Genomic DNA, 72,089 nt, shown 5'->3' on the forward strand with positions numbered 1-72,089 from the left:
AATGCTTCTTAATATGCTCTTGTCAACTTTTAATAAAAATTGCATAAACTTGTTCATGTCATCCGCATCATGAAAACAACAATTAAAATGTTTAGATTGTTATTGCACCAAATTACTAATGCATATGGGGATTTACCGGATTTGTTGTTTGTTATATCCGGCCCCATTTAATTTGTTTATATAGTATAGTTTTGTTATGCTTCACCTCTTGCCATGCTAACCAACATTTAATATTGTTGGGTACCTAAACGAGAGAGAACTAAATAATTGATGTGGTGTTCCGTTAATATGCAACTAGTTGCATATTGAGCTCCACTTAACTTGTAGTTTTGTTTGTGCCCTTTACCATGCCAGGCTTCATTAAATCAGACATGCATCATACTTGTTTGCGCATCATGCCATGTTTATGTGGTGGTTGTTTACGATGTTGTGTGCTTCTTTCCGGTGTTGCTTCTTCGGGTTGGATCCGGTAACGTCGCGTTTGTGAGGTCCCGTCCGACTACGTCCGTTTGTCTTCTTCATGGACTCGTTCTTCTTCCTTGCGGGATCTCAGGCAAGATGACCATACCCTCGAAATCACTTCTATCTTTGCTTGCTAGTTGCTCGCTCTTTTGCTATGCCTATGCTGCGATACCTACCACTTGCTTATAGCATTGTTAGTTGCAGGTGAAGATTGGAGCTTGTTCCATGTTTGGAACATGGATATCTTGTTGGGATATCACAATATCTCTTATTTAATTAATGCATCTATATACTTGGTAAAGGGTGGAAGGCTCGGCCTTATGCCTAGTGTTTTGTTCCACTCTTGCCGCCCTAGTTTCTGTCATATCGGTGTTATGTTCCCAGATTTTGCGTTCCTTACGCGGTTGGGTGATAATGGGAACCCCTTGACAATTCGCCTTGAATAAAACTCTTCTAGCAAGGCCCAACATTGGTTTTACCAATCGCCACCTAGCCTTTTTCTTTCCCTTGGGTAGGCCTGCCCAAGGGTCATCTTTATTTTAACCCCCTCGGGCCAGTGCTTCTCTAAGTGTTGGTCCAACTGAGCGATGTCCGGAGCTACCAGGGGCAACTCTGGGCTGGCCCACCCGACGTCTTGCTCATCCGGTGTGCCCTGAGAACGAGATATGTGCAGCTCCTATCGGGATTTGTCGGCACATCTGGGTGGCTTTGCTGGTCTTGTTTTACCATTGTCGAAATGTCTTGTTACCGGGATTCCGAGTCTGATCGGGCCTTCCCGCTAGAAGGAATATCCTTCGTTGACCGTGAGAGCTTGTGATGGGCTAAGTTGGGACACCCTTGCAGGGATTTGAACTTTCGAAAGCTGTGCCCGTGGTTATGGGCAGATGGGAATTTGTTAACGTCCGGTTGTAGAAAACCTGAAGTTGACCTTAATTAAAATGCTTCAATCGCGTGTGTAACCGTGATGGTCTCTTTCCGGCGGAGTCCGGGAAGTGAACACGGTGTTGGAGTAATGCTTGACGTAGGTTGTTCTAGGATCACTTCTTGATCATAGTTGTTCGATCGTGCTTTTGCCTTCTCTTCTCACTCTCATTTGGGTATGTTTTAGCCACCATATATGCTAGTCGCTTGCTGCAGCTCCTCCTCATACCTTTTACCTTACCTATATGCTTAAATAGTCTTGATCGCGAGGGTGTGAGATTGCTGAGTCCCCGTGACTCACAGATACTTCCAAAACCAGCTTGCAGGTGCCATTGAACCGTGCAGATGACGCAACCAAGCTCAAGGAGGAGCTCGATGAAGATCTTGTCCTTTGTTTTGTTTCATTCTAGTTGATCAGTAGTGGAGCCCAGTTGGGGTCGATCGGGGATCTGTGTAGCATTTGGGGTAGTCTTCTTTTATTTTGGCTCCGTAGTCGGGCCTTGATTGTATCTGGTTGATGTAATGCTTTATTCATGTAATTGTGTGAAGTGGCGATTGTAAGCCAACTATGTATCTCTTTTCCTTATGTATTACATGGGTTGTGTGAAGATTACTTCACTTGCGACATTGCTTTCAATGCGGTTATGCCTCTAAGTCGTGCTTCGACACGTGGGAGATATAGCCGCATCGAGGGGGTTACAACATAGCTTTTGTCTATTTTTGCATTACTCTTTTTTTACAAATATATGTTCCTTAACAACATGTTGCGCCCGTACACTTTGGTACGGCCAAAATACGCCAGGGGCTTTAGTACCCCTCAATATGGTGTGAGAAGTCCGAACACTTTAACAAGTGCGGCACCCCGAACTTATAGCATTATATGCATCGGCTCCGAATCATGTCTTGGGTCAATAGTTGGGTTTGCCCGGCTCCTATGTTTTGGTGCCTTACGTTCTGCTATGTCGGCTAAGGTAGCACTAGGAGAACTACTGCGATTGTGCCCCAGTTGAGCTGGGTCGAGCACCTCAGTAGAGAAAGCTAAAACTGACTGTCATGATGAAGCGAGAGCTAGTCGCTGTTCGAGAGGTTTTTCGAGTCCCTAAAGACTTATGCCGCTTAGACCGAGGAGTCGGCGCTGTCCGGCCAAGGCATGGATAGCGCCCCGAACTCGGTCTTCCGAATACCAGGGGCTTCGCCGAAATTTAAAATTATAGAATTCTATGGCTAAGTGAGAGTGTTCACGCATTATAGTCCGATTGCCTTGTTCGTTGTGCTGAGCGCCTCCCTCGAAGGACCCAAACATGGGAAAAAGAGCGCTCAGGTTTATCCCCGAACACCCCAGCACTAGCGGCACGGGGGCAGAAGCCGACGACTCGCCATCTCTCAGAATTGATAAACAGCCGCACAGAAGGTAATATTTTAAATTCCAACAGCATTGCTTAGCACATATGAACAAGTTTTCAGCAAACAGGACAAAACGAGCGAGTTTTACTCAAAAATTACATCCCTGGAACATTCATCCGCCATAAGACGGGCACCCTTTAGAACATCCTTGTAATAATTCTCGGGCTTGCGATGCTCTTTCCCCGGCGGTGGCCCGTCCTTCACAAGCTTCTCAGCATCCAGCTTGCCCCAGTGCACCTTAGCACGGGCAAGGGCCCTACGGGCACCTTCAATACAAACGGAGCGCTTGATGACTTCGAGCCTTGGATAGGCCCCCACCAGCCGCCGCACCAGCCCGAAATAGCTCCCAGGCAGAGCCTCTCCAGGCCACAGCCGACCTATGAGGCCCTTCATGGCCTGTTCGGCCGCCTTATGGAGCTCGACCAGTTGCTTCAGCTGGTCGCTCAGGGGCACGGGGTGTCCGGCCTCAGCATACTGAGACCAGAACACCTTCTCTATCAAGCTGCCCTCCTCGGCTCGATAGAATGCGGCGGCATCGGACAAGCTACGGGGAAGATCTGCGAATGCTCCTGGAGAGCTCCGGATTCGGGTAAGTAACAAGTAACTCACGTTTATGTGTTTGCTTTGCATAAAGAATGCCTTACCCGCCGCTATCTTTTTCACCGCATCCAACTCCTGGAGGGTCTTCTGGGATTCGGCCTTGGCAGACTTGGCATTTTCAATAGCCACTGCGAGCTCGGACGCTCGCGTCTTTGAGTCAAGCTCCAAACTCTCATGTTTTTTCATGAGAGCCTGGAGCTCTTGCCGCACATTGCCAACCTGGGCCTCATACTTCTCCCGCTCAGTGCGCTCCGTGGCCGCCCTCTTCTCGGCCTCGGACAGCGCTTGCTTAAGGGTCGCCACCTCAGACGTGGCCCCTGCAATAGCCACGATAATCCTGTCATTTTTTGCAATTGCACCTTTTTTTATATATATTTAAACAAGGTATTTCTTACCTTCCTTGTCCTCGAGCTGCTTCTTGGCACGCCCGAGCTCTTGCTTGGACTGCTCGAGGTTCTGCTTTAGCGTGTCCACTTCCGCAGTCAGTGTGGCGGACGCCAGCAGAGAAGCCTGCATACGCATATTGACTCCTTTTTGTTAGACTCCTGCGAATTTTTTTAGGAAACCGCCTCTATTCGGCTTTTCTTCCCGAATGCCAAATAGAGCATCAGGGGCTACTGTCTATGTGGTAATATTATTTACACATTCTTTACTTACCTCAAATCCTGTTAAAAGGCTAGCACAAGCTTCAGTCAGTCCGCTCTTGGCGGACTGAACCTTCTGGACCACCGCACTCATAATGGTGCGGTGCTCCTCATCGATGGAGGCGCCTTTGAGCACCTCCAACAGATTGTCCGGCGCCTCCGCTTGGACGGGGGTCACCGGTACGGTGGGCTTGCTCCTCTTGGAAGGAGGTCGCCCGCCGGACTCTGGAACCTTTGAAGGTTCCGGAGCGGTGTTCAGCCTAGAGCCGGACTTGGAGCCCTGGGGGGTTTTATCCCCTTTACTCCTGGAGTCCGGGAGGTCGCCTTGCGACGCCTCCAGGACCACCTCCTCCTGGCTTGGAACCTATTGGGACAACACTTCGACGTCATTCGTAGGGTGGGGGAGGTAGCCGTCGGAAGCGAATTCACATCCGACGAGTCCAGTGAACCGCTCGACGATGCGTCGAGCCGGTCTTTGGGTGGGCGGCATAATCATATTAGACATAAGGGAAAGCTGTGCAATAAAGGAATACTATGAATTACTCTGGTATCCGGATACTTACGATTTCGCCAGGGGCTTGGCCCTGAGCGGCCACTCCTCTCCGCCGTCATCGGCATGGGTGGAGTAGTCCGGAGGAAGGGTTTTCCCCTTCTTGGACCCTTCGGCCTCCCCAGTAAGGGCGGCCTTCCTTTTCTTCTCTCCCCCCGTTGGAAGGGGAGAGGTCTCTTCTTCCTCCTCCTCGTCTTCACGGGAGGAATGCGCCTTGGAGCCGTCGGATGATGAACCCGACACCTCCTGGTGCCGGGCACTTGTTCGAGTCCCCGTGGCCTTCTTCGTGGCCTTCTTCTCCGGCACCACATAGGGTGCCGGAACCAGCAGCTTCGCCAAGCGGGCATCGGCTGGGTCTTCGGGCAAAGGAGCCGGACAATCGATTTGTCCGGACTTCGCCTGCCAATCCTGTCAAAGGTAAGGGAGCTTAGATCCCGCATAGAGTTAAACTATGAAAAACTAATACCCTGTAAAAGGTAGAAATAACTTACCGCGCTAGCGTGACGCTGCATGCTGAATCCGTGATCCTCGGTAGCGGATGCGGGAGCCTCGGCGCCCTTGAAAAGCACCTTCCAGGCATCTTCGTACGTCGTGTCGAAGAGCCTGCTCAGAGTTCGGTGCTGCGCCGGGTTGAACTCCCACAGATTGAAGGCCCATTGTTGACACAGGAGGATCCGGTGGATGAGCATAACCTGGACTACGTTGACAAGCTTGAGCTGCTTGTTCACCAGGGTTTGGATGCATGTTTGCAGTCTAGTCACCTCTTCTTTGCTGCCCCACGACAGGCCCGTCTCTTTCTAGGACGTGAGCCGCGTTGGGGGTCCGGACCGGAACTCGGGGGCTGCGACCCACTCAGGGTCACACGGCTCGGTGATGTAAAACCACCCCGATTGCCACCCCTTCAGGGTCTCCACAAAGGAGCCCTCTAGCCATAAGACGTTGGGCATCTTGCCCACCATGGTGCCTCCGCACTCCGCCTGGTTGCCGCGCACCACCTTTGGCTTGACATTGAAAGTCTTGAGCCATAGGCCGAAATGGGGGCGGATGCGGAGGAAAGCCTCGCACACGACGATAAACGCCGAGATGTTGAGGATGAAGTTCGGGGCCAGATCATGGAAATCCAGGCCATAGTAGAACATGAGTCCCCGGACGAATGGGTGGATAGGAAAGCCCAGTCCGCGGAGGAAGTGGGGAAGGAACACTACCCTCTCATGGGGCCTTGGGGTGGGGAGGAGCTGCCCCTCTTTGGGAAGCCGGTACGCGATGTCGTTAGACAAGTATCCAGCCTTCCTCAGTTTTTTGATGTGCCCCTCCGTGATGGAGGAGACCATCCACTTGCCTCCCGCTCCGGACATGGCTGGAGAAGGTTGAGGTGGCGAGTGCGGACTTGGGCGCTGGAGCTCGAGTGCGCGTAAATGGATAGGCAAAGGAGGAAGAAGGCGTAGGTGAAAAGGTGGATCCTTATCCCCTTATATGGGTGGACGCAACTACGTGTCCCCACCAGCCTGGTAAAACTCGCTTATCTCCAAGCACCGTAATCAATGGCGTAGTTGGGTTACCCACGCCCGTATTGATGAGAATCCCGGAATAAGGGGACACGATCTCTGCTTTAACAAGACGTGCCAAGGAAACCGCCTCGCATGACACGCTGAGGTAGGATAATAAAACGATTCGAATAAAGGCTTGGCCGTGGTGTTGTCATGCTACGGAATACGTTAGCAGATTAGATTTGTGTAAATATTATTCTCTCTATGGCAATATGTGGAAACTTATTTTGCAGAGACGGACACTATGTTTGTGTTCAAAATCTTCTATGAAGTACTTGGAGGAGGAACCCGCCTTGCAATGCCGAAGACAATCTGCGTGCCAGACTGATCGTCATTGAACCCTGGTTCAGGGGCTACTGAGGGAGTCCTGGATTAGGGGGTGTCCGAACGGCCGGACTATACCTTCAGCCGGACTCCTGGACTAGGAAGATACAAGATTGAAGACTTCGTCCCGTGTCCGGGAGGGACTTTTCTTGGCGTGGAAGGCAAGCTTGGTGATACGGATATGTGGATCTCGTACCATTGTAACCGACTTTGTGTAACCCTAACCCTCTCCGGTGTCTATATAAACCGGAGGGTTTTAGTCCGTAGAACAACATACAGAACAACAATCATACCATAGGCTAGCTTCTAGGGTTTAGAGTCTCCGATCTCGTGGTAGATCTACTCTTGTACTACCCATATCATCAATATTAATCAAGCAAGACGTAGGGTTTTACCTCCATCAAGAGGGCTTGAACCTAGGTAAAACTTCGTGTCCCTTGCCTCCTGTTACCATCCGGCCTAGACGAACAGTTCGGGACCCCCTACCCGAGATCCGCCGGTTTGACACGGACAGTTACCCATGACCGTATTGATGAGAATCCCGTAATTAGGGGAACACGATCTATGCTTTGACAAGACATGTCAAGAAACCGCCTCGCGTTATGTGTGGAGCTGGTTGAAGAAAAACGATTCAAATAATCACCGAGCCATGGCCTGATGTCATGTTGCCAAAGCGTGTCAGCAGATTAAGGTTTGTGGAAATATTATTCTCTCTACAGTGGTATGTGGAATTTATTTTGCAGGGTCGGACACTATCCTGGTATTCAAACTCTTCTGTGATGTGTTCGGAGGACGAACCCGCCTTGCAATGCCGAAGACAACACTGCGCGCCAGACTCATCATCATTAAAGCCTGGTTCAGGGGCTACTGAGGGAGTCCTGGATTAGGGGGTCTCCGGACAGCCGGACTATATCCTTTGGCCGGACTTTTGGACTATGAAGATACAAGATTGAAGACGTCGTCCCGTGTCCGGATGGGACTCTACTTGGCGTGGAAGGCAAGCTAGGCAGTACGGATATGGATATCTCCTCCTTTGTAACCGACCTTGTGTAACCCTAACCCTCTCCGATGTCTATATAAACTAGAGGGTTTTAGTCCGTAGGACAACATATAATCATACCATAGGCTAGCTTCTAGGGTTTAGCCTCTCCAATCTCGTGGTAGATCAACTCTTGTAATACTCATATCATCAAGAATAAATCGAGCAGGACGTAGGGTTTTACCTCCATCAAGAGGGCCCGAACCTAGGTAAAACATCGTGTCCGCTGCCTCCTGTTACCATCCGCCTTAGACGCACAGTTCGGGACCCCCTACCCGAGATCCGCTGGTTTTGACACTGACAGGGAGTATTAAGTAATGTGCATGGTATGAATAAGGAATTTGGTTTTACAAGTAAAACTTAGAACTTACGGTTCTTACGAACATGCATTTTGGTAGAAACAGCAAACTAAACAGTAGTAAACGATAGGGAGTATGAGCAAATTAAACAACAGTTGAGGATAAAGGCTTTAGAAGGACTGACTTACATTAACAGTTAACACCGGCTTTATAATGCCCTTCTCCATGTCAAGGGAAGGATAACTCAAGAATTTCAGCACAGAATCTTCTTCATAAGCATTGCCTGTACTCTACATTTTGTAGAGAGTAATTATAGATATGATAATACTGGAAGGGATAGAGGATAATGAAGATAAGATGCAGATTGATGCTACATAATCAACTACCAATCCCTGGAAGTACAAGCATTATAGGACAAAATGTACTGACAAGAGCAATGGGCTACACTTCTGCACTGGCATTGTGTATGTATTCTACTTGTTGGTAAGATTAAATATAGATCTGATCTTTTTTAGTAAATGGTGGGCGAGGGAGATAAGATGCAGAATGCTACAAAATGAACCAATCCCTCTTCCCATAATACAAGAGTGTTTTGAACACTGGTGTACTATACAAACGTTCTTATATTATGGGATGGAGGGAGTAGCTGTTAATGTAAGTATAGTGATAGACCACATTCATTCCTTACAAGAGGACTGCAGAGCTAAACCTCTTCAAAAGCATTGGGTTGATTCTAAATTTATGTAAGAGTCCATACGGATCTTATAATGTCCACCAAATGGACGATTACGAGGCTAACATGTGCAGTGATGCTACATAATCAAATAGCTATAAAGTAAGTATGGTCATACAGGGCAAGAGGTACTCACAAGAGCAATGCAGTGTGCAGTATAGTTGCGAGATTCTGTGGTCCCTTGAGAACGAATGTTCTTCTGCTAACAGTTTTCGTACAAGTGAGACATTAAGGCAAATGCACAAATGTAGTTCAAATTGTGATGCGATATCATAGACAGTACCTTACGCTGCAGCCGAGACCAATGTGTAACAAGATTATTCCAGTCACCGTCGGATAAATGTAGCACCGGAGACTTTACAGAAATTTTGTTCAGAGGCTTGCCATCGAAGTGCGCTTGCCTCAGGTATGAATGATACTTCATCAACGAGTGCTTGAAAAGTGCAACCAAGCCTTGCTCGTCATCACAATCCAATTTGCTCCTTGCCTTTAAAAGAATGAAATCTTGTGTCTTCTGTCAGCAGAAACATATGCAGTAATGACCATGAATAACATTAGTACATTACTTACGCATAGGTTGCGGAGGAAGACTGGAAATTGTTCTGGGTCTGCGGTATAATCTTTCCATGAAGGAAAGATGCGCACAAAGTTCCTGACAACAACATAGGCTTCATCTTCTAAACTGGGAAGAAATGGAACAGGGGTCCTATTTGCTGCAATTGGGGCTCTCTATGGTTCGAAAAGGGATTTGGCAACTGGATTTGGTGTACTCTTTGCTGGAATGGGGGTTTTGCATCGTACAACTGGTGCTATGTCAACTGGCATAATCATATTGTTTGCTGCAGTTGGGGTCTGCTGAGTTGGGGCATCAGAAATGACCAGTGTAGTAGGGCTAGAGTCTGCTAGAGTTGGGGTATTTTGTGGGTCAGGTGATATTGCAACTACACCTAATGGGCTATTTGATTTATCAGGTGCCACTACCTTTTCCAAATACTTTGCTTGTGCTCCTCCACGATCAGCAATCGCCCTCTTTCTTTTGAACGTCTGATACATAAGAACAGCATTTGAATGGATAAATATGGTATGATGATAGATGGAATATGTACTGAAAATGGATAGGCAGGCGGTATTCACATACACGATGTGTAAACTAAGCTAATGGCACTTCAACAAAGTAGAAGCAATGCAAAGCATCGGTTGCAAGATATGTGCGAGAAATGTAACCTTGGAAAGTTAGAGCAAGTACCTTGATGGGTGAATAAGATAGGGCATCTTCCTCTAACTCCTCCACTAGGGAGCTACATTGACTTAGGTCTCCCTCTAGCTCAGAATCACTGTTAGGATCATATTCTGAGCATGAATCTGTAGGTGGAGAGCGTTTGCATTGCATTGCATCCAGACTTGATTTCAGTTCCTTAATGCCAAGTTTGACAGCCATGACATTGTTCTGCTTTATTCTTTTCATGCGCGCAAGCTCATAATCATTATGATGCTGTTCAGAATCTGAGATTCATGAAAACATAAAAAGTAGTTAGATTATCTATGGAATGCATTGCGGATTCAACTCAGAGAGTGTCACCCTATAAACCCCTGCATACGCAAAGTTCACCTCCCCAACCGTGCTGACCAGACCACACACAGAAATACAAACCCCTTATGTCTCTATAACAGGCAGGCACACATTTCAAAACTGAAGTAGGAACATTAGAATCATATGAAATTTGTATTTGAACAAATAAACTAAGCAATTATGAGTGGCGTAATGTTTAGCTTCAAGGGTGGAGTGTTGGTAGTGCGACACAAAGCAAGTAGGAAGATTGTATTCCATGTAAAAGATCGAAACCTATGTAAAAGCTGGAAATGACACTTTCTTTCTATACAATGCAGTGTTCGTTACCCGCACATGATGGAAGAGATCACATAGAGAAATACTATTCACTCATGTCTACGGTTCCAGTATTTAGAAACAGGGTGGTCCACCCTAAAAGAATATTGACAACAAATATGACAAGGCAAGCATAGATATAGTGAATCAATCATTTACTTGTGAGATTACTAGGACAAGTATGCATAATTGTAACTATAGTAAGAGACCGTCCAAAATCTGAATGAAGAAGTTTGTCTAGCACTTATTGTTTGCAACTAATCGACGTGAATAGTTGGATATTATATCGAATGAGTAAGAAAGACAAGTAAAATTGTCAACAAACCTGGCTTGCAGTAGTAATCTGGGTCAATGTCACTATGACCAACAATCCAAAATGACTAGTTTCTGTTCCGAGGGCTGGAATTTTGAAAACCCTGTGAACTTTAGAGGTACTAAAGATTACCGAAATACATCTGAACCATTAAGTGTAGGTAGCACTGAGCACACAACAAACCCTAATGACAGTCCTGCCTAATGAGTAATGAATCAATTAGAAAATGGGTGATGAGGAGTGGCTGCTGAGTGTTGAGGACATATCTCAGGATAAATTGGGTTGGCTTGGTGGGTGCTGCACGCCTGAGCCCTGAACGGACTGGGAAGGTAGGCACGGCGGCGCGCCCGGGCAGCGGTGACGCTGTTGGACGAGCGGCTCCTGGCCTCCTGTTAGTCTGGCGTCTCCTCCTAGAGTCATGTCGTCCGGGGACGACAAGTCACCAGCGAGGCAGGCGGCTGGGGGCGAGTAGAGATCGGAAGCGTGCAGCAGAACAGAGGGGAATCGGGGCCTGGGACGACCCAAAATCCCAGGGTGGGCCGGCCCACCGTGGGCACCTTGTAGAGATACACACCCGAGCGGCGAACATGCATTTTCGAAACTAATTTAGGAACATTTAGCTAACCAATTAAACAACTCTGTTTTAATAATATCGAATTTGTATTTGAACAACTAAGCTTCTTTAGCTTGATGGGTGGAGCAGTGTTATTATGACACGAAGCACGTATTCTGCTCATATAGTGATCATAAAAGGGGGAAACTCTAAGCATATTTTTTTAGCAAAAGAGGGTTTCCCCTCCGATTTCTATTAAAGAAACCACCACGGAACCAACATGATCAATTAAACCCTAAGCATGATCAATTAAATCGTATTATGGCTGTGCCATGGCAAATTTGAAGCTGCAAACCGGAGAAATGATATTTAGCATCCATTGTTTGCTTCGAACTAAGAACTAAATTCTAAGAGCTGCAAAGAAAGTAGAGTAACCAAGTTAAGATCTATTTTCTAGTTGAGATCAAAAAGTTGAGGAGATATGAAGTACCACCTCTCTTGCGGCGCCATGTAGGCATCGGGGGTGCGATGGCTGTCGGTGGCGTTGAAGCAGATCTGCGACGGTAGATGGGTGCATCGGGGGATAAGTCCCGTTGCGGTGGAAGAGAAGGTCGTGTGATCGGCCCCGACAAAGAGGACGACGGCGCTGATGAAGCGAGAGGACGCGATGCAAGGCTATTGGTCTATCGCCGTGGATGAGAAACATCCATCTCTAGCAGTGGATGACACGGTCTTGGTAGGCGCTCCGGCATGGTGGAGGACGGTGGCGATGGATGTGGTGGAGGACGGCGGCGATGGATGGGGTGGCGGACGGAGGCTGGTGTGGGGATGGGGTGTTCTAGCGCGGACGGTGTATGAATGGGAAGTTCTCCCCTCTTCAATTCCCAATGAACAACATAATGGAGGGAGAGGTACGGGAAACCATGTTTTTGGGACGCGCCTGTCTGAAATATGGGAAAGTTACGAACTTAGCCCCTGTTTAAAATTTGGATGTCTCATCGGTTGGGGATAGGACGGTAATCTCGCATCTCACCAATATTTGCCCAGAGTGATTTCAGGCGAGGAGAGGGTGGTTTGCGCCAATGGTTAGCGCCCACGGTGTATGAACCGGGCTGACAGGTAGGGCGGTTGTGTCACGTCTAAGTGAAGTTACAAACCTGCCCCTATTGAAAATATTTGCCTACATCGATTTCAGCCGAGTCGAGTTTGTTTTGCCGCCCACCGTGTATGAATGGGAAATGGAGGGAGAACAAGAGGTCTTTCAGATGAGCTTGAATCAAATGAGTTTTGCCGCCCATGTTTGACGCCCACCGTGTCGGAATGGGCTTAGAGGCGGTCGTGTCATGTCTAATTGAAGTTACTAACCTACCCCTATTTAGAGCAGTGGAAATCGGGCCGATGGATTGTGTGTGTAATGGGTAGATAGTAATTTCCATCTCCCAAACACTTGGCTTCAGGCAGCCGATGTGGGAGTGGACATTTTGCTGCTTCTTTTGAATTTTGGGACAATAAGCATCCATGTCTACCCTGGCAACTAAATTCGAATCCATTTTGTATTCCTATATGAATCTTTATAAATCATTCTATGTGTTTTTATATATCTTCAAAAGGACGACAAAGATGTATTCCACTGTCATATATGAATATGGTTTACAAATGCCGATACTCAAATTCAGAAACTAGAATCCAGTTTAAGGTGAATTCGAATATTTGGAACACTTCATGTCCAACTCAAATGTCACACGCAGCATAATGTGTACTCCCATTTAGATATGTACACAAGCGATGTATCAAGATTCAAATACCGAGTCAATAAACCAAGAATGTATAGAACTAACATACATATAAACACTTATAGAGTATATGGATCAATAATATCAACTAACATACATGAGCCAGGCCGCTGTACTTTTTTTTGGCTACAACAACATCCTTTTTTTAGCCAACATCTTGGCCCTTTTCGATGCGTGCCAGTTATGGTCCATCTATACTACTACTATTGCTGAATGCACATTCAACCCGATTGGCATATTTGTAGGTCTGGCACAGCAATCCAAATGAAATGTCTTCGAGTCTTATCAATTAATTCAGACTTGTGCTCAAATAAAATTACAAACAAAAAAACAATTATTACATGATCTCTAAAACAAATGTTTTGATTGATTACATGAATAGACAACACAAAGGTTATTCAACTATGGAAAGAACATTTCACCTATGATTTACCAAGTAGGAATTTAATTTCCTTTTTTCCTTCAGGACCTTAACAATCTGGTTAGTCTCAGCTTGCTTCGTTTTGAAATCCACCAAATATTTAATGGTTGTCTTGAGTACTGCTTGTGATTGTGCTGTTTGCTTCCTCAACATGTCAACTTCATCTCTAAGTGCAGAAGCAGAATCTCTTTCTACCACTAGTTTAGCCTCTAGAGCATCAGCAGTTGGCAATTCATAATGCACGATTGGGACGGTGCCACTGCTTTGGGATGATGCAACGTCCATGGGGACCTCGCTCTTTGATCTTGGGCTAACCTGTTTTGCCATTAAAGTTCCGATTGGATTCAGAAAAGTTGAAGTTAGCCAAACATCTCAACTGGGAGTTATAACAGCAAACCAGTTAAACAAACAAGGAATTAAAGAGTTTCAATTTGATGTTGAAAAGTAGTTATTAACATCATTGTAACCCGTTGTTGCAGCAGCAAAGCAGTTAAACAAACAAGTAAATATTTAAGTTAAGGCAAACAGGTAATTCTTAACAGTAAGTATCAAACACATAGATAGGCGCAGTCTACAATATGATTAACAGACTGTGCCATTATGTAATCAGTAGCAAACTAAATTAAGCCAAGCAACGTAATTGAACAATTTTGCAATAAGTGGCTAACTAAAATTTCGAGAAGCAGGTAACTGAACTTACGCTAGTTCTTTGTACAGGCACACTGTAACTTCTTTTTCGCTTAGAAGGTTGTACGAAGGAGTCCATGGCATCAATTACTTGGATACGTAGTCCCAATACTTCTTTCTTCCCACACTACATGGCTAAGTAGAATGGTTAATCTGGTAAGATGATGCGTCCTTGATATGTTATATGAGGACGTGTAGTCAGACTAGTTGTAGCCAAACACATCACACAGGCTTTTACTGTATATGTCATGCGATTACTTTTGGCATATCAAGATCTAAGCAATCTACAATAGGGTGAAAAGACTGGCATCCTTCACATTATTGGCGAACTCAGTTCATAGAAACAAGCAATTCAACCATTCTATGGGTAAATCAAAAGCGCCACTGGAATATTTTTCACTATCCAATCATACACGCAAAAAGGGGCGATGCCACCATAGGGGCTGGTATGTGCAGCCGCCTCAGGTGGCTGGAAAGTGTGCACCTAGTTTGAGTCGTCCAGGTTGGCCCACACTAGTTTTGTTCGTCCCAATGCACGAGGAGGCAATGTAAAAAATGAAGAAAAATGTTTCAATTTGGATGGGCCAATAACATAAGTGTAAGGCAGGCCCTATAGCAGGCTCGCGGCCCAAACGAGCGCCTCCCATATCGATCGATAGCAGGAAAAATCCTAATTCATTCGCTCCAGCCTCCAGTCTGGTTCGCTCCTAACCTAGCCGCCGCTGGACAGACTGACACAACACTTCCTCGCGCCCTCGTTGGAGGCCAGTCGCCGGGCTTCAAGCGAATGGAAGGACAAGAAGATGAAGATCCAACCCTGGGTGTAGCCTGCATGGGAGGCAGCGGCGGCAGCACGAGCATGGCATCAAGATTGCGCAAACGGACAATCGCAGCTTGCAAGAGTAGCATGCGCAACGAGTAGGTACATCACATCCCTGATTATATCTAATTCAACTCTTCAATTTCTGGCCAATAGTTAAACCTGACGGTGTTGTAAAACTGCTTGTATATAGGGAATCTATGAGAAAATGAAACCAATTTGTACTTATTTTATAACTCCCCCAATCAATACTGAGCTGACTGAATCTGATGTATCTAATCAAGTTTCCGGTGCAAACATACAAGCTCGTGTTGTTCTTGAGCCTGAAGTGTCTAATGAACAGACTGCTAATGAAGGATTTGATGCAAATGTTTTACATGCTCCTCGTGATGAACATATAGTGTCTAATGAGGGATCTAATGCAAGCATTTTGCAAGCTCATTGAAGGATTTAGTGTCTAATGATGATCTACTATGTTGAGAGAGACAGAGATTTGCAGGCATTGATGACAAGCAAATTATAGTGCATTTTCATAGCTTGAGGAAACGTCGAGGCCATCTACCAGAAAGTCCCCGTATCATGACAACATAGCATAAATACATTTCTAATCTGTTGTTTGAAACTATTGGCATACTTGTGCAGGATAGATATATTGATATGCAGTTTGCGCACTGGTTATACGTGCAATTACACTTCAATATTTTCAGCCAGAGAACGAATAATTCAAGCAGGTACAGACCATGTTTGTAGTCCTTGTACACCATGTTGCATTTTGTGTTTTTTGGTGCTTGCATCATTTAGTGTTTATAATCTGAACTACTTTGGATCATTAGCTGGTTTTCAAAGTGCATGTAGCTTCACATTTCTCAAGTTATGTTGATTTCCAGAGTGCAAGTGCCTTCGTATTTTTTAAGTTAAATGCCCGCCCCTGGTAACTTGAATTCGTGGATCAGCCACTACACACAAATCATACACGAATGCCAGTACTAATTAAATAAAATGCAGGGACTTATGCTAGCTCGTTGTACAGGCTCACTGCAGCTCTGCCTGCGCTTGGGATGTTCCATGTACAAGACCATGTTACCACTTGCTTGGATGTGCAGGCCTTGTGCTCCTTGCATCCACCTCTGCATTTTTGACACGCCGAATGGTTGATCAAATAAGAAGAATCGACCTTGATGTTGTACCGGAGGACAGATACTTACAAGGTTATACGGGTGTGCAGGATGTGTACCAGATCCCGTAGCACCGTCATGCTTCGCTAGAAAATGGATTTGCTTCTTTCGGATGATATCTCCAGAAGAAATAAGAGTTAAAGTCAGAGTCACATAGGCGTGCAAGCTAAGAGAGCAGTGAAAAGATATCCAAACATCGTCGGAGCAGTGCACAAGGGAGTGATGTGTGGATACCTAGTTCGGGCCGGCGTTTGGGCATGCTCGCCTAGCTAGAGTGCGGGTCACTTCAGAGCCATTGAGGGTGATGCGCTGGCTGGCCGCGCACGGATGCAGATCTTGAGTGGCAGCGGAGCGCTACGATGCGGTGGACGAGACCGTTGGTGAAGCCCCAACGGCCTCGAGGGGCGGAGGTGCGACGATGTGCTTGGTGAAGTAGCCTTGGTGAGCTGGGAGACGGCGTCGGTGAAGCACACCTGATGTGGTGGAACTCAATGTCTGCGAGGCACATCGGTTGCGGCGGCAGACGTTGTCGGTGGACCACCCGGTGCGGTGGACGAGGGCGTAGATGAGGTAGCTCCGGTGCGGTGATGAAGCGCGACCGTCGTCTTCGTCGTCGCCGTCCGGCATAGTGGTGGGGAACGGCGGGGAAAGAGACGAGACGAGGGGCGATTCGAGGGTTGGCGGCGAATTAGGGGTTTGAGCAATCTGGGCGCGGAAGGGGACGATGGAGAAGAGAGATTTTGCAGGGCTGGAATTGGGGCCGCCAGATATTTCAATCCGAAACGTGGAAGCGCGAACTTATATTGTCGTCGTCCTTTTTGGGGGGGGAGGGGGTGGGTGGCTGGGTGCTATGCATCCGTCCGACACACCCGACCACCCCGACAGGACTATGCTTCGGTGCCTTAAGGTACCTGCCTTTGTGTCCATGACATGTGGGCCCAACAGGTGGCTGGCCCACATGTTAGTGACCCAAAGGCAGTTGCCTTTAAGGCACCAAACCAGCGTCCACCCCGACACGACCCTGGTCTGCCTGGTGCGCCTACATTTGAGAATGCAAACGAATCTTCTTTCATTTGCAAACGAATCTGTATGTATTACCATGCTCGTGTTTTCGTTGCAATAATTAGTCATTCGAAACGAGATACTCCATCCGTTCACTTTTGTAAGTCGTTTCAGACAACTTAAAATGAACTGTTTTGCACATTGTCTGAAATGTCTTCAAGGTCTTATAAAAGTGAACAGAGGGAGTACTATAAATTAATTAATGAGGAGTTTTTTGAAAACAATCTAAATGGTACCCACGCTAACGTGGATTAGAGTGTGTGTCACATAATTAGTTATTTGAATTAGAGTGTGTGTCACGTAGTTAGTTATTTGAATTAGAGTGTGTGTCACGTAGCGATCTCCAATTCTAACGTGGATTTCGCATTTCACTGTATCCATGCTACTTTTTTAATACAAATTCATATGTATATGATGAATACAATGGTAGTGAGAAAACTTTTGGATGGATTCAAACATATGACCTACAAAATAGCACAACAAACTGAGTCAATGTCAACTTTCCGAAACTTAGTATGGCACGAATTCGAAATAATTACCCGTATGCCTGGTCCTCGGTTCAAATCTTACAATGTACACCGAATTGAAACATCGATATTAAGTCTTGTACTATGTACATTCAAATGTTGTTTTTAGCCCCCCCCCCCCCGCACAAACGCTACATACTTCTTGTATCGGTCAATCTTCCTCTCCTAACCACCTTAGGAAGCTATCGGTTTCCAACACACGTTCATTCTTTCTCTCCATGTTTCGATCTCTAAGTCTCTCAACTACACAACCCCTTTTTCCACTCTGTTACCAAATGTATTTACCTCACGCACCCGCCATTGCACCCCATGCCGAGCTCTCTCTCTCTCCCCCCTCTCCCTCTCACCCTCTCGCGCTAAATACATGCATTGCCTATCTAGCCCCCCAACCTCTCGTGCGCACGCACGCACGTTGTATATCTAGGTCACTCCCTCGAGACTGTCTCACTCTTTCTTCCGCACGGCGGGCCACACTCGCTCAATCTCGCTCTCTTTATCTGAGTCTCGTTTAACCTCGTTTTCTTTCACACACAAATGATATATCTCCCTGTTCGGGCCTCGATCGACACACTCTATACTCTCTCACGCAGATTGTCTATCTAGGTCAGTCCATCCAAGCCGCCGCCACTCTTTCGACCTCATGGTGGGCCACGCTCACTCAATCTCTCTCTCTCTCTCTCTCTCTCTCTCCGTATGTCTCGATTGACCTCGCTCTTTCTCGGACAAAAACGATATATCACCATGTTTGAGCCCAATTCGACCTATTCACATTGTATACTCTCTCACGCACATCGTCTATCTAGGTCACTCTCTCCAACCCGTCTCACTCTTTCGATCGCACGGCGACCCTATGTGATCGGTTGACCTTGCTTCCTCCCACGCACAAAATATATCTACACGTCTGTGACTGGATCATCTCTCAAGCTCTATCTTACAGCCCTCACCCTTGCCAAAAAGCTCAATCGGACAATATCTCTCCAGAGCATATATATTTGTTCAATGAATGTCGGACCACACTCACTTTGTCTCTCTATCTATATGTCTCTCGATTGACCTCGCTTTCTCACACCGTATCTTCCACGCGTTGAAGCTACTACCTCTCCATCCCTCGCAAAGCCGGAGCTATTTACATTGCGAGGGGCACTCCAACCTTGGATTAATTTGTGTAGGCATTTATTCCGGTCGGTTTAGATTATATTTTCGTAGCATTCGGCCCACAACTACTCCAAACACCGTTGCAACCCACGCAACTCCCCTAGTTGATTTCCCTCTGGCTCGGTCATCGCTCTCTCGCACGTCCTTTCTCGCCTTCAACGTCGCACCATGGTATTATTGAAAAAACTATGTTGTTCTCTTTAATTATTATAAATAAGCTACAAAACTACACACCGATAGTCCACTTGGAATGGAACAAATTTCGACCCACAAATTAAAGTGCTACAAACTACACACCGAGGGGCCCACATGTCATGAAACAAATTTGGACCCATATACAAATTAAAAAATAAAGGACGAGGATCGAACATGCGACCGGGCCTTCAAGCCGCACGTCAATAGGCAACATACGTAGAATAGCAATGTTTGTTGTACCCCCTTTGTTCACATAATGTTTTTATATTACCACAGCCTAATTAATGGATAACATGTAATATTATTTTTAGTACTATTCGCCTTCACTTACTGGTGGGTTCCATGTGTGCTCTCTCTCTCTCCTCCCCTTCTGCGTTTAGACGCACGGGCAAACAGGAAGAACTCGCGGGCGATGTTGCCGTTGACCATATCTGGACGCGTTCACAAGTCACGGCACCAGTTTCACGTACTAGCAGCACTAGTCAGTGTGTACGTGCAATGCACGTTAATTTGGAAGTATATTAAGTGCATGCGGATATTAACTACTAGGATATTATTTGCGTGTTGTCATGTGATTAGCACTATTTTTGGCATGAAATTAACTGCACGCTAAACGTGTTGAGCGCTCGACATTGAAGCAGTCTAGGTCGTTGGATGACAAGGAATACATGTGGCTTGATGACGTTTTATATTTAATTTCATACGGCTCTAGCAGAACATTCAATCGATCAAACCATACATTTCGTTCAGTCTGACTCCGACTTTAAATTATACGACGATCGATATAAAATAAACGGAAATGATAAACGTTCGGATTTTAAGCATGGCAATCCGAACGTTTTTCATGGCAAATTTAGATTACGCGGCGGCGGCGGGGGCGTCTCGCGGTGGGAAGCGGCTCCTCTGTCGTGCTCTGTGTGTCGTCGGGCCACTGACCGACGGCGACGGCGGCGTCTTGCGCCGTTGTTGGCGTACTCCTGGACGTTGGCCTAGCTTCAAAGATGGCCAAAATGTTCTGGACTTCGGAGCGTGTCAACTGGAGGGAGGAGGCGACTGGCGTTGGTGCAAGGAAGCGGTCGACGGCCGCCATCCATGCCGCTGAGGGGGGCACTGGCACCCGTGCGGGGACAGGCGCTGTCAACGGCGCGGCGGAGACATTCGTGTGCACGGGCACCGGCACGGGCGCGCATGTCAGTGCACTTGCAGGCGCATGCGCTGGCAGGTGCACGGGCGCGTGAAAGTCGGCGGGGACTTCGTGGAACCCCGTGGGATCAAGCTCGGCGACAATGTGCGGCTCCCAGCCCATCAATGCCACGGGGATGGGCGCTGGCGCAGTCGGGGCGACGGGAGCGGGGACAGGCGCAGCATCTTCCCGCAAGGCCAGTTCAAGCTCGTCCCAAAGCGCCTTATGTTCTTGAGACTCCGGCTGGGTGTCTTCCTCAAGAAACTGGAACACTAAGGGTAGACCATCGTGATGCGGCATGGCGTACGTTTAGGTCAGGCTAGTTGGAGGTAGACGACAGGAGAATCGGAGAGGAAGAGAGAGGATTGTAGCGATACCGGGTAGTGCGGGGTTGATTTTAAACTGCGGCGCCGACGACATTAAAAGTGGGAGCAGTTGGGACGACGGTGGGCGGCGGAGCCTGGTCAAAGGGCTTGCCTCCCGATGAGCCTGCACAGCGGTCTGCTCGCACGCCTCCCTGACAGCCGGCGCAGCGGTCTGCTCGCACGCCTCCCGTCGACTCACACGCTTGCTCGGACGGCACCTGCCGATGAGAAGCGGGGACTCGTGGCGGCACGTAAACGCCCACGGTTTCAATAGTGAAAGCGTTCGCCTTAACGTGACAGGTCTTTGTTCCAAAATACCTTGGCTCTTCATTTGTGCAACTTGTCATAAGCAGCTTGTCTCAAATTGAAGAAAAAACTTACGAAGTAATATTTGTGCCATATCACGTGACCATGCTTAGTTTCAAGAATTTATGCTCACTTTTGGATTTTCTGAAATTTAAGATCCAGGATTCGAAACAATATCATAACCTGCATCATGCAATAAATTTTCAAGCCGTACATCTGTCCTGTTGTATTTCTTAAGAAAGGATTTGGTCAAACATTTTGCTTAGTTAGACTTCAGACAAGTTATATATGCAGAGTAAAAGGATAATCCCTCCGTACCAGTGCATTGCCTGATATATTAACTCAAGTACTAGGCACGAACAAACGGGCTCAATTCTGTGCTCATCCTGGTGTAGTAGTAGTAGTAGTACTAGGCAATGCAGTTGACGGGTGACCTTGACGAGCGGCGACCGAGGGAATTGAACCGTGCTCGGCACGGTAGGTAACGTTGTCTAGTTACTAAAGCATCCCTCCGTTGTTCATCGGTAGTCATTATGGACCGGGGACATGAGGGGAATTTCCTAGGGCTGGAATTCTGGCCGCCAGATATTTCGACTTGAAACGCTGAGGCTCGACTGGTTGGGGTTGCCTAATGTGCGTACCACGCACGCCACCGAAGGACACGAGCCCGTTTTTTTTAGGATCAACACGAGCCAAGGTCTGGCTGGTACGCCGTTGGGTCCTACCATTCGAGAATACGAAAGGAACCTTTTAAATTGCCGAACGAATCTATGTGTATTACAATACCCGTATTTTCCTTGCAAATACTAATCTCAACGTGGTAATTGATTTATGACGAGTTGTTGAATTAGAGTGAGTTTGTGATATAGTGATCTCAACGTGGATTTCACATTTCATGGTATCCCTAGTAAGTTTTCCAATGCAAATTCAAATTTAAAAGATGAACAATATGGAGGTGAGAAAACTTTGTATGTATCAAGCATATGACCACACACACACACAGAGACACACACGCACGAACACAACAACAATCCAATAAGTATAGTGCATCTATTTTTCCAAACCATGCATGTATGACACGAATTCAAAAATACTCCTTCTATTCCTAAATATTAGTCTTTTAGAGAGTTCAACAAGTGACTACATACGGAGCAAAATGAGTGAATCTAGACTCTAAAATATGTCTATATACATCCGTATGTGCCAGTCCATTTGAAGCCTCTAAAAAGACTAATATTTAGGAACGAAGGGAGTAAAATGTAAGACATCCATGGTCCTCAGTTCAATATTTAAAATGAACATGAAACTGAAACATGAATATTAAGTCTAGTACTACAGTACATGCAAATGTTGTGTTTAGGCGGAGCTATGATTGTCGGGGGTCAACCCCTCGACCTTAGATAAAATTGTGGAGCTCTGTTTAGGGTTGTTTAGATTATATTTGTCCCCACCCTCCCAACCACCGATTGGTTGTGCACCCCCACCCCTCCTCCCCGGGAGAATATCATGTGCCCCCATACCTTAGATGCTATATGCCGATACGAGTTGCTTGGAGCTTGTAGATCTGAGATATAGCAGCTCACATGATGTGTCTTAATATTTTTGCAGGAAACCTTGATGAGTTTGAGAATTGCACACAATTTGTACAAAAACTACTTAGATGCCCTTTGATCCCATATCCAACGACCTCGAAGCTCGTATCACCGTAGCATCTAAGATGAAGGAGGACATCATATTCTCCTGTATGTAAGAATATCATGTGCTACCACACCTTAGATGCTTTGGTGATACAAGCTCTTCGGAGGCGTTGGATTTGTGACCCAACACCTCCTCGGTGGTTCGAATGGTTTTTTGCAGAAAAGCCCCAAAAGAGTTCGGCCACTGCTTACAAGCACAAAGACTGCTCAGATGCCATTGGATCTCAGATCAAACGACCTCCAAGCTCGTATCACCGTAGCATCCAAGCTGCGATAGCACCTTATGTTTTCTCGCACGGGAGAGTATGAGGTGCTCCCGCACCGTAGATTCTATGGTGATACGAGTTCACTGAGATCTAACGGCCCACAGTAGGAGGTTTGAATGTTTTTGCAATATACGGCTGATAGAGTTTGGGAAATGCGCAGAAAGTACAAGTACTACGCATGTGCCATCTGATCACTGATCATACGACCTAGATGCTCATATCACCGTAGCGGGTAATTAAGCTACGGGGAGCACCTAATATGAGCACCGGGGAGCCGTTGGATCGAAGATGCAGCGGCACACACGAGGCCTGAATGTTTTATTTGCAAAAAAACCTTTGGAGAGTTTGGAAATTGCGCATAATTACAAAGACTACTCCCAAGCCATTGGATCTCACTTCCAACGGTGTAAAAACTCGTATCACCATAGTATCTAAGCTGCGGGGTGGATGTGATATTCTATGCCGCTGTCATTTTTGTTCGTAAACTTGCAAAATACGTGTAACTCGTGCCGTTACTTGTCTAACCGCGCAAAGTGTTTGTTCAAAAAAACCATCCTACACTGAAATATCGGAACAACACACGGGGGTCCCACTTGTCATTAATCAAATTTGGACCTAAAACTAACAAATCTGAAAGACGAGATTCGAACTGGCAACCTGGACTACAAAGCGTAAGTCGATAGCCTGAAAAAACGAACGGTTGTTGGCTTTGTCCCATAACTTGATTTTATACAGTACTTGCGTTGAGTAGAGTAGAGGGAGTGCCTCGTCAACACGTGCATGACCGTTGTCTCACTTACTGGTGGGTCCCAGGTCTGCGATCTCAATCTCTCTTCTCTCCATCGTCTAACCTTTGCACGGGCACACACGAAGAGCGGCGCTAGCTTGCCGTGGTGTTATTACAACTAAAAAAAGCTTGGAAAATAGAAGAATCGCCTAGAACAAGAGACGTTGTGGCTGGTCGAGACGGAGCTAACCACATCTATCCTCCGTGCCACGTTTGCATGATGAAGCTGTGTGGCTAGTGGGGTGTTTTCGACCGACTGGCTGGGTCCCGAGGTCGAACCATAGGTACTACGTCTGATACAGTATATTTTTACACGCACATTTTTCCTCCGTGCCGAGACGTGGCACACCCTACCGCGCGGTTTCGGGGTCCTCCCGGGTGGTGCACGCATATATTCTTCCTGACGTGGGACGCCCTACCGCGCGTTTTCTGGGTCCTCCTCGGTCGTAGCGCCGAAGCAAGTAAATGAGTCGTCAAATCACGAAAGACCACCTTTCCCGCCGAGTACATCAGTGAAGCACGGTGGCTAGCTAGTTGGGCTAGTTCGACCGATTAGCTAGGCCGCCGCCACATTTGTTTTTCACCCCTTTTTTATCTACTTGCCGGCAGGTAAATTTAAATATCCACCGCGGCGTTGCTCTGGTGTTTGGGTGCGGCAGGATTTTTAATTTTTTGATTGACGGGAGCAGGCGCGGCAGGATTTTTAATTTTTTGATTGACGGGAGCAGGCGCGGCAGCAATTAGTCACGATGACTCCGCCTGTAAAAACCCACTGCTCCCTGATGTGAGAAGTCGTCGACTGGTGTTTTACCGTGGTGAAAACCAAAAGATTCCCCGCTCCCTCCGCCTTCCCGTAGATTGCATTGCCTTTCAGCCGTTTCGCCCCCTTTGCTTCCTCTCCCCATTGCTTCTACCTGGTGCCATGGCGGCGCAGCAGATCACGGAGTCCGAGGTGAGGCGCCTGACACAGGAGCTCCATGCCAAGGATGCGGAGCTCAGGGCCAAGGACGTGGAGCTCCGTGAGCTCAAGGAGGAGAGGAGTGCCATGCTCCTCCGTTATGTGCGGGAGTTCACGGAGCTTCAAAAGCGGCAGGCGTCCACCACAAAGATGCTCGAGGCGTCGGCGGCGTTGCTGCAGAAAGCGGGAGATACGATAGGCCGTCAGGGGAGCCGGCTGGAGCGCGAGCGGGCCGATCGTGACGAGGTCCAGGATCGCCTCAGCCACTTGGTGAACCAAGTTGCCACGCACGTGTTGCGGCTGCGCGATGCCTACCGTCGTGCCAGCGCGACGATGCCGGCCGTCGGGCTAAACCCGTTCGACCACCCGGTCGACTTCAACGAGCTGCGGCTTCCTGACCTGGTCTCCTTCTTCACCTATATCTCCGAGGAGCTGAGCCGTCTCCGCGCGATGGTGGGGGCTGAGCTGGACAAGGAGGGGTTGCGGGCTGCCGTCGCCGTTGCCGGGCGAATCCTTTCAGGGCTCCGTCACCGGAATCCATTCGTGCCATTGGACGCCGTCTTTGACGAGCTGGCTCCCGTCGACCGGGAGCGGGCTCTGCGGGCGGTTGCACCCTGCATCACCAACGTCGTGCGCCTCGAGAAGCAGAGGGACTTCGGTGGTGTTTAGGCGCCCTCTGCATGGGCATGTCCATGTCTCGGCGCAACATGACCGTTGGATCAAACTCAGACGGTGCAGATCAGTCACTGTAGCACAAAGCGTGTGGGTGTGTTTGGTTGCATTCTCATCTCAATATAGTTGTTTCCTCTTCGTGTATTTTTGTCAACCTACTAGTGTGGACTCATGCACCCTTCATGCACTCTGCCAAACACCCAAAAGTGGGTCGAGAAGGGAACTTTTGCTCCCATCCCGTGCACCCTTCATACACCCTGCCTAACACTATTCGTGCTTCATATGGTTCATGTTTCGTGGAGTACTGTAGCACCGTACTCTCCGTGCGCTGTGGACCTAGTTCTGTTAACATTGATCTCACCGTTCATTCTCGACCGGACAGTCGAAAAAGCGGTACTATGTTACATATAGGAGTAGTTGACATGCGCACAACATCATTTGTTATCGTCATATCTTACTACACTAGCAACAAGATTGTGTAGTACTGACGTATGAACCACTGCACATGCCTAGTAGTAGGAGCACTGTGTATGTTCAAGTGGCTGCCGTGTTTCGCACTCCTCCGTCGTAAGAGTGGAAACGCTTGCTGTAATCATTTTTTTCTTCAGAAAAACAGTGGACACGCTCTACCGTGCGGATCCTCCTCCAGCCATGCACTAAATTACTCACTTTCGCCGACGTGTGGGACAGCCAGCACCTGGGTCCACCAGCCATGCACTAAATTACTCCGTAGTAGAGTGACGGTAGACTACCCCGATCGAACCGCCGCAGTAATGCCCAATGAGCCGTCAAATCACAAAACCCCCTCCTTTCCAGCAGTAAGTTGGACGGACGAAGCAACCATCATTTCACTCTTCTCTCTCAGCTTCCTCTCTTGAAGAAAACCCCCACTCGCTTCGCTTCTCCCTCATCTCGTTCCTCCTTTCACTCTTCTCTCTCAGCTTCCTCTCTTGGATGGACGCCGGAGCACCGGCCGACGTGATGTCTATGGCTCTGGCCAAAACCGTCGAGGCTCATGGTACGAAGAAGCGCAAGCACCCCGCCGAGACTACCGCAGACAAGCTCAAAGCCATCGCCCTGTCCAAGCCCCCCTCTCCGGGATCCCTCATTAAGCAAGTCCAGGTAATGTCTCTTGTTGACGATCTTTTTCTCGATCTTGATCGTGTTTTTTCATCTAACACGCAGTACTAGTACTGGTAGTACAACTTTCTGGGTGATCTTGCATGTGATTTTAGTGTGCCAAATGACGGTTCTAAATTCCTCTTTTGACCAAAACATGCGAGAGGTTGACACTGATTTCTTATAGATTACTTTCAACTACTCCCTCTGTCCCAAATTTCTTGTCTTAGATTTGTCTAGATACGGATGTATCTAATACTAAAATGTGACTTGATACATCCGTATCTAGACAAATCTAAGACAAGAATTTTGGGACGGAGGGAGTACTTTATGAACATCAATGCTACCTTTTAAGAGGGTATATTTGCCTCAGTAACTTGTGTTATGGATATTGCATGTAATCCCTCTGCTCTCATGCCTTTGAAGACATGTTCTAGTGTCTTTGTTCACTCATTTCTGTGCGTATATGTAGTCATATATGGAGTATAATATCGAAAATCATCTTATATTTCTGAACGGAGGTAGTAATAAAATATGGTTTCTGTTTGAATTAGAACCAGGTCCGCGGTGGAGATGAAGTTCTCAAAGTCATGCCGTGTGAACTGGAAGACCTGATGATGAGTTCTACTGCTGAACTATCCAGCTGCTGTGTCCTTGTCGCCACGTGTCCTGAACTAGTGTTTTCCTGTAGCATTGTTGTCAGGCGTGTTCTCGAGGCTGTACTTGACCACAACAATTTCCTGGTGTGCCTTCGATTACGAAGGGTGTGGTTCTTGTAAAGCTTCCCAACAAATCTGATGCGGCCTGTCTTCATCATCATGTTTATGAGTGGAAAGACCACTCTGTTAGGTTCTCCAAGGTTGACAAGATGGTGATGGTGCATGTAGACATCTCACACGAAGTCCATGGCCTAGTCAGTTATGCGGGGTTCATCCCGTAGGTCGGTGGCAAGAAATAGTCTGCAGAGTTTAGTTAGTGCAACTTTGCTTGTCTGTAGTAAGTACTATTGTTCAGTACTTGATTTGTGTTTGTGAACCCTGTATTGTTTATTAGTACTGCCGCTTTTGGTGTGTGAACGGTCTATGTTAATGTCTATGTTAATGTCTGTCCACTCAATTCAGTCTGTATATTTTGAAGTATCCAGATCATATTTTTTGTGAGGACGGTTTATCAATTATGGTTACACTCCAATATCTGTATGCATTGCAGGGTTTATCGCACCCACCAGGATTTCCAGTCCCATGGATGTTCGGTCCATACGATTTGTCACGACCTTTGGACTGTCCTGCTTGTGGGAGTAGGCGGGGCCCCTGCATGCCACGCGTAGTTGGACGATCAATCTTCTGTTTAGTACTTCAACATAGTGATTTCCTGGTAAGGATTCACTCGTGTCACATCAAGTAAATCTTATTGATTTACTGTCTAAATCTTATTGATTTAATGTCATGTTTTCTTTCTTTTCCTGCAATTTTACGATGCAGGTTTTGCCATGTGACATTCATCACAGAATAAACCGTTTGGTTTGCTCTACGATGGCTATTTTTGCAGGTTTCACTTCTTATGTCGTGTCAGTAACGAAGGCACTGTCCATCACTTATATTACTGGAAAAAATTGGATCAGTCTGTTGTCTGAGTACAAGCTGAATCCCTATGATGAACTGCAGTTTGGTTTAACAAAAACGCCACAATTAGTCCTTCTCGCGTTTAAAAGAAATGAAGAAAAAAACTGGATCACGGTCACGGATCCTAGTCAAGTTAGAAAGCTGATCATAGCAGACCAGACACGATCGCCGCTGTCTCGCACAGATCGAGCACCGGCAGTTGCTCTAGCACTGACAGCGGCAGCAGCTCAGTCTGATCCAGCTGAGGATTGGGCACCGACCGCGTCAGCGGATCAGTCTGATCTACCGGAGGATCGGGCATCGACACCGGCACCTGCTCCGACACCGGCACCAGCTCTACAAGGAGCACCATCTCCGGCAGCAGCAGCGGCTTCGGCACCTGCACCAACACTTGCACTTGCATCTGCTCCGGCCCGTGCAGTTGCACCGGCAACAGACTGGGCTGCAGTTCGCACTTCATATACCAAAGTCCTTACAAAAACCGACATGTCCACCTTCTTGGTAAGCATTGGCCGCCCAAGTGCTTCGTTCTTTTTTCTTTCCATGTTGTTTCACATGATTCACTGTGTTGATCTAACTGTTTGGGTATGTCTTCTTGTTTGCAAACAGAGAATTCCTAGAGCAACGAGGGAGTCGTTCAACAATCCGGGCGACCGCGGCCAAGTTTCTCTTACCATGCGCAGCCTTGGTGTGAATGAACCTGCTCAATATACCGTAAGTACAAAGGATGGTCGCATGATGATTGATGCTAAAGGATGGTCAAGGTTCAAATCTAAATCATATCTTGCGGTAGGGGATGATGTCAAAATCGAACTTTCTCGGCAAGGAGAGCTGGTCCAAATCAACTTTGAAATTCTTCAGTAGCAGCACGCAACTGCCGAACTGATCTATCCTCTGAGAGATTTTGATGTAATAATCTGGCATGGTGAAACAAGTGTCCTGTGTGTATAAGTAGTACGACAGTATTATTTATCACATGGTATATCGTTGATAGAATTGCAACTCTGATTGCTGGTTAGGAACTGTCGTTCGATTTCATTCCAACAGTTGTCGTGCTTTATTCAATTTTGTGTATTCGCCTTGCGACAGCATCTAAAACCAGCGCCGTACCGATCGCTTGCAATATGAAAAGCGCTGAGGTAGAACACATGGGCCCCCAAACATGCAGGGTCGGCCTGCGGCCCAAAGTCCAGAACCGTGAGCCTATCTGAGTATTATATTCTCAGCTGAACCCCCATAATGCCCGTGCGTTGCAGAGGGAGTATATTTCTCGGCAAGGTGAGCCTGTGATATAAAAGATTTGTATATTTCTTTACAGAGGGAGTATCTCTCTGTCAAAAATATATTTATGTGTAACTAGTTACTCCTGTCTTTCTACTTCCTTTCGCTGATATGTGGGGCAACCGGCAACGGGGTCCACGTGCCATATGCACAAATTAGAGTGCACAACTTCACGGTAGACACACCCCGGTCGTAGCGCCGCAGTAATGCCCAATGAGCCGTCAAATCACAACCCCCCCTTTCCAGCTTTAGCAGTAAGCTGGACGGACGAAGCGGCAATATTTCACTGGGCCTGAATCCCCTTCTCCCTCGTCTGCTTGTTCAGAGAAAACCCCCTCTCGGCGATTGCATAGGGTTTTCTCATGGAGAACCAGGTACGAATTCTTCATCCATCCCCGATAAATCCAAGTCCCTTGGTCGCAGGTAATCCTAGGATGGCAGCCGCCGCCGTTGATGCATTTTTCTTCCTACTGAATCTAGTGTGTTTCATTTGCAGTGCCCAAAGTGCGAGTACCCTACAGGTTTCTGCGCCCTCGGCGAGACGCCACACTTGTTCCTTCTCATCCTAACACAGCATTTTGAAACGCGCACAGTATGTTCCTAGAATCCTCTTTTCTATCCGGGAGGGTGGGGTTTTTTGAACATGCTGTGTTCTCATATTATTTTTCCTGCAGTGTATTATTTGCTCTGCCAGAACACATGTACTCAAGATGCTCGGCCTTGCCATAACTGAATACACTAGTTTAATGGTCACAGTGAAGACAAGCCATGGATATAAGTTCCGAGTTGGGTTCATGAACCAAGAAGATCGCTGCTTTTTTATGGCCGAACTTGGATAAACTTTCTCAAGTGTTACGGACTGAAAGTTGGCGCACGAATGTTGATGGAAATAGCAGAACCTGTCTCATCTTCACTGCGATCTTCCACCCCGACGTCGTTCCAATTGTTCATCCATGTTAGTTTTGTATCTGGTTCTTGCTTGTTGCCTCGATTACTTCTTAATCCACCTATTCTGTCTAACTAATCACAATTTAACTTTAGAAGTAGCAACGAATCTCTCACGAAGATGCTACTTCTAACTAATATTTTCTTATAATTGGTGGCACGTGTAGGTTTTTTCAGAGTTAAGCAGTCTGCTCGTTTGTTACTCTGCAATAACTCGGCTGTTACTAATGGCACTAAAGTTGACTGGATCGACATCCACAAGTTCCTACACTTTATTGATCGTCTTGAGGTCCTTGTGGGGCGTTCCAATGGTGGAAGGCCACGTGGGATATGTGTGCCACTGATGCACTCGTTGAATATGTACAACTATGTCGAGAAACTTATGGTACGATCTGTTTTCTGTTATATATGTTGTTCACAAATTATTGCTTATACATAGTTTTATAGCTGTGATCTTCTTGAAACAGGAACTGCCGAGTTCTATTGTTCCTATACAGATGCCTGACCATGGTCGGGTCAGACTTGCGCTTGGTCACAACATGATGTTTATGTCGACCTACTCAATTCCCCTTGTAGGTGAAAAGATACTTATTCATGGGTGGTCTCAAATAATGAAGGCCCGTCCATCTTGGAGAATAGGACAGAAGATTATGTTCATGCTTTTCCATGGCTCTAAAGCGAATATCATGTTTATTGACCACGTTGCGAGATGAAGCCGCTTTCAGAAGGTTGTGGATGCGCGGGGTGGCGCTTGGGCCTTGTCCTGGGGCTTGGCGGACTCACCCTTGGTTAACTGTAGGCAAAGTAGCATTGTTCGAGGCGTGCTTTGTACGTTTGAACCTGTATAAGTACTCATACTGCTTTCAGCTTTGGTTGTTAAGTGTCCCTGCTGGTTTCAGTTAAGGTTGTTAAGTACTCCTGCTGCTTTTACAGTCTGTCGTGTTTCTTCAGTCCTGTCTTCCTCCAGCCGCCAAAACCAAACCAGCACCGGTGGGGCCGCCTGCTTCCGCCTCCCATGGCTGGCTGCGCCTCAGCGCATGCATCACCGCCCCACCATCTCCAAAATCGTTAACGCCGACATCCTCCGCACGCTTTGGTGCGCTCGCTGCGGCACCGCCCTCTCGCGTTGTCAACATGGTCAACAAACAATAGGACTCGGCAGAAGTACATGGAGAGGATGACAGTAGGGGCCCACCACGTCAGCGTATGGAAAAATAAAATGCTTCCTCCTAGTGTTTTCCTGACATCTGGGACCCATGACATTGTGAGCGTATATAGTCAATAGACAAGAGAACAACACAAGATAGGCTGACACCTGGGACGTAGCTACTCAAGCAGTATTTTTGTGTTTGGTATTGTTGAGACGGAATAGGGTTTGCACTGGGCTGTGGCCCGTCTAGCCGAGGCTTATATTTTATGTTCACCATGTGACCAGCCAAGCTATTTTTTATTAGTGAAAATGAGCCCAATTTATTTTTTCTGAAGAATACCCAATCCAGGCCTACTTATTTTTCTATGCCCTGATGGGCTGCAACTCTTTCAAGACGCCTGCAAATCTTGAAAGTAATATGAAATGGGTTGTAAATATAAAAACAGATGACAAATTGGCAATTACTTTATAATTTCTGAATTTTTTCACATTTTCAGATTCCTATTTCACTGGGCATTAACCTAATTTAAATATATCTTCAAAGTACTTTAAATCTGGCTCGACATTTCGGTATTAAAAATAGTTTGGAACCCACAGAAATATGCGAAATTGGCCCTGGCCATCAAAAAAACGACTGCAATAAATTGCATAAGAAGTTGCCATGAGCTATATATAAATTATTAAAAAAAAGAGGGAGTGGTCTGACTTGTGGGCCTGTTTAGTTGACGCGTATGCAAGATATTTTTAGTTATTATATACATCAACAAACGATTCTAGCAGACATAACCGTTGGATGTCAATCCAACTGCCGTCGTGTTTCTTCAATCTCTGATCTTCTTGCTCCAGCCACCAAAGCAGCGTCGGCGGGACCGCCTACTCCCGCCTCCCGTGGCCGGCTGTGCTGCCGCGCAGGCCATAGTGCCCCTACTACTCCCACCGCTGGCCAGGGCATCCCTCTACTCACCCACACCCGCTGTTATTCTGCGGCGACGGCAGCCTCACACCGCAGGCGAACCGGTGAACCCTCGTACTCCTCTCCGCGCGGGCTTCCACTGCCGCGTCTTCCCCGGCTCTGCGTCGTCCCCTTCCTAGGCCTCGCCGTCGTCCACCGCCGTGGTGCTCTCGGTGCGGCGTGGTCAATGTGGTCAATGACCGACTTCCATCGAAAGAGTACTATACGTGGAAAGGCTGACAGCTGGGTCCACGGCAGCCGCAAGGAAGTGCCTCCTTATTACACGGAAATAATTATTCCTCCACCTGACAGCAGGGACCCACCGGATGAGCCACCAGTATTTCGCGAAAAAAAACATTTCCCCCTAACTGCTGGGACCCACAAGACGGGCCACTGTATTTCGCGAAAAAAATGTTCCCCCCGCTGTCTGCTCGGACCCACCGGAAGTGCCTCATTATTACGCACAAAAAAATGAATACCCCCTTCTACCTGGGACCCACCTTGGTGGGAGGCTGACTTGTGGGCCTACTAAGTTGACTGGGACGGAGGCCTTTGTCAACTTTAGTCAATATATGAACGATTCTAGCTCCAGTGACCTTATGACGTCCATCCAACGGCCGTAGTGCTTCTTCAACCTCTGGTCTTCTTGCTCCAGCCGCCCAAAGGAGCGCCGGTCATGCCGCCTGCTCCTGCCGCCCGTGGCCGGCTGTGATGCCGCGGAGGCCTCACCGCCCCCTACTACTCCCACCGCTGGCCAGGTCATCCCTCTACGCACCCACACCCCCTGTTATTCTGCGGCGAGGGCAGCCTCACACCGCAGCCGAACGAGTGAACCCTCATACTCCTCTACGCGTGGGCATCCACTGCCGCGTCTTCCTTGGCTCTGCGTCGTCCCCTTCCTAGGCCTCGCCGTCGTCCACCGCCCTAGTGTTCTCGGTGCCGCATGGTCAATGTGGTCAAGGAATGGCTTCCATCGGACGTGGACTGTACGTGGAGAGGCTGACAGCTGGGTCGGCGGCCGCAGCAAGGAAGTGCCTCCTTATTACGTGCAAAATAATTATTCCTCCACCTGACAACGGGGACCCACCGGATGGGCCACCGTATTTCGTGAAAAAAATGACTTGCGCCCTGACTGCTGGGACCCACGAGCTACATCTTCGCTCGCAAGGAAGTGTGTCTGAAAAAAAATAATTCGCCCCCCTGACTGCTGGGACCCACCAGCTACATCTTCGCACGCAAGGAAGTGCGCCCGAAAAAAAATGATTTCCCCCCGACTGTTGGGACCCACCAGCTACACCTTCGCACGCAAGGAAGTGCGTCCGGGCAAAAAAACGATTCGCCCCCCTGACTGCTGGGACCTAGCAGCTACACCTTCGCATGCAAGGAAGTGCGTCCGGGCAAAAAAACAAAATGATTCGCCCCCCTGACTGCTGGGATCCACCAGCTACATCTTCACAGGCAAAGAAGTGCCTGACAGTCGGGACCCACCTGGTCGAAGCGTACGTAGCGTTGTCATTCTGGTCGCGAACGTGTACGTACATGCTGAAGGAAATATGCCCTAGAGGCAATAATAAAGTTATTATTTATTTCCTTATATCATGATAAATGTTTATTATTCATGCTAGAATTGTATTAACCGGAAACATAATACATGTGTGAATACATAGACAAACAGAGTGTCACTATTATGCCTCTACTAGACTAGCTCGTTAATCAAAGATGGTTATGTTTCCTAACCATGGACAAAGAGTTGTTATTTGATTAACGGGATCACATCATTAGGTGAATGATCTGATTGACATGACCCATTCCATTAGCTTAGCACCCGATCATTTAGTATGTTGCTATTGCTTTCTTCATGACTTATACATGTTCCTATGACTATGAGATTATGCAACTCCCATTTGCCGGAGGACCACTTTGTGTGCTACCAAACGTCACAACGTAACTGGGTGATTATAAAGGTGCTCTACAGGTGTCTCCAAAGGTACATGTTGGGTTGGCGTATTTCGAGATTAGGATTTGTCACTCCGATTGTCGGAGAGGTATCCCTGGGCCCTCTCGGTAATACACATCACATAAGCCTTGCAAGCATTGCAACTAATGAGTTAGTTGTGAGATGATGTATTACGGAACGAGTAAAGAGACTTGCCAGTAACGAGATTGAACTAGGTATTAAGATACCGACGATCGAATCTCGGGCAAGTAACATATCGATGACAAAGGGAACAACGTATGTTGTTATGCGGTCTGACCGATAAAGATCTTCGTAGAATATGTAGGAGCCAATATGAGCATCCAGGTTCCGCTATTGGTTATTGACCGGAGACGTGTCTCGGTCATGTCTACATTGTTCTCGAACCCGTAGGGTCCGCACGCTTAAGGTTTCGATGACAGTTATATTATGAGTTTATGAGTTTTGATGTACCGAAGGAGTTCGAAGTCCCGGATAGGATCAGTGACATGACTAGGAGTCTCGAAATGGTCGAGACATAAATATTGATATATTGGAAGCCTATATTTGGATATCGGAAGTGTTCCGGGTGAAATCAGGATTTTACGGGAGTACCGGGAGGTTACCGGAACCCCCCGAGAGGTATATGGGCCTTAGTGGGCCTTAGTGGAAGAGAGGAGAGGTGGCCAGGGCTGGGCCGCGCGCCCCTCCCCCCTAGTCCGAATAGGACAAGGAGAGGGGGGCGGCGCCCCCCCTTTTTCTTCTCTCTCTCTCTTCTTTCCCCCCTCCCGAATCCTATTCCAACTAGGAAAGGGGGGAATCCTACTCCCGGAGGCAGTAGGACTCCTCCTGGCGCGCCCTCTCCTGGCCGGCCACACCCCCCCTTTGATCCTTTATATACGAGGGCACCCCTAGAGACACAAGTTGATCCACATGATCATATTCTTAGCCGTGTGCGGTGCCCCCTTCCATCATAGTCCTCGATAATATTGTAGCGGTGCTTAGGCGAAGCCCTGCGACGGTAGTACATCAAGATCGTCACCACGCCGTCGTGCTGACGGAACTCTTCCCCGACACTTTGCTGGATCGGAGTCCGGGGATCGTCATCGAGCTAAACGTGTGCTAGAACTCAGAGGTGCCGTAGTTTCGGTGCTTGATCGGTCGGGCCGTGAAGACGTACGACTACATCAACCACATTGTGCTAACGCTTTCGTTGTCGATCTACAAGGGTACGTAGATCACACTCTCCCCTCTCGTTGCTATGCATCACCATGATCTTGCGTGTGCGTAGGAATTTTTTTGAAATTACTACATTACCCAACACATACTGGTCGATGTAGAGGCGCGCACGTGTCGTAGTAGAGGCGCGCACATGTCGTAGTAGAGGCGCGCACGTAGCATGTACACATACGTACAGCGGCTAGGGTGCAAGAAAGAAAATACGGCCACGTATGTGTACATACGGGCGGGGTCTCGAACGCCTACTCGCGCATACGTACGGCCAGGGCTCGTGTACATGGCTGGGTCGGAACAAAGAGACATCGTCGTCGTCATGTTCATGGGGAGGAAACGGAATGGGTCGTGTCCATGGGGAGGCAACGAAATGCGTCGTGTTCATGGGGAGGCAATGGAATGCGTCGTGTTCATAGGGAGGCAACGGAACGCGTGGGAGCCAATCGGCTGGGTTGGAACAGAATGCCTGGTCGTGTTTATCGGGAGGGCTTGGATGGAACAGGCGATGGAAACGAGGCCTGGCGTACCACAGAATGGAGGAAACAGACCTCCTACGGTCAAAACAGGGGTCCTGTTGATTGGGAGGGGTGTGGCGTACCACAAAACGGAGGAAACGGACCTCCTACGGTCGAAACGAGGGTCCTGTTGCTCGGGAGGGGTGTGGCGTACCACAAAACGGACGAAACGGACCTCCTACAGTCGAAATGGGGGTCCTGTTCATCGGGAGGGGTGTGGCGTACCGCAAAATGGGACTCCACGGGATACTGTTCATCTCCACCATCGACCTCCTCCAACCTCCACGGGCTACCGTCGACCTCCTCCGGCCTCCACGGGCTCCTGTTCATCCAGCCTCCACCGCGCGCTACTCCACCAACTACTGTTCAACCACCCCTCCACCGTCTACTGTTCATCCAACCCTCCACACCATGGGGTCCTGTTCAACCACCCCTCCACGGGCACCCCTCGACCATCTACTGTTCATCCAGCCCTCCACCACACCACGGGGTCCTGTTCATCCAGAGGCAACGCCACCGCTCACTGTTCATCCAAACCCCCCTACAATGCTCACTGTTCATCCTAGAGGTAGCATCGATCGGCTTCAGTTAGCAGCAGTAGCGAAGGAATCGCTCGATCGGGTTCAGTTAACAGCCATCGATCGATCGCTCGGGATCAGTAACGCGTATCCTACAGTGCAATCGCTCGGGTTCAAGTAGAGCCCAACACCTCGCCCGGGTTTAGTTAGAGCCAACGCCTCACACACACGTGCGTACGTGTACAAGAGAAACGCGCATCGCTCGGCCCCCGACCTCCCACCGTAACCGGGAACTCCCTGAAATTTTCCTCCCCCTCGCTTCTACCATGGTTTTTTCCATCATGGACGGCCCAAAGAATGTCATGCAGCTGCGTCTCCGGCCCGCCCAGGACGAAAAGCCCATTTTCTGTCATGATTTTTTGTCATAGAAGTAGGAGCCCACCACATCTATGATGATACCGGGTTTTGTCACAATTATCGTCATAGAAGTGTCATATGTATGACAAAAAATTCGTCCGGCCCAAAATGTCACGGATGTGTCTTTTTTTGTAGTGTCACTTGGGTGAAAATCAAGGACATGCCCAAGTCTTTAAGTCCAAGTGAGTTGATTCAAAAACTCCAAATTCAAATTCAAAAGGCAAAGAAATCTAGAGAAAGAAAGAGGGCAAAACCAGGCCGTCACAGATGCCTGGCTCAACAGATCTGACCAAAAACAGCAAGAAAACAAAACAAAAGACTTCTTCGTGATGCGATGGTCAATAGGTTCAGGGGGTATATAAATATTTTTTTATCTTGGGAAACAAGCAAACGGAAGAAAAACAGAGTCCGAAAGGTACCCGAGGTGGGCACAACCCACCTGGGCGTGCCTGGTGTCTTGTGCCCTCCAGGGGTGCCTTCCTGGTTTTTTCTTATTTTCCTAATTTTTGTTATATTCCAGAACAGACAGAAAATATTTTTGCAGATTTTTCAGAGTCCGTTTACTTACCGTATCACGTACCTCCTCTTTTTCACGATTCTCGAGTGTCCTAGAAGGTTTATTTTATCTGTTTTTCTGGTGTCATAGTTTGGATAATATTGCTTTCAACATTAATGGGCGTACCTGACATATAATGTTTTATTCGTTGCCCATTAACAACCTTCGGGTTAGTACCTTCGGCATTATTTATTTTGATAGCTCCAGATCGATAAACCTCCTCGATAACATAGGGTCCTTCCCATTTGGTGAGGAGTTTTCCTGCAAAGAATCTGAAATGAGAGTTGTACAAAAGAACATATTCCCCAACTTTGAGTTCCCGCTTTTGGATTCTTTTATCATGCCATCTTTTAACTTTTTCTATAAATAACTTGGCATTTTCATAAGCTTGGGTTCTCCATTCATCCAATGAGCTAATATCAAATAACCTCTTCTCACCAGCAAGTTTGAAATCATAGTTGAGTTCTTTAATTTCCCAATAAACTTTATGTTCTAACTCAATAGGCAAATGACAAGCTTTTCCATAAACCATTTTATAAGGAGATGTACCCATAGGATTTTTATATGTTGTTCTATAAGCCCAAAGTGCATCATCTAATTTCTTAGACCAATTCTTCCGGGACCTATTGACAGTCTTTTGTAAAATTAATTTGATTTCTATTTCTAAGTTTAACTTGACCACTATACTGAGGATGATAGGGTGACGCAATTCTATGGTTAACATCATACTTGGCAAGCATTTTACGGAAAGCACCATGAATAAAGTGTGAACCACCATCAGTCATTAAATATCTAAGGACTCCGGACCTTGGGAAAATAACTTCCTTAAGCATTTTAATAGAGGAGTTGTGATCAACACTACTAGTTGGAATAGCTTCTACCCACTTAGTAACATAATCAACAACAACCAAAATACATGTATACCCATTAGAGGAAGGAAAAGGTACCATGTAATCAAATCCCAAAACATCAAAGGGTTCAACAGTAAGTGAATAATTCATAGGCATTTCTTGACGCTTACCGATATTACCTATTCTTTGACATTCATCACAAGATAAGACGAACTTACGAGCATCCTTGAAGAGAGTAGGCCAATAAATCCCAGATCGTAATACCTTGTGAGCAGTTCTGTCTCCCGCATGATGTCCTCCATAAGCTTCGGAGTGACATTTCCGTATGATTTGTTTCTGTTCATGCTCAGGTACACGACGTCTAATAGTACCATTTACTCCTTCTTTATAAAGAGGCGGGTCATCCCAAAAGTAATGTCTTAAATCATAGAAGAATGTTTTCTTTTGTTGGTATGTAAAGCTAGGGGGTATGTATTTATCAACAATATAATTAGCATAGTCAGCATACCAAGGTGTACTATTAGAAACATTCATTGCAGCTAATTGCTCATCAGGAAAACTATCATCAATAGGTAGTGGGTCATCAAGAACATTCTCCAACCTAGATAGGTTATCAGTTACGGGGTTCTCTGCTCCTTTTCTATCAGTAATATGCAAATCAAATTCTTGTAGCAAGAGAACCCATCGAATAAGCCTAGGTTTGGCATCTTTCTTTTCCATAAGATACTTTATTGCAGCATGATCAATGTGAACACTTACTTTTGAATCTACAATATAGGATCTAAATTTATCACAAGCAAACACCACTGCTAGGAATTCCTTTTTAGTAGTAGCATAATTTCTTTTTGCATTGTCTAGAGTTTTACTTGCTTAGTGAATAACATTCAGTTTCTTATCAACTCTGTGTCCTAGAACAGTGCCAACAGCATAATCACTAGCATCACACATAATTTCAAAAGGCAAGTTCCAATCAGGTGGTTGAACAATAGGTGCAGAAATTAAGGCTTTCTTGAGTCTTTTGGAGGCTTCTAAACAATCATCAACAAAAACAAAGGAATATCCTTTTGCAAAAGATTTGTAAGAGGCCTAGAAATTTTAGAAAAGTCTTTGATAAATCTCCTATAGAAACCAGCATGACCAAGGAAACTACGAATACCATTGATATCTTTAGGACATGGAATTTTCTCAATTGCATTAACCTTAGCTTTGTCCACCTCAATACCTCTTTCAGAAATTTTATGGCCCAAAACAATACCTTCGTTAACCATAAAGTGGCATTTCTCCCAATTCAAGACAAGATTTGTTTACTCACATCTCTACAAAACTCGATCAAGATTGCTTAAACAATCATCAAAAGACTTGCCATAAACAGAAAAGTCATCCATGAAAACCTCAACAATCTTTTCACAAAAGTCGGAGAATATAGCAATCATGCATCTTTGAAAGGTAGCATGTGCATTCAATAAACAAAAAGGCATACATCTATATGCGTAAGTTCCAAAAGGACAAGTAAAAGTGGTCTTTTCTTGATCACGTTGAGAAATGGGTATTTGTGAAAAACTAGAATATCCATCAATGAATCAAAAATTTGTGTGCTTAGATAATCTTTATAGCATTTGATCAATAAAAGGCAGAGGGTAATGATCTTTTCTAGTTTCTTTGTTTATTTTCTAAAATCAATTACCATTCTATAGACTGTAACAATTCTTTGTGGAATAAGTTCATTCTTATCACTAGGAACAACATTAATACCTCCTTTCTTAGGGACACAATGGATAGGACTTACCCATCTACTATCAGCTATAGGATAGATTATACCTGCTTCTATAAGTTTTAATATTTCCGTTCTTACCACTTCTTTCGTCCTCGGATTTAACGGATCTTGGTGATCAACAACGGGTTTAGCATTAGCTTCCATATTAATCTTGTAATGACATAGAGTGGGACTGATGCCCTTAAGATAATCAAGAGTATATCCAATAGCAGCTCGGTGCTTCCTTAGAACTTTCAATAATCTTTCTTCTTGATGTTTTGAAAGGTTAGCACTAATAACAAAAGGATAAATCTTTTTCTCATCGAGATAAGCATATTTCAAAGTGTCAGGTAACTGTTTTAATTCAAACACATGATCACCTTTAGGTGGAGGAAGACCTCCTAGAGTTTCAATAGGAAAATTGTGCTTAAGCAGAGGTTGTTGTTCGAACAAGATTCTATCTATTTCATTTCTTTCGTGCATATGCAAATCATTTTCATGGTCTAGCAGATATTGTTCTAAAGGATCAGTAGGAGGTACAACAATAGAAGCAAGACCAATAATTTCCTCCTTACTAGGCAATTCTTTTTATGAGGTTTTCTACTAAACTTGGAAAAATTGAACTCATGAGACTCATCACCAAAGCTAACACCGACAGTTTGTTTCTCACAATCTATTTTAGCATTAACGGTATTCAAGAAAGGTCTACCAAAGATAATGGGACAAAAGTCATCCTGTGGGGAACCAAGAACAAGAAAATCAGTAGGGTATTTTATTTTCCCACACAAGACTTCGGGCCAGTTCTTTTCGGCGATTCTCCCAGAATCACCCCTCCCCAGCTTCTCCCAGAATTTCCACTCCATATTTTTTTTGCAATCCTATCTAGTTAAGGTCTAATTAGCTAGGATTGTAAAAAACATATGAAGTGGTGATTCTGGGAGAAGCTGGGGAGGGGGTGATTCTGGTAGAATCGCTCAAAAGAACTGGCCCTTCAACGTCTCTAACAATCCCAAGTGGTGTGATGGTGTCTCTATTAGCAAGTTTAATAGTAAAATCTATGTCTTCTATTTCTGCGGGTGCCATGTCATTCATAATTTCTTGATATAAGGTAAAAGGAATAGCACTCATGCTAGCACCTATGTCACATAAACCATGATAACAGTGATCTCCCATTTTAACTGAGACAACAGGCATGCCAACAACAAGTCTATGTTTATCTTTCCCATGGGGTTTGGCAATTCTAGCAGCTTCACCAATGAAGTAAATAACATGCCCATCAATATTATTAACCAAGAGATCCTTAACCATAGCAACACTAGGTTCTACTTTGATTTTCTCAGGGGGTTTAGGTGCTTTGATATTACTTCTACGGACCACAGTTGAAGCCTTAGCATGTTCTTTTATCTTAAGAGAACATGGTGGTTTCCCGATGTAAGCAGTAGGAACAACTAGATCAACATTGTAGATGATAGTTTCTTCTTTAGCAATGACCGGTTCTTTAATTTCTTCTTTGATAGGGGGATGATATTTAAATCACTTCTCTTTAGGGAGATCAACATGAGTAGCAAAAGATTCACAGAAAGAGGCTACTATCTCAGAATCAAGTCCATATTTAGTGCTAAAGTTTTGAAAAGCATCGGTATTCATAAAAGATTTAACACAATCAAACTCAAGCTTTATACCTGACTCTTTACCTTCATTGAGTTCCCAATCTTTAGAGTTGCATTTAATTCTTTCCAAGAGGTCCCACCTGAATTCAATAGTCTTCTTCATAAAAGAACTGTCACAAGAAGTATCGGGCATGGATTGATCATTACGAGAAAGCTGAGCATAGAAGTTCTGAATGAAAATTTCTCTCGATAGCTAATGATTGGTACATGAATATAACATTGAATCAAGCCTCCCTCAAGCTAGAGCGATACTTTCTCCTTCACGAGGCCAAAAATTATATAGATAATTCCGATCATGATGAACTAGATGCATAGGATAAATTTTCTGATGGAATTCCAATTTCAACCGATTCCAATTCCAAGATCCAAGATCATGGCATAGCCTATACCATGTCAATGCCTTTCCCTTCAAAGATAAAGGGAAAACCTTCTTGTTAGCTTCATCTCCGGGTAAACCTGCAAGCTTAAACAGTCCACAAATTTCATCCACATATATCAAGTGCATATCAGGATGTTTGGTTCCATCTCCTGTAAAAGGATTAGCTAGCAGTTGTTCTATCATACGCGAAAGAATTTCATATTCAGTATTTTCAGTAGGTGCAGTGGGTTGAGGGGCAAATAATTTTGGTTCCAATCGAGGTGAAGATACCCCGAACAAACCCCTCAAAGGATTGTTCTCCATAGTAACAAGTGACAATAAATTTTAGCATGTAGTAATAATTTTTTTCCTTACCAAGAGCGCTTCGCTCCCTGGCAACGGTGCTAGAAAAGAGCCTTGGTGACCCACAAGTATAGGGGATAAATCGTAGTCCTTTCGATAAGTAAGAGTGTTGAACCCAATGAGGAGCAGAAGGAAATGACAAGTGGTTTTCAGCAAGGTAATGTCTGCAAGCGCTGAAATTATAAGTAACAGATAATTTGGTAGCAGGATAATTTGTAACGAGCACGTAACGGTAATGGCAAATAATATGCAGCAAGATAGTCCAATCCTTTTGTGGCAAAGGATATGCCAAAACGGTTTCTTATAATAAGCAAAGTGTTCTTGAGGGCACATGGGAATTTCATCTAGTCACTTTCACCATGCTGGCTTGATTTGTGTTCACGACTTTGATAATTTGATATGTGGGTGGATCGGTGCTTAGGAGCTGTTCTTACTTGAAAAAACCTCATACTTATGATTAACCCCCTTGCAAGCATCCACAACTATGACAAAAGTATTAAGATAGAATCTAACCATAGCATTACACTTTTGGATCCAAATTGGTCCCTTACAAAGTAGCGCATAAACTAGGGTTTAAGCTTCTGTAACTGTAGCAACCCATCATCTAATAACTACTCCACAATGCATTCCCTTAGTCCCAAATATGGTTAAGTGTCATGAAGTCGACGTTCACATGACACCACTAAGGGAATCACAACATACATATTATCAAAATATCGAACACATACCAAGTTCACATGATTATTTGTAACATGATTTCTCCCGTGACCTCAAGAACAAAAGTAACTACTAACAAGTGATAAACATGTTCATGATCAAAGGGGTATTAAATAGCATAATGGATCTTAACATATAATCTTCCACCAAATAAACCATATAGTAATCAACTACATGATGTAATCAGCACTACTAGTCACCCACAGGTACCAATCTGAGGTTCTGGTACAAAGATTGAACACAAGAGATGAACTAGGGTTTGAGAGGAGATGGTGATGGTGAAGAAGTTGATGAAGAGGCCTCCCCAAGATGTGAGGGTTGTTGGTGATGATGATGACGATGACGATGATTTCCCCCTCCAGGAGGGAAGTTCCCCCGGCGGAATCGCTCCGCCGAAGGGCAAAAGTGCTCCTACCCATGTTCCGCCTTGAAACGGCGGCGCTCTATCCCGAAAGTCCTCTCCTTATTTTTTTCTAGGTCAAAAATGACTTATATACTAGAAGATGGGCACCAGAGGTGGGCCGAGGAGGGAACGACCCACCAGGGCGCGCCTGGGCTCCCTGGCATGCCCAGGTGGGTTGTGCCCACCTGGTGGCCTCCCTCTGGTAGTTATTCACTCCAATAATTCTGATTTATTCCATAAAAATTCCTCGTGAAGTTTCAACTCATTTGGAGTTGCGCAGAATAGGTAGCCTGACGTAGCTTTTTCAGGTCGAGATTTCCAGCTGCCAGAAGTCTCCCTCTTTGTGTGAACCTTGCATATTATGAGAGAAAATGCATTAGAATTACTCCAAAAAGCATTATATGCATAAAAACATTATAAATAACAATAGGTAAACATGATGCAAAATGGACGTATCAAGATGCCACTAAGTGAATGAAGTTCACTGCTAGTGCACTCATGTTCTTCGTCACCTTTTTGACACTAGTTGGCAAAAAGGGGAGAATTACATCAGGTTTCAATATATTTTCTCTTTGTGTTTATTTGGTTTGGTTTCCCGTGTGATTCGACACTTATGCCTTAAATACTATCTGTGCTATGATGTAAAACTTTTGTGTTGTAATGTTAATAACCCCGCCTGCTGCACTATTTCTCTCGAAGCATTTGTTTTGCAAGTGGAATTATTATCAGAAGATGTGAATGATTGCACTACAATCTCTATGGATTATATATTATCAGTGCAAATCATTATCTCAAATGATAGAAATTTCCTCTATATACTTCAATGAATTGTAGGAGATTTTATCTCATATCTATAACCCTGCATACATCTAGGGGGAGTACATTTCATCATCGAGCCAAGTAACGCTAATTCACTCTTGTTCGAATTACTTTTCACTTATCTATCTTCACTTAGATGATTACCTGTTTTGTCAAGAACCATCCAAAATGGGGGAGATTGTTGGTGCAATGATAGGCCCCTTATGTTTTGGAGTTTGTTGACATAAACAATATGGGACTTATGTGCTTGCTAGTGCACATAGAGTGACATGTCCCTGAGATCACGAGGAGTTTGATGCAAACGACGAAGATAATCTCTGTGCAGTGCAGCGAAGGTTATCATCGATAATTGTGATAACAAGAGTGGCCCCTAAAAATTGTTGAAGTAAAGCAATTGATTCGGTGTCTATCCGATGGAAATGGATGATGGCACATAGACATAGGAACCACATCACACTCCAAGGTGTCCTCCTAAGCGTTGATCTTGAATGAAACTTGCATGGTGTGCTCCACTTGAATGGTGCTGGAGTCGCTATGCCATTAGACCTTGTAAGGGCGAGGATGCTTCTTCTTGACCAATTGTAGCTTGGAACATAGCTGGTCACTTGCCAAGTTGTGGCAACTTCCTCCGTTGATGATGATTGTCGGTGTCAAAACCGGCGGATCTCGGGTAGGGGGTCCCGAACTGTGCGTCTAAGGTGGATGGTAACAGGAGGCAGGGGACACGATGTTTACCCAGGTTCGGGCCCTCTTGAAGGAGGTAATACCCTACGTCCTGCTTGATTGTTCTTGATGATATGAGTATTACAAGAGTTGATCTACCACGAGATCGTAGAGGCTAAACCCTAAAAGCTAGCCTATGGTATGATTGTATGTTGTCCTACGGACTAAACCCTCCGGTTTATATAGACACTGGAGGGGGCTAGGGTTACACAAGGTCGGTTACAAGGAAGGAGATCTGCATATCCGTATTGCCTAGCTTGCCTTACATGCCAAGGAGAGTCCCATCCGGACACGGGACGAAGTCTTCAATCTTGTATCTTCATAGTCCAACAGTCCGGCCAAAGGATATAGTCCGACTGTCCGCAGACCCCCTAATCCAGGACTCCCTCAGTAGCCCCTGAACTAGGCTTCAATGATGACGAGTCTGGCACGCAGTTTTGTCTTCAGCATTGCAAGGCGGGTTCCTCCTCCAAATACTTCCATGGAAGATTTTGAACACAATGATAGTGTCCGGCCCTGCAAAATAATTTCCACATACCACCGTAGAGAGAATAATATTTCCACAAATCTAATCTGCTGACGTGTTTTGACAGCATGACGTTATGTCATGGCCCGGTCATTATTCGGACCGTTTTTCTCAACCAGCACCGCACATATCGCGAGGAGGTTTTCTTGACACGTCTTGTCGAAGCAGAGACCGTGCCCCCCTTATTACGGGATTCTCATCAATACGGACGTGGGTAACCCACTTGTGCCCTTTGGTATGACTCCTTGATTTTAGGCGAGTCCAAAACGGCCAGGAGGAGGACGCTTGACATTCACTCTCTTTATAAAGAGGCCAAGACCTGTCCCTTTTTCCTCTCACGCTCAATCGAATCCTTCGCCCACCTCGAGTTCTAACACCCCAGGCTCAGGTCAGGCTCTTCGGACCTTCAACCATGTCCGGATCCAACCTCGAAGGTCAGTGGATGCCTTCCTCTGTCATAGAGGAGGACATCAAGAAGCTGAGAGAGGCCAGATATCTGACCGCCGAAATTTCGCACAGGCTGCCCACCCGAGGGCAGGTCATCCCCACTCCCGAACACAACGAGAGTGTTGTGTTCGTCTCTCACTTCCTCCAAGGATTAGGCCTCGCTCTGGATCCCTTTGTTAGGGGACTCATGCTCTATTATGGGCTGGATTTCCACGATATGGGCCCGGATTCCCTCCTTCACATCTCGTCATTCATCGTCGTGTGTGAGGCCTTCCTCCGCATTACCCCTCACTTCGGCATGTGGCTCAAGACCTTCAATGTGAAGTCGAAGATGATCGAGGGGCGGCACGCAGAGTGCGGAGGTTCCATAATAAGCAAAAGCGCTGATGCTCCATGGCCAAAGGGTTCCTTCCCAGAGGTGTCCAGTTTGTGGCAGTGGGAGTGGTTTTATATCACAGCTCCCTGAAGTGCCAAGTGGGCAGCCGTCCCTGTCTTCCGCTCGGGCCCCCACCTCAACTGACGTCATGGATCAGCGAGGGGCTAAACTGGGGTCCAGTAAAGGATGTGCCGATATTGCAGAGCCGCATCTGAGATCTCATTGAGAGAGACGTCAACCTGGTCACGGTGATGCAGGTCATGCTAGTTCGCCAGGTCCCGCCTTGCAAACGTATACCTCTCCGTTTGTGGGAGTTCAACCCGGAGGGACCGCGAATCATTTAGCACTTCCTCGGCATGACGCTCGAGGAGATGTACAAGTTGTTCTTCGGACCACAAATAAAGTGTCCGGACACCACCGAGGATATGGGTCTGAGCTGTAATCGCCCGGATACCCAAGTAAGTAATTCCATGGCCGAACATGTTGTTTCTCTTATTTATCATAACATCATTATGAAAAGTCGCTCATTCGGAAAGTACTTAGTAGTGAAAATATCCTACCTTACTTCTGAAGACAATAACCGAAGCTTATATCTTGTAGTTCGGATCGTAGCCCTTCTCGACAGAGTTCGTCTTCGGGGGATCTTCTTCCGGAGATGATGGAGAGCGGAACACCTCCCCCTGCCACCCCTCCTCATGAGGCGGGCGACCCTGAAGTGTCGTCACGGAGGGTTTCTCCTGATCCGCCAAGGCCAGGGGGTAATCCCTTGGCCACCTGGAGTCCTTAGTATTTGGCTCCTAAAGAGAGCAACAGAAAGAGTCCGAAACCATATAGTGTGCGGTCGGACGTACTGAAGGATCTTCTGGAGCAAGCGGCCATCTCAGAAGCGCATCGTACCCTAATGAGTACGGTAGTTGAAAGGATTTCATACGCTGAAAGTGGATTGCATGAAGATTTTATGAGTCTGCTGAAAGGCTTTGAGGTACGTGAAATAGTGTATGTTTTTTACGGTACTGCACACGTTAGGTGTGCCCTATGCAGATAGTAGCCCCTGAGACTCTGGTTGTCGTCGAAAATGGCGGCAAACAGAGGATCATAGTCCCAGGTAATAACCAGACCGCCTTTATGTGCAGGTGGATGAAGCTCCGGTGGCTAGCTGGACTAATGGGTTTGCCGAGATAAAGCGGCAACTTGATGCGGCAGATGCCGACATCATGCTTGTCAACAAGCGGCTTGACGAGGCACAGGGTAAGTGATTTCTCCGGTGATCAACGCATAGTAAGAGGAGCATGATGCTAGTATCTTTAATATGTTGTGACTGTAGATGGAGCTGCCACCGTGGAGACCCTTCGGGCAGAGCTTGCCTGAGCCAAGGAACAAGCAAGGAATAGCGATGCGGCCGCTCTAAAGGCGGTTGAAGAGCTGAGGGCTGAACAGTCCGTGCATCGCCAGAGCAAGGAAAGGATAGCCAAGATGGCCATTGAATTGAAAGATGCCGCTGACCGTTACCAGCTTCTTGAAAAAGAAAGCCGAGTGAGGGTGATGGACCTGGAAAAGGCCATGGTAGCAGCCAAGGAAGCCCGCTCTAAAATTAGGGCGACGAAGGAGGAGTTGCATCAAGCTGCGGATATCGTGGCTGGGAAGCCCTTCTTGTTGCGTACTAAGTTTGGAGATCCGAAGTATGCTCCTCTTGATCAACTATGGAGTTCGGCGGATGCCTACATGGATTTGGCGGCAAGTGTTGCTGATGCGGCCGAGTACTTCAAGGATCAGAAGGATCGCAAAGTGGAAAAGTTCTTCTGGTCATAGTTCCATGCTCCAGTGCATCCGCTGCTGTTGAATGAGCGAATGGCCGAGTGGGCCGAGCTCCATAGGTTGTCCAGACTCGCCATGAGGTCCGTTGTGGATCATCTGTGGCCAGGAGGGCCAAGGCTGAATAGTTACTTTAGTTTAGTGCAACAATTCCTTGGTGTTGTGCCGCACATCGACGCTATGAAGAGGTCGGCGTGCATAGAGAGTGCGCGGATGGCCTTTGCCCGTGTTAAGACATACTGGTCAGAGATGGAGGCCACCACTGTTGCAACACAGGGTTCGGCCATGGGACGAGTGACTGCCGAGCACTCCTTTGGCGAAGTTCTTGAAGGCGCTCGTTCGATAGAGGCTCAGTGCTCGAAGAATATTATGTTCTAGTGACATGTACTCCCATTGTAAGAACAATTTTTTATTGAGTCGTCAAGGCTGTGTTTATACTTTTGCCTGAAAGTATTATGATGCCTCTTGTGGGGCCGTTTATGTATATATGTATATAACCTGAAAGTTTGCAGTCGTCGGCTTCCGCCCCCATGCATATAATGCGGGGGTGTTCGCAAAAAATGCGTATTCACACTTGATCCAATGTCTTGGTCCATTAAGGAGGTGGTAGCGCAGCGAACGAGGCAATCGGACTATATTGCTTTAACACTTTCACTTAGCCATAGGGGTTTGACGGTGGGGCTACTATATAGCCCCTGGTACTTTTGCACTCGTCCAAATACGGGGCTCGTACGTACATGACCAGGAAACGACCCTTCGTTAATGCAGAGGAATCCCGAATATTCTGCTGAGTCATCGAGTGGTTGATGATGAACCACAAGTATAGGGGATCTATCGTAGTCCATTCGATAAGTAAGAGTGTTGAACCCAACGAGGAGCAGAAGGAAATGATAAGCGGTTTTCAGCAAGGTATTCTCTACAAGTACTGAAATAAGTGGTAACAGATAGTTTTGTGATGAGATAATTTGTAACGAGCAACAAGTAACAAAACTAAATAAAGTGCAGCAAGGTGGCCCAATCCTTTTTGTAGCAAAGGACAAGCCTGGACAAACTCTTATATAAGGAAAAGCGCTCCCCAGGACACATGGGAATATCGTCAAGCTAGTTTTCATCATGTTCATATGATTCGCGTTCGGTACTTTGATAATTTGACATGTGGGTGGACCGGTGCTTGGGTGCTGTTCTTACTTGAACAAGCATCCCACTTATGATTAACCTCTATTGCAAGCATCCGCAACTACAACAAAAGTATTAAGGTAAACCTAACCATAGCATGAAACATATGGATCCAAATCAGCCCCTTACAAAGCAACGCATAAACTAGGGTTTAAGCTTCTGTCACTCTAGCAACCCATCATCTACTTATTACTTCCCAATGCCTTCCTCTAGGCCCAAATAATGGTGAAGTGTTATGTAGTCGATGTTCACATAACCACTAAAGGCTAGACAACATACATCTCATCAAAATATTGAACGAATACCAAATTCACATGACTACTAATAGCAAGACTTCTCCCTTGTCCTCAGGAACAAACATAACTACTCACAAAGCATATTCATGTTCATAATCAGAGGGGTAATAATATGCATAAAGGATCTGAACATATGATCTTCCACCAATTAAACCAACTAGCATCAACTACATGGAGTAATTAACACTACTAGCAACCTACTAGCACCAATCCCGGGCTTGGAGACAAGAATTGGATACAAGAGATGAACTAGGGTTTTGAGATGAGATAGTGTTGATGAAGATGTTGATGGATATTGCCCTCTCCCAATGAGAGGAGCATTGGTGATGACGATGGCGATGATTTCCCCTCCGGGAGGGAAGTTTCCCCGGCAGAACAGCTCTGTCGGAGCTCTAGATTGGATCCGCCAAGGTTCCCCCTCGTGGTGGCGGAGTTTCGTCCCAAAAGGTTGCTTCCTATTTTTTTCTCGACGAAAGACTTCATATAGCAGAAGATGGTCATCGGAGAGCCACCAGGGGGCCCACGAGGTAGGGGGCGCGCCCTAGGGGGGTGGCGCCCCCACCCTCGTGGAAAGGGTGTGGGCCCCCTGGTCTTCATCTTTGGCGAGGATTTTTCATTATTTATTATAAGGTATTCCGTGGAGTTTCAGGACTTTTGGAGTTGTACAGAATAGGTCTCTAATATTTGCTCCTTTTCTAGCCCAGAATTCCAGCTGCCGGCATTCTCCCTCCTTTATGTAAACCTTATAAAATAAGAGAGAATAGCCACAAGTATTGTGACATAATGTGAAATAACAGCCCATAATGCAATAAATATCGATATAAAAGCATGATGCAAAATGGACATATCAACTCCCCCAAGCTTAGACCTCGCTTGTCCTCAAGCGAAAGCCGATAGCAATAAATATGTCCTCATGTTTAGAGGTAGAGGCGTCGATAAAAATAAAATACGGACATGAGGGCATCATGATTATTCTCATAACAGCAACATAGGTAGATATTGTCATATGATTACTTATGTTCAAGTGATGATCTATTCATAATGCAAAAGTATGAATCAGAAACCTTATTGAGAACCAACAAACTATAACCTCAGTCATTGAAGCAATTGCAATTTATCATAACATCAGAAAGAGTCTATGTCAGAGCTAAAAAGCAAGTCCACATACTCAACTATCATCTAGTCCTTCATAATTGCTAACACTCGCGCAATACTTGTGGTTACGTAGTTTTAATCGGACATAGAGAAAGATAGGGGCTTATAGTTTCGCCCCACAACCTTTTACCTCAAGGGTAATGTCAACAATAATAACTCATGCCCCCCTACATCCAATTAGATATATATATATATATATATATATATATATATATATCAGGTTCTTTCCAACATGCTAGGCTTGCCAAAGGATAAAATGAAAAAGGGAGAGGTGAAGATCACCATGACACTTGCATAAGGTAGAAGATAATAATAAAAGATAGGCCCTTCACAGAGGGAAGCAGAGGTTGCCATGCGCTTTTATTGTTGGATGCACAAAATCTTAATGCGAAAGAACGTCACTTTATATTGCCCCTTGTGATATGAACCTTTCTTATGCAGTCTGTCGCTTTTATTACTTCCACATCAGAAGATCGCATAAAGCTTATTTCTCCCACACTAATCATACATATGTAGAGCAAATATTATTGCTTGCACCGATGATAACTTACTTGAAGGATCTTACTCAATCCATAGGTAGATATGGTGGACTCTCATGGCAAAACTGGTTTAAGGGTATTTGGAAGCACAAGTAGTATCTCTACTTGGTGCTGAGAATTTGGCTAGCATGAGGGGGAAAGGCAAGCTCAACATGTTGGATGATCCATGACAACATACTTTATCTTAGATATAAGAAAACATAACCGATTACATTGTCTTCCTTGTCCAACATCAACTCTTTAGCATGTCATATTTTGATGAGTGCTGCCAATCATAAAAGATGTCAATAATAGTATATTTATATGTGAAACCTCTCTTTCCTTATTACTTCCTATTAATTGCAATGATGACCAAAGCTATGTCTGCCAACTCCCAACAACTTTTAATCATCACACTCTTTCTATGTGAAGTCATTACTATCAATAAGATCAATATGAACTTTTGTTTCTTCTTATTCTTTTTCTCTTTTCTTTTATTCACCCAAGATCATAACAAGAAAATCAAGCCCTTGACTCAACACTAATCTTTATTATATAGCTCACGGACTCGATTACATAGAGAGATCATAAGGCAAAACTCAAAACTAGATCATGCCATAAACTATATTCTACTAGATCAAAATACTACTAATAGGACCAAACTAAGGAAAACAGTAAAGATAGGAGTTGTGATTGTGATACGATACCGGGGCACCTCCCCAAGCTTGGCGGTTGCCAAGGGGAGTGCCCATACCCATGTTATTATATCTCCTTGGTTGGTGAAGATGGAGGTGATGGATAGTCGCACATCGAGCGTAAGAGGTCCCCTAGCTTGCGAATAATGCCCTTGAGTGCAAAGATATGCTCCTTCAACAAAATATTTTCACTTGTGAGATACTTGTTCTGAATACGAGTTAACTCAATCATCTGGAAAGCTTTGATCTTAGTTGGGGTAAGAAGGTTGTGATCAAGTTGAAGGATGTCTTCTGTTGCCGGAGCTTGGTTCTCCATGGCCTTCTTGATCCCTTCATCCTTGTTGATCTCCATGGGTTCTTCCCTCTTCAGCTCTATCTTCATTAGCCAGGCATCTTTGTCACCGTTGTTGGAGGAGGGGGCGACATGATGCCTGGCCTTGACAACCCTGACAGAGAACAACCCAAAACAAGAACAGAGGATATTTGCGTGATATGGGAGTCAAAACCTTCGGGAGAATATATAGTGAATTTTTACCGACAAAAATACGTATCATGCAAGAAAACGGAGTCCAGAAGGCCCACGAGGTGCTCACGAGGTAGGGGGCACCCAGGGGGTAGGTGTAGCGACCAAACCTCAAACGATCTGATCTCTGTGCTTCAGTGTCATCCCTGGATCAGTAATGCTGACATGCACAATACTTGAAGGATTTATAGAAGAGTAGCAATCACACTTATTACATCGAAAATCTCAAAAGAGAAATTATTACAATAAATATGTCTTCAGGCCATCTAATAACGATAACAGCGGAAGGCTTGGAAGATAAGTGACTCCATCAACTCCAATGGCATCACTGAGTATAGAACCACGACCTAAAGGCACCTTACTCGTCGTCTGAAAAGTCTGCAACATAAACGTTGCAGCCCGAAAACGGGTCAGCACATGGAATATGTTGGCAATGTAACACATAGAGAGTAATGAAAGAATAAAGCTATACTACATGCATATATGGCTGGTGGAAAGCTCTATGGTTATAGTTTTTGCATAAAGCCAATTTTTCCCTACTGCAAAGGAATACATTTTTATTTAACTATCATGGTGGTAGTTGAACATTGAGAAGATAGACATCCTCTCAATCCCAATTAAGCATTATCATTAAAACCCAACAATATTTATTAAAGTAACATGATGAGATTCACATCATAATCCAAGTACTAGATACTCAAGACGTCCATAACTGGGGACACGTCTAACCATGCTTAGTTTATACACTCTGTAGAGGTTTGCACACTTTTCCCCACAAGACTCGATCTCCTCCGTTGGGATTCTCGCACTACATGATGTTTGAGAAACGGATGGCCGAGACTTAGTCTTTCAGAAGCGCTAGCACCTTACGATCGGGTAGACAGTACCAACCTACATCCCCTACATCTGCTAGTCTACCACTGTAAGAGTTCACACAACTTAGTAAACTATGCTAGAGCCCATAGTAGCTTGTGGCTGCACACGGAAGTTTCTAGTATGAATAATCTCATGATACCTTTGAGCCTGGGTGGCGGTCCATAAAGAAAAACAGGCAATCGCTGGAATACCTAGGTGCCTTAATCCACCCAGATGTGTGTTTAAGTTGCCACCTTAAATAAACCATTAATTTAACAATCTCACATCTGTCATGGATACACTCACCCAATCCATGTCTACTAGCATAGCATGGCATAACAAGCAAACGTAGAAGTAACTCCCAAGGGTTTGATAATAAAATAGGTAATAGGTACTACCTCATCTACTTCCCAAAAGCCACATATTAATCAGATCCTAATCATTCAATTGTTTGAGGATTGATCTAATGCAATAAAAACTGGGTAGTAAAGAGGTATGATCAAAGTGTTACTTGCCTTGCTGATGATCCGCGAAACCTAGAGATTCAAAGTAGCAAGCGGCGCACTTCGGGTACTCTATCGCAAACAAACAGGCATACAATAAGTACTCATCTAATGCACGGGTAAAACTCAAATAAGAGATCTAACCAGAAAGTTCAACTTGAGAACTCCGGTTTGCAAAAAGAATCAAATCGAACGAAGCAACGAAAGTCAAACGGCGAAAGAAACAAGCTTTGTTTACTAATCTGGATCTAAGTCAAATTTACAGAAGCAAAATCTTGTTTGAGTTAGTTAAATGGAAAGAGGGTTTCGAGACGAAACTCTAGGCGCTTGAATCGCCTGATTCCGATAAACGGGCGAAAAGTTATACTAGAACGAAAATCGGATCAGAAATCGCGATCAGAAATAACCGCGAAAAAATCCGAGAAAAAGAAAAACTGACGAACAGATTAACGAATGAACGTTCGTTAACTGAAACAAAATGGCGAATTCGTCCGTTAAAATGAACGAACGGGCGAACGCTCGCTAAACAACTAAACCGGAAAATAAAACCGATCTATTTCTAAAAATGAATCTAGGGTTTTCTAAAAAAACCAGATCGGTTTCTTTAGAAAACCGGGGCGGCTGGGCGGCTACCTCGGCTCGGCTCCGGCGAGGCTCCGGCGGGGTTCTGGTGCGGCGGCGGGGCGGCGTGGGGTGGCGGGGCTGCGGCGGCGGCAGCAGCTGCTGCTGCTATCGGCGGCGGGGCGGGTCGGGTGGCGAGGTGGGGAGGGCGGCGGCGATATTTAAGAGGGGGTGGCAGCTTGGGGGAGGGGGCAAGGCGGCGGCGGCGCGGAGGAGTCCGGCTAGGACTTGGAGTCCAGGTCGGCGGCGGCGCAGCGCGGGGAAGGCGGCGGCGGCGCGGGCCGGCCTGGCTCGGCTGGGCCTTCGGTCGAGTCGGGCGCGGAGACTTTTTTTTTAAATAATCCCGCCGAACTAAGAAAAATCCTAGAAAAATAAATAAAAAATCTAAAAATGCCAAAACAAATTTTCACCATCTAAATAAAATATTTAGAACAAGATGAACATTTTCTTGGCCCTAAAATGCAGTTTTGAAAAACATGCAATTTTTTGCTAAATTCAAATAAAATAGCAAAAACTCCAAAATAAATCTTATTTGATTTTTTATTAAATCCTCAATATTTATTTATTTTGGGAAAGTCATTTTATTACCTCTCACTTATTTTTGTTATAGAAATAATTGAAGATAAAATAAATAAAATCAATGATCCTATTTTCAAAATTTGAAAAAACTCAAATATGAAAATAACGAAATCCCCAACTCTCTCCGAGGGTCCTTGAGTTGCGTAGAATTTCTAGGATCAAACCAAAAGCAAGAAAATATGATATGCATTGATGATCTAGTATATAACATTCCAAATTGAAAATTTGGGATGTTACAAACCTACCCCCCTTAAGATGAATCTCACCCTCGAGATTCGGGTTGGCTAGAAAATAGGTAAGGGTGGTCCTTCAGCAGATCTTCCTCTCGCTCCCAGGTGGCTTCATCCTCGGTGTGGTGGCTCCACTGAACTTTGCAAAACTTGATAACCTTGTTGTGGGTGACTCGGCTGGCATACTCAAGAATCTTGACTGGTTTCTCCTCATATGTCAAATCACTGTCGAACTGAATCGCTTCCAGCGGCACTGTATCCCTCAGCGGTATATCAGCCATCTCAGCATGGCACTTCTTCAACTGGGAAACGTGGAATACATCATGAACTCCTGACAATCCTTCGGGCAATTCCAACTTGTAGGCTACTTCTCCCATACGCTCCAAAACCTTGTATGGTCCTACAAAACGTGGCGCTAACTTTCCCTTAACTCCAAAGCGCTTAACTCCTCGAAGTGGAGATACTCGAAGATAAACTCGGTCTCCGACTTCGTAAACTATCTCCTTGCATTTAGAATCTGCGTAGCTCTTCTACCTGGTGTGACGCCCCCGATTTGACCGTACACTAATCATACACGCAAATGTGTACGATCAAGATCAAGGACTCACGGGAAGATATCACAACACAACTCTAGACACAAATTAAAATAATACAAGCTTTATATTACGAGCCAGGGCCTCGAAGGATCGAATACATAAGCTCGAATACACAAGAGTCAGCGGAAGCAACAATATCTGAGTACATACATGAGTTAAACAAGATTGCCTTAAGAAGGCTAACACAAAAGCAACAACGATCGAAAAGACAAGGCCTCCTGCCTGGGAGCCTCCTAACTACTCCTAGTCGTCGGCGGTCTTCACGTAGTAGTAGGCATCCTCCGGGTAGTAGTAGTCATCGGTGGTGTCGTCTGGCTCCTGGGCTCCGTCATCTGGTCGCAACAATCGCGTATGAGGGGAAAGAAGTAGCAAAGCAACCGTGAGTACTCATCCAAAGTACTCGCAAGACTTACATCAGATCTAAACTAAGTATGCATCTGTATCAAAGGAATGGGTTGTATCTGTGGACTAAACTGCAGAATGCCAGAAGGGAAGGGGAAAGCCTAGCCTATCGAAGACTAGCATCTTCTGGAAACCACCATCTTGCAGCAACAGGAGGGAGTAGAGTAACATAAGGTAAAGTAGCAATAGAGTTATCAACCTCGGCCAGAGATCCTTTCTCGACTCCCTACGAGAAAGCAATCCCAGAGCCATACTATCCATTTATCATCACCATCCATTTCTCATCACAATCCATTTCTCATCACAAGTATCCAGTTCTAGTTGTATCGATCGGGATACAACTCCAAGTGTCCGTTACTATAGGACAGGCTATCGATAGATGTTTTCTTCCCTGCAGGGGTGCACCAACTTACCCACCATGCTCGATTAACTCCAGCCGGACACACTTTCCTGGGTCATGCCCGGCCTCGGCCAAACAATACGCCGCAACCCGACCTAGGCTTAATAGAGAGGCCAGCACGCCAGACTAAACCTATGCCCCCAGGGGTCATGGGCCATCTCCCCAGGAACTCCTGCACGTTGCGAGGGCGGTAGGTGAGCAGACCTAGCTACCTCCCTAAAAAGGCAGGAGCTTACCAGTCCAACCCGGCGTGCGCCGCTCAATCGATGATGTCTATTAAGCTTCGGCTGATGTATACGACGCAGAACGCCCATACTATGCCCATGTGATGGTTAGTGCTATCAGGCCAGAGGCCCCTCGGATCAAATATTCAAATCATAGTGGATTAGGAACGCGCGGTAACAAGCAGAGACTCACGATCGATGTGACCCCGTCGCCCCGTCTCGAGTACTTGCGACAAGGGCTAAGAATGCCCGACCACGCCTCGTAAGTATCTCATGGGCACCTTCCAGGTCCGCCCGACTCCACATCACTCGCTATTAAGCTCGTGCGGGTACCCCTCGGGGACGACCCGTCTTTAGTAACATGGCTTAGTGTAAAGTGATAGTAACCATAGTAACCGTGTGTCTAACACCAAGGGGAAAACCCGAGGAATCACCCCCGGAGAATTCCACTCGATGTTATCATCAAGGTGAACGTAAGAGGATCCACCCTCGAGGTTCACACTTGAGGGGTTGCACGACAGAGCCCCTCGGCACCCTTGATAACCTCGACCAGTTAGCTACATTATAGATATCTCATTAGGAGTGATGTAAGAGGTTCCACCCTCGGCACTCGATGGTAACTCTGTAGAGTCGTACAACTAGGGGGTGATGTGCGGTGTCGGGGCCTGGTCTTCGATCCCATTGATCGGGTCTTCAATGATGAAGCAGGGGCAACAAGGACAAGGTGGGGGTCACTGATGGATCACTAACCAACCTATACTAAGCAGTTTAGGATAAGCAGGTAAGGTATGAAAGCAGGTAACAACAACAGGCTATGCATCAGAGTAGGATCATACAGAAAGCAGTAGCAGTTCTAATGCAAGTATGAGAGGGAAGGAAATGGGTGATATTGGAATGCTCAAGGGGGGTTTGCTTGCCTGGTTTCTCAGACAAGAAGGAGGGGTCGTCGGTGACGTAGTCGATCACAGCGGCATCATCGGTCTCGGGGTCTACCGGAGAGAAGAGGGGGAAGAAATAGTAAATATAAAGCAAACATAGCACCACAAAGCATAGCATGGCAATATGATGTGCCGGGTGTGACCTAATGCGGTAGGAGGTCATACCGGCGAAGGGGGGAAACATCCGGGAAAGAATCCTCGGTGTTTCGCATTTTCGAACAGATGAAATGGAGGGAGAAAGTTGCGTGTTCGCTATGCTAGGGATGCGTGGCAGACGAATGGGCTGCGTATCCGGATTCGTCTTGTCGTTGTGAGCAACTTTCATGTACAAAGTTTTTCGATTCGAGCTGCGGTTTATTATATATGATTTTTCAAAGTTTTACTCATTTTCTGAAATTATTATTAATTCAAAATTAATAGGAAAAATGCTATGGGTACCCAGCCTTGTGTACACAGCATGTACACAGAGGCTGACATGTGGGCCAGGGGACCCAGTTGACCAGTCAAAGTTTGACTGCTCAATAGAGGGTGGCGGCCCCCTGTCATTGACTGACTAGTAAACTAACAAATTTAGTTAGACTAATTATGTAGTTAACAGGTTAATTAACATGATTAATTATATTAATTAACTAGTTAATTAATTAAATTTATTTTTATTTTTTTAAAACTTTTTTTAAACCGTTCCAGGGCAGGGCCCCACATGTCTTAGGCCCAAAGGGTTCTATCGGGCGCCGGGCGGCGAATTCAGGCGATGCCCAAACGAGCGCTGGCGTTCGGGGCCACACCCGAACGAGCGTGCGCTCAGGCCAGCAGGGGAGGCGCCGGCCACGGCAGTAGGCGCCAGCGCCGACGAGCGGCGGCCAGCAGGAGGCGACGGTAGGCGGCACGAGGAGGGGCGGCCGGCGTGGCGAAGCAACAACGGTGGCGGCGGGGCTGCAAGGCAGGGGCGGCGCGGCGCTAGGGGGAGACGGGCAAGCAGTTGTGGTGGAGCGGGAGGGCGACGTAGGGCGGCTGTACAGGGCGACACCGGCGAGCGCTGGGGCTGCGGGGACGCGGTGAGCGCGCCGGGAAGGGTAGCGGTAAGCGGGCACGCGCGTCGGGCGTGGCCGGCGCGGCACGGGCGCGTAGGGACTGCGATGCGGGGCGCGCGAGCTCGTGCGTAGCACGCCGCCACGGGCGCGGACACGACGAGCGCAAGGCCCGGGCGCGGCCTCGATGACGGAGGACGGCAGGGGAAAAAGGGGAAACGGCGAGGGGCTCACAGCGGAGCGTAGGGAGGCGGCAGTGGGCTCGGGGAGGGTTTGAGGTCGCGTCCGGCGAGGAGGAGTTGAGGACGACGTGCAGCGGAGGTGGGCGTCGAGGCGCCGGCGAAGTGCGACGGGGTCGGGGTCGGTGACGAGGTGAGTTCGCGGTGTCAGACGGGCGCCGCGCGAGGGAGAGCAGGGGCGCAGAGGAGGTCCCTGGGGGCGGCACCGGCGCCGGCTGCGGTGGCCGTAGCGGAGTGGTGGCTTGCGTCGGGCGCGGCCTTGCGGAAGGAGGGGATCGAGCAGCGGCGCCCCGTCCCCAGGCACGATGTGTGTGTGTGTGTGTGCGTGTGTTGCGTGTGGTGGCGGCAGTGTGGGTGAACGAGGGAGCGGGTGGGCATCATGGGGGAGTGGGGTTGGGCTCTAGGGTTCGGTGGAATGGGGATAGATGTAGGAGGGTGGGCCGGTTGGGCCATGTGGGATGGACTGAGGCCCATCGGGAGCTGGGGGGGTCTTCTTTTCTCTCCTCACCTTTTCCCTTTTTTCTTTTTTTATTGCATCACTTTTATGTTGTGTAATTTTCTTTAGCTACTAAAAGAGTTTTGTTTAATACAAAACTTGGCATAGAAAAACAAGGCAATAACCTGGGTTGGTACAAAAAGTTTTGAAGCATTCGGGAGTGTTCAACTATTTTTAGAAATTGAAAAGCTCAATTAATTGGCTGTTGGTCCACTGAATAAATTTTCAGGGGCACTGTGGGAATCCAAAAGGGGTTGGTTCTAACAAGACAATGATCAAGTGAATTTATAGGATACTGTGAACATTTTAGTTTTCATGTCTGACAAATATGAATTTTTGACATTAGATTAGATTTGAATTTGAGTTGTGATTTGGATCAAGTGAAGATTAGCAACAGTAACTTGGTGACATGGCACTATTAATAGGGGATTACTGTAGCATGACTCTGGGGGTGTTACACCTGGACTGGGCTACCTTGAGCCTATCACGAATCAATTTCACCTTCTGTTCAGACTCCTTAATCAAATCCGGTCCAAACAACTGGCGGTCTCCAACTTCATCCCACAACAATGGGGTCCCGCACCTCCTTCCATACAAGGCTTTGAAAGGGGCCATCTTCAAACTGGATTGATAACTATTGTTGTAGGAGAACTCTACATATGGCAAATTGTAGACCCAACTAGATCCATAATCTAGCGCACAAGCTCTCAGCATATCCTCCAAAATCTGATTGACTCTCTCGGTCTGTCCATCTGTCTGTGGATGAAAAGTTATACTGAACTCTAGCCTGGTACCCAAAGTTTCGTGCAACTGATTCCAGAACTTTTAGGTAAACTGGGTTCCTCTATCTGATACAATGCTCCTCGGAACTCCATGCAGACATACGATCATGGTCATGTATATCTTTGCCAACTTAGCACTGGTGTAAGTAGTCTTCACTCGGATGAAATGAGCTACCTTCGTCAAATGATTGACTACAACCCATATCGAGTCATAGCCTGAACGAGTTCTGGGCAATCCCATAATAAAATCCATGCCTAGCTTATCCCACTTCCATTCAGGTATTGGCAATGGCTGTAACAATCCTGCTGGCTTCTGATGCTCTGCCTTTACTCTCTGACATACATCACAAACTGCTACATACTCCACAATATCCTTCTTCATTCCGGTCCACCAGAAAGTATCCTTAAAATCCAAATACATCTTGGTATTTCCTGGGTGAATCAAATATGGTGAATCATGGGCCTCCTGCAGAATCAACTTCCTGATCTCCGGGTCGTTAGGAACATAAACACGGTCTTCAAACTATAGGGTATCGCGGTCATCCTCACGAAATCCTTTAACTTTTCCTTTGCTCATCTTGTCCTTTATAGAGGCAACCTCCTTGTCAGTCTTCTGAGCTTCTCTGATCTTATCCATCAAAGTAGACTGAATCTCCAATGCTGCTACATAGCCTCTCGGAACTATCTCCAAACATAGCTCACGAAGGTCCTCGGCTAACTCCTTCGGTAAATCTCCCGTAATTAGTGTGTTGACATGGCTCTTATGGCTCAGCGCATCGGCTACTACGTTAGCCTTTGCGGGATGATAATGCAATCTCATATCATAATCCTTGATGAGCTCCAACCATCTCATTTGCCTGAGATTTAGCTCCTTCTGCGTGAAAATATACTTCAAACTCTTGTGATCCGTGTACACTTCACAATGGTTTCAAATGAGAAAATGTCTCCAAGTCTTCAATGCATGCACTACGGCTGCTAACTCAAAATCATGCGTGGCATAATTCAACTCATGAGGTTTCAGCTTTCGTGAAGCATACAAAACAACTCTTCCCTCCTGCATAAGCACTACTCCAAGTCCTCGACGTGAAGCGTCGCAATACACTTCATATTCCTTGCTCTGATCTCTCAGAATCAACACTGGTGATGTAACCAAACGTTTCTTCAACTCCTGGAAACTGGCCTCACATTCCTTAGTCCATTTGAACTTGGTATCCTTCTTCAACAACTCCGTCATAGGCTTCGCAATTTTTGAGAAATTCTCAATGAATCTCCGGTAGTATCCTGCAAGTCCAAGGAAACTCTGGATCTCTCCAACTATTGTTGGTGCTTCCCAATTTGTCACAGTGACAACCTTGGTGGGATCTACTTCTATACCTTCTCCAGATATAACGTGTCCGAGGAATCCAACTTCCTTCAACCAAAACTCACATTTGCTGAACTTGGCATATAACTGATGTTCTCTGAGCTTCTCAAGTACCAAATGCAAATGCTCCTTATGCTCCTCTTCATTCTTTGAGTAGACCAAAATATCATCAATGAACACCATGATGAACTTATCCAAAAACTCCATAAACACCTTGTTCATCATGTTCATGAAATATGCAGGTGCGTTAGTCAGACCAAATGACATAACGGTATACTCGTACAACCCATACCTGGTGGTAAAAGCCGTCTTAGGTATATCCTGCTCTCGAATCTTCAACTGATGGTATCCTGATCGTAGAACGATCTTGGAAAATACCTTAGCTCCTTGCAATCGATCAAACAAATCATTGATCATCGGCACTGGGTACTTGTTCTTGATTGTTACTTCATTCAATCATCGATAATAGACAACCATCCTTAACGATTGATCCTTCTTTTCCACTAGAAGTACTGGCAATCCCCAAGGCGAAGAACTTGGGAGAATATAACCTTTATCTAGTAACTCTTTAATCTGCTTCTTAATCTCCTCCAAATCATTTGCGGCATCCTGTATGGTCTCTTAGATATTGGCCCTGTGCCTGGCAAAAGCTCAATCAAAAACTCAATATCTCTATCCAGTGGCATGCCTGGCAACTCCTTGGAAACACGTCAGGGAAATCCTTCACCACTAGTACTTCCTCCTACACAACTCCTGATAAGGAATTTACTTGAGTCCTCTTCGGCACATGCCGGGATACATACTTGATCCTTCTTCCTTCTGGCATCGTAAGCAAAATTGACTTACTGGCGCATTCAATGTTCGCTCCATACTTCGATAACCAATCCATGCCTAATATGACATCCAATCCTTGAGGTTCCAATACTATTAGGTCCCAGAGAAATACATAGTTACCAATCCTTAATGGTAACAGATCACACCATAGACTAGCCATATACTCTGCTCCAGGAAAGGTTACTAACATGGGTGACCTAAGGGCTTGGGTTGGCAGTTTATACTTATCCACAAATCCCCTTGAGATGTATGAATGTGATGCACCAGTATAAAAAGAACGAGTGCAGTAAATGACTTAACCAAAAACTTACCTATTACTGCATCTGGCTGAGCTTCAACCTCCTCCACGTTAACGTGGTTCACCTGTCCCCTATTGAAAGGGTTCAGCTTCTTCCCAGAGCTTACATTGTCATTTCCATTCTGGGCTTCAGGACATTCATTGGCGTAATGTCCTGTCTTCTGGCACTTATAGCAAGTGACTTGGCTCAGGTCTTTCTTGGCTGGTGTTGATGGGTTGGTACGGTTCTGGCCATTGCTTCCTCCATTCCCATTACCATTCTTGTGGCCATTATGATTGTGCGAGCTACCTCCTCCATGGGTATGCTGAAAATGTCCTCCCGGTTTAGGGGTAAAACGTGGCTTCTGCTGAGCTCCAGAATTGTACTTCCCTTGTCCATACTTCCTCTTGCGGTTTTCAATCTGCTGCAGCTTCCCTTCAATCATAAGAGCACGATCTACCAACTCCTGGTAGTTGTTGAAGCTTGCTACCATCAACTGCATGCTCAGCTCATCATTCAGTCCTTCCAGAAACTTCTCCTGCTTAGCTGCATCCGTAGCAACGTCATCTGGGGTATAACGTGCTAGCTTACTAAAGTCATCCACATACTGGCCAACTGTCCGTCCTCCTTGGCGCAAGTTGCGAAACTCACACTTCTTCATGGCCATAGCTCCTGCTGAAACATGGGCAGTATGGAAAGCCTGCTGAAACTGATCCCATGTGATAGTGTCGATAGGATAAGTGGTTGTGAAATTCTCCCACCATGATGCTGCGGGTCCTTCAAGCTGATGTGCGGCAAAATGCACCCTCTCCGCATCTGTGCATCCTGCCGTGGTCAACTCCCTTGCTGTCTAGCGGAGCCAATCATCTGCAACAATCGGCTCGGTGCTACTAGAGAACACCGGTGGATTCAGCCTAAGAAAACGGGTTAAGTGATCAACATGTGGAGGTGGTGGTGGGTTGTTGTTGTTGTTCCCCTGATTTTGATTCTGGACTAGCAAGTGCATCAAGGCATTGTGCTGCTGGATTAACTGAGTGAGCTCTGTGGGAAAGCAAATCCATTGTCACGTCTCGGAGGCATCTGAGGGTTTAGAAAAGATGAGAATGTAGAATAGAATGAGGTCTAGAGAGAAAACACTACCCAAATGCACATGAGACGAATGCAAACAAAATCACTTCATTCAAATCAAACAAGGAATACAACAGTATATCTATCATTACAAAAGTGCTCGGGCTATACTAGATACATGGGGGAATACTACTACTGTTATGGTGGTCGACTAGGAAAACTGCTCCGATGAAGACTCCATGATATCTGCTCCAGCTTCATCAACATAGTCATCATCGCTATCGTTTGGGTCCAAGTCGGTGTCGTCGATGACGATGTAGTTCTCTGGACAAGTGCAATCTTCGTCTTCTCCTCCAGTCGCGGGAAATCCCATGAATACTTTTAGCTTCTTCTTCAGATCATCGTTCTTCTCCACGAGTGTTGCTATTTCCTCCTCATATCCATCGCGTGTAGACTTGAGTTCTTCTTCCAGCTCCGTGATCTTGGTCATGGCCTTCTTCAGGTCTATCATGCATGCGCACATCTGGTTCTCCTGGCGTCGAATGTGCTGGTTTAACTCCTGGATGAAAGCTGCAATTGATCTATCCTTCCTGGTGCTGATCATCTCCCATTGCTCATCTCGGCGCCCACAAATCTGGTAGATAGTATCCTTGAGATCCTTGTGGTAGACTTCTCCAATGCGTCCCATAGTGATGTGGGCTGCCATGCTCTTTCCTAGACTCCAGGGTGCATCAAAGGAAAACTCTATGGGCTCAGTGACGGGCATGAACGTCCTTCCTGGAACTTGAACTTGAATCATCCAGCGCTCCTCTTCAGGTAAAGTGGCGTTGTAGGTTCCGGTGAAGCTTCGTACTCTGATGTTTAGGTATCTAGTGACTTCCTTCAAGTGACGTCCAAAGGGTGTATCTTCATCTGGTTGCCTGAACTTGTTCCTTACATCCGCCATCCTAAAAGAGTAGAAAAGATGAGGAGTCAGAAATGAGAAGAGTGAGTAGTGATCTAGGGCTTTAGCTTAGTGGTCGTGCCCTACAGTCAGCGTGTGCTCTGATACCATCTTGTAGCGACCTGACCTCAAATGGTCCGATCTCTGTGCTTCAGTGTCATCCCTGGATCAGTAATGCTGACATGCACAGTACTTGAAGGATTTATAGCAGAGTAGCAATCACACTTATTACATCGAATGTATCAAAAGAGAACTTATTACAATAAATATGGCTTAAGGCCATCTAATAACGATAACATCGGAAGGCTTGGAATATAAGTGAGTCCATCAACTCCAACGACATCACTGAGTATAGAACCACGACCTAAAGGCACGTTACTCGTCGTCTGAAAAGTCTGCAACATAAACGTTGCAGCCCAAAAATAGGTCAGCACATGGAATATGCTGGCAATGTAACACATAGAGAGTAATGAAAGAATAAAGCTATACTACATGCATATATGGCTGGTGGAAATCTCTATGGTTACAGTTTTTGCATAAAGCCAATTTTTCCCTACTGCAAAGGAATACATTTTTATTTAACTATCATGGTGGTTGTTGAACATTGAGAAGATAGACATCCTCTCAATCCCAATTAAGCATTATCATTAAAACCCAACAATATTTATTAAAGTAACATGATGAGATTCACATGATAATCCAAGTACTAGATACTCAAGACGTCCATAACCGGGGACATGGCTAACCATGATTAGTTTATACACTCTGCAGAGGTTTGCACACTTTTCCCCACAAGACTCGATCTCCTCCGTTGGGATTCTCGCACTACATGATGTTTGAGAAACGGATGACCGAGACATAGTCTTTCATAAGTGCTAGCACCTTATGATCGGGTAGACAGTACCAACCTACATCCCCTACATCTGCTAGTCTACCACTGTAAGAGTTCGCACGACTTAGTCAACTATGCTAGAGCCCATAGTAGCTTGTGGCTGCACACGGAAGTTTCTAGTATGAATAATCTCATGATCCCTTTGAGCCTGGGTGGCGGTCCATAAAGAAAAACAGGCAATCGCTGGAATACCCAGGTGCCTCAATCCACCCAGATGTGTGTTTAAGTTGCCACCTTAAATAAACCATTAATTTAACAATCTCACATCTGTCACGGATACACTCACCCAATCCACGTCTACTAGCATAGCATGGCACAACAAGCAAATGTAGAAGTAACTCCCAAGGGTTTGATAATAAAACAGGTAATAGGTACTACCTCATCTACTTCCCAAAACCCACATATTAATCAGATCCTAATCATGCAATTGTTTGAGGATTGATCTAATGCAATAAAAACTGGGTAGTAAAGAGGTATGATCAAAGTGTTACTTGCCTTGCTGATGATCCGCGAAACCTAGAGATTCAAAGTAGCAAGCGGCGCACTCCGGGTACTCTATCGCAAACAAACAAGCATAGAATAAGTACTCATCTAATGCACGGGTAAAACTCAAATAAGAGATCTAACCAGAAAGCTCAACTTAAGAACTCCGGTTTGCAAAAAGAATCAAATCGAACGAAGCAACGAAAGTCAAACGGTGAAAGAAACAAGCTTCATTTACTAATCTGGATCTAAGTCAAATTTTACAAAACCAAAATCTTGTTTGAGTTGGTTAAATGGAAAGAGGGTTTCGAGACGAAACTCTAGGCGCTTGAATCGCCTGATTCCGATAAACGGGCGAAAAGTTATACTAGAACGAAAATCGGATCAGAAATCGCGATCAAAAATAACCGCGGAACAATCCGAGAAAAAGAAAAACTGACGAACAGATTAACGAACGAACGTTCGTTAACTGAAACTAAATGGCGAATTTATCCATTAAAACGAACGAACGGGCGAAAGCTCGCTAAACAACTAAACCGGAAAATAAAACCGATCTATTTCTAAAAAAAGGAATCTAGGGTTTTCTAAAAAAATCGAATCGGTTTCTTTAGAAAACCGGGGCGGCGGGGCGGCTACCTCGGCTCGGCTCCGGCGGTGTTCTGGTGCGGCGGCAGGGCGGCGTGGGGTGGCGGGGCTGCGGCGGCGGCTCCTGGCGGCGGCAGCAGCTGCTGCTATCGGCGGCGGGGCGGGTCGGGTGGTGGGGTGGGGAGGGCGGCGGCGGTATTTAAGAGGGGGGTGGAGGCTTGGGGAGGGGGCAAGGTGGCGGCGGCGCGGAGGAGTCCGGCTCGGACTTGGAGTCCGGGTCGGCGGTGGCGCAAAGCGGGGAAGGCGGCGGCGGCACGGGCCGGCCTGGCTCGGCTGGGCCTTCGGCCCAGTCGGGCACGGAGACTTTTTTTTATAATCCTGCCAAACTAAGAAAAATCCTAGAAAAAAATAAAAAAAATCTAAAAATGCCAAAACAAATTTTCACCGTCTAAAATAAATTATTTAGAACAAGATGAACATTTTCTTGGCCCTAAAATGCAGTTTTCAAAAATGTGCAATTTTTTCCTAAATTCAAATAAAATAGCAAAAACTCCAAAATAAATCTTATTTGTTTTTTATTAAATCCTCAATATTTCTTTATTTTGGGAAAGTCATTTTATTCCCTCTCACTTATTTTTGTTATAGAAATAATTGAAGATAAAATAAATAAAATCAATGATCCTATTTTCAAATTTTGAAAAAACTCAAATATGAAAATAACGAAATCCCCAACTCTCTCCGAGGGTCCTTGAGTTGCGTAGAATTTCTAGTATCAAACCAAAAGCAAGAAAAATATGATATGCATTGACGATCTAGTGTATAACATTCCAAATTGAAAATTTGGGATGTTACAGTAGGGCGCGCCCTCCACCCTTGTGGGGCCCTCGTGTCCTTCCCGGACTGCATCTTAATTTTCTATTTTTCTAAATATTCCAAAACGGAGAAATATTGCCTTAAAATTGTTTTGGAGCCGGTTTACTTACCGTACCACATACCTATTCCTTTTCGGAGTCTGAAACATTCTGGAAAGTGTCCCTTATGTATTCCTCCGGGGTTACGGTTTCAATAATATTGGTTTCAATATTTATGGGATTACCTGAGATATAATGTTTAATTCTCTGACCGTTTACCACCTTCGGATTTGTGCCTTCGAAGTTGTTGATTTTTATGGCACCAGAACGATAGACCTCCTCGATAACATAGGGGCCTTCCCATTTAGAGAGAAGTTTTCCTGCAAAAAATCTTAAACGAGAGTTGTATAGCAATACATAATAACCTACATTAAACTCACGCTTTTGTATCCTTTTGTCATGCCATCTTTTAACCTTTTCTTTAAACAACTTGGCATTTTCATAAGCTTGGGTTCTCCATTCATCAAGTGAGCTAATATCAAATAACCTCTTTTCACCGGCAGGTTTGAAATCATAGTTGAGCTCTTTAATAGCCCAATATGCCTTATGTTCTAGTTCGAGAGGTAAGTGCATTATTTTCCATATACCATTTTATACGGAGACATACCCATAGGAATTTTATATGCAGTTCTATAGGCCCATAATGCATCATCAAGTTTCTTGGACCAATTCTTTCTAGATCTATTGACAGTCTTTTGCAAAATTAATTTGAGTTCTCTATCACTCAATTCTACTTGACCACTAGACTGTGGGTGATACGGAGATGCAATTCTATGATCGACGTCATATTTAGCAAGCATTTTACGGAAAGCACCATGAATAGAATGTGAACCACCATCAGTCATTAAATATCTAGGGACTCCAAACCTCGGTAAAATAACTTCTTTAATCATTTTAATAGAAGTGTTATGATCAGCACTACTAGTTGGAATAGCTTCTACCCACTTAGTAATGTAATTAACAGCAACTAAAATATGTGTATATCCATTAGAGGCAGGAAAAGGTCCCATATAATCAAAGCACCAAACATCAAACAGTTCAATAACAAGTGAATAATTCATAGGCATTTCTTGACGTCTACTAATATTATCAATTCTTTAACATTCATCACAAGATAGGACAAACTTACGGGCATCCTTGAAGAGAGTAGGCCAATAAAAACCGGATTGCAATACCTTATGTGTAGTTCTATCTCCCGCGTGGTGTCCTCCATAAGTTTCAAAGTGGCACTTGCGTAGGATCTGTTCCTGTTCATGCTCAGGTACACAACGTCTAATAACACCATCTACTCCTTCTTTCTAAAGATGTGGGTCATCCCAAAAGTAATGTCTCAAATCATAGAAGAACTTTTTCTTTTGTTGGTATATGAAGCTAGGTGGTATAAATTTAGCAACTATGTAATTAGCATAATCAGCATACCAAGGGGTACTACGAGAAGTACTTATGACATTTAATTGTTCATCGGGAAAGCTATCATCAATAGCTAGTGGGTCATCAAGAACATTCTCTAACCTAGATAAGTTGTCTGCAATGGGGTTCTCAGCTCTTTTTCTATCAACAATATGCAAATCAAATTCTTGTAGCAAGAGAACCCATCTAATAAGTCTAGGTTTAGCATCTTTCTTCTCCATAAGATATTTAATAGCAGCATGATCAGTGTGGATAGTTACTTTAGAATCAACAATATAAGGTCTGAACTTATCACAAGCAAATACAACTGCTAAAAGTTCTTTTTCAGTAGTAGCATAATTTCTTTGAGCATTGTCTAGGGTATTACTAGCATAATGGATAACATTTAATTTCTTATCAACTCTTTGCCCTAGAATAGCACCTACAGCATAATTGCTAGCATCACACATAATTTCAAAGGGTAAATTCCAATCAGGTGGCTGAACAACAGGTGCAGAGACAAATGCTTTCTTAAGTATTTCAAATGCTTCTACACAATCATCATCAAAGACAAATGGTATATCTTTTTGTAATAAATTAGTCAGAGGCCGAGAAATTTTTGAGAAGTCCTTAATGAACCTCCTATAAAATCCGGCGTGACCAAGGACACTTCTTATACCTTTGATGTCCTTGGGACATGGCATCTTTTCAATAGCATCAACCTTGGCTTTATCAACTTCAATACCTCTTTCAGAAACTTTATGCCCCAAGACAATACCTTCATTAACCATAAAGTGGCACTTTTCCCAATTCAAGACAAGATTAGTTTCCTCACATCTCTACAAAACTCGATCAAGATTGCTCAAGCAATCATCAAAATAAGATCCATAGACGGAAAAGTTGTCCATGAAAACCTCACAAATCTTTTCACAAAAGTCAGAGAATATAGCCATCATGCATCTTTGAAAGGTAGCAGGTGCATTACATAAACCAAAAGGCATATGTCTATAAGCAAAAGTACCAAAAGGGCATGTAAAAGTAGTCTTTGATTGATCTTTAGCCGACACATGTATTTGAGAGAAACCAGAATAACCATCTAGAAAGCAGTAATGTGTATGCTTGCATAATCTTTCTAGCATTTGATCGATAAAAGGTAAGGGGTAATGATCTTTCTTAGTAGCCTTATTTAATTTGCGGAAATCAATTACCATCCTATAACATGTAATAATTCTTTGTGGAATCAATTCATCTTTATCATTAGGAACAATAGTAATACCTCCCTTCTTAGGGACACAATGAACAGGACTTACCCACTGACTATCAGCAACGGGATAAATTATACCTGCCTCCAGAAGCTTTAGTATTTCTTTTCTTACCACTTCTTTCATTTTAGGATTCACACGTCGTTGAGGATCATGAACTGTTTTGGCATCTGCTTCCAAATTTATTTTGTGTTGACATAGAGTGAGACTAATGCCCTTAAGATCATCAAGAGTATATCCAAAAGCAGCACGGTGCTTCTTCAGAGTTTTCAATAATCTTTCTTCTTCATGCTCTGAAAGGTTAGCACTAATAATAACAGGATATATCTTCTTTTCATCAAGATAAGCATATTTAAGATTATCAGGCAACGGTTTAAGCTCAAACACGGGATCACCCTTAGGTGGAGGGGGATCCCCTAGGATTTCAATAGGCAAATTGTGTTTCAGAATAGGTTCCTGTTTAAAGAGTACTTCATCTATTTCCCTTCTTTCATTCATAAACATATCATTCTCATGGTCTAGCAAATATTGTTCTAAAGGATCACTAGGAGGTACGACAATAGAAGCAAGACCAATAATTTTATCCTTACTAGGAAATTCTTCTTCACGGTGTTGTTTACTAAATTTAGAGAAATTAAACTCCTGAGTCATATCATCTAAGCCGACAGTAACAACATCCCTTGTGCAATCTATGGTAGCATTAACAGTATTTAAGAAGGGTCTACCAAATATAATGGGACAAAAGCTATCTTGTGGGGAACCAAGAACAAGAAAATCAGCAGGATATTTAGTTTTCCCACACAAGACTTCAACATCCCTAACAATTCCCATTGGTGAAATAATATCTCTATTAGCCAGTTTAATAGTAACATCAATTTCTTCTAAATCAACAGGTGCAATGTCATGCATAATTTATTTGTATAAGTCAATAGGTATTGCACTATCACTAGCACCCATATCACATAAGCCATGATAACAATGATCTCCTATTTTAACAGAAATAACAGGCATGCCTACCACATGTCTATTTTTATCTTTAGCGCAAGGTTTAGCAATTCTGGCAGTTTCACCGCAAAACTGAATAACATGCCCATCAATATTATCAGACAAGAGATCTTTAACAATAGCAATATTAGGTTCAACTTTAACTTGCTCAGGAGGTGTATATGTTTTAATATTGCTTTTACGAACCACAGTTGCAGCTTTAGCATGATCCTTTATCCTAACAGGGAAAGGTGGTTTTTCAACATAACAAGTAGGAACAATAGGATCATTATAAGTGACAGTCTTTTCTTCAACTTTAATAGGTGCAGCTACTTTTACTTCTATGGGAGGATGATATCTAAACCACTTCTCCTTAAGGAGATCAACATAAGTAGCAAAAGATTCACAGAAAGAAGCT

The sequence above is a fragment of the Triticum aestivum genome, chromosome 2A, assembly GCF_018294505.1.
Source record: "Triticum aestivum cultivar Chinese Spring chromosome 2A, IWGSC CS RefSeq v2.1, whole genome shotgun sequence".
Lineage (NCBI taxonomy): Eukaryota > Viridiplantae > Streptophyta > Magnoliopsida > Poales > Poaceae > Triticum > Triticum aestivum.